The following is a 72,089-nucleotide window of genomic DNA, read 5'->3' as shown; positions in this document are numbered from 1 at the left end:
CATTTATTATTAGTCATATATTCTGTGTCTCTCATACAAGTTACTGTGAATTAGTTGTTGCTATAGAAACGATTGAAATTAATATGAACATTAATATGAACTTGTGGAAAACGGATCTACTTCAAAACTGTTGTTACGGAAAATTAAATCAACACCTTCTCACCCATCCGATTTGAGAATTCAACAGCACTACGGGATACAGGTCCTTAGACGACAGCTGTTATATGATGACTTAGGGATGGGAAGTGTTTATCCTGTGAGAACACAATTCTGAGTGAAAATGCTGCCTTTCGAAGTAGAAGCATCCTAAATGGAATGTAGAGTACTGATATTTCTGAAGTGTCTGTGAAAATGTTGTGGTGCATCCTATGAACAATTTATCTGCACATTCCTCCTTCCTACTCAAGCTTCCGGCACTGCCAAGCTGCCACTGCTGGGTCCTTGAACAAGACCTTCATCTGTTCCACTTAAGTGCACGTCACTTTGGATAAAAGCCTCTGCTGAACGAGTAAATGACAGAAAAAGAAAGAAGAAAAAAAAAAAAAGGCTTGAGGTCAGGTAACAGAGGGTTGGAGGGATCTCGGGTGCGCAGGCAAGACGGAGAATCGTAACAGAAACCTCTGCGGTGGGGTAGTGATGGAAGAAATGATCCAGAAAAACAACTCTCAAGGACAATCCTGAGAGGACAACTTTCACTCAGAACACAAACTCACCCAATCAGACACGTAGCGTTGATACTCATAAGTTCGTTTTTCGTTATTACCAGAATAATTTAACTCGGTGCTACCAAACATGCATAAGCCTGGAATTTATTCCAGTGCCGTTAATATATGTCAGGAGGAATTTATATACGCTCCCAAGCATGCACGTATATACCAGTGAAAACCTGACAGCTCTAATGGGACTCATGCAATCAATCAACAGCAGCTGCTTGAGCTCAGAGAGCGGCTGTGAGCGTGGAGAGAGAGAGAAGTGAAGCGAGACCGGCTGTATTTAGCTTACTGTTGGAATTTCAGACCACTTCCAACATGATGGCAACTCTCAGCAGCTCAGCAAATTGTCAGGAAAGGTTTGCATGAAAACCACGGACATGACCGAATACGAATGGTTTCATGGATGAGCTTTCCGGCGGTATTTAATAATGGGAGGGGTCAGGCTCTCTCTAGACCGAGCACTTGGTTTTCTACACACTTCCTGAACACCCCCACCTCTACCCCCTACACCACAAACAAGCACACACTAAAAATCAATCCAGTAGATCAATCTATTAATAGGCCGGGGTACTGAAATACCCTCCCTCACTCACTTGCCGCAAGCTAGGCTTCACTGGCTGATGTGACCTTGGTGCTATGGTTTCATCCAGAGAGAGGCAAACTCGTGCTTGTGCCTAAGTCGTAACTGAAACCAGACTGCTCTTTAGTGATCGATGCATCTTGTCCAAACATGGGCAAAGCATTCCAGTCACCCTCAGCCTTTTAATGAAAAGAAAAAAACCCCAAAACAGCATGTCGCCGACATCAGGATCTGCAAGCAGACTGGAAAGAAAACACTGCCAGATCCATCCTATAAATCAGCTAGAACCTTTCAAGGGCAAGTCAAAACCATAATCATCCCATTATCCTGACGCTATTATTTTGAGTACAGTTATGCATTAAACAAATGGTTTTAGGAAATGGTGGCCAATCAGAGAGCTTTTTTTTCCTCAGTTATGAATGGCTTCCAAATGCTATGTTTGCGTACAACTACAGGATGTCCCAAAAGTCTCCATACATAGGGGAAATTAAGACTTTTTGGCAAAATTTTTCATACTTAATATACATTGTGTTTTGATGTTTTATTTTCAGATTTGTCCTTTGACAAAAGAAGAACGCATAGAAATCATTCTCATGGCTGGATCTGGAAGCTGTCGCAAGGCTGCGATGGATATGCAACTACATGCAAGACACAGATGTGTTAACACAAGTTCATCATGAGTGGGAGAGACGACTCAGTGGAGGATGTTTTGTAAACAAATGTGTGACTGTATATTAAGTGTGCTGGAGGCACACAGGTCACAGGAGATTGTGCTGGATTAATATAGAGCACTGCCTGCATGACCTTGAGATAACTCTAAAGAGTGTCAGATTTGAACCTGAAACCCACCTTCAAGGTTTAAAACAGCGCATGGTATTTGTTCACAGCGAGATCCAGGATCATAGAGTATTTCTTCAGCGGTGAAAAATGAATACAATTTTGCACAAGATTTCTAAAACAAGGTTCAATAGTTGAGATCAGTGATCAATTTTGTTTTAGTGGAGCCATACTTTTGGACATTTCATGAGAATTAGGCAGTATGTAAGGAATAAAACAACACGCGCAACACAAGCTCATCAGCTTCTCTTCTCTACTCTCCAAGTTAAAAAAATAAAATGAGGAAAAAAAAAATGCAGTTTGTCAAACCACAAAGCTCTTTCTCCTAAAGACATTCCCATGATGGAAAACTTAGTTACAACATTATGTCTGACTTCTACAAAGCACTGATAAAGTACTAAATAAATGTCTCCTTACAGAAAACTTCACCATATCAACAATTACACACATTGTTTAACCTTATACAAGTCCCTGTGTAAAATGTTATTATAAAAACAAAGCCATATTCGAACGAGTGCATTCATTTAAACCTGTGATTCTTCTTGTAGCCTGCACTACTGTCAGAGCTGCTGTTATAGAAAATTAATCAATATCCTCTGACCAATCAGAATCAACAATTCAACAGCACTATGGCATAAGGCCAAAATACCATACTGCAATATTAAAGGCATTTTCACAATTCACTGAATATGTACTGAACATCATGATATTTAAATTTTCTAACAGACTGCTAACAAAACAGTAGTGTCTCTGTGGGAACAGTTCAATGATACTTTAATTAAAAATGAACACTCACAAGGGTACCAACAGGGAAAAGGGAGAAAGTGAGGCATTTGGTAAAAAAAAAAAAAAAAAAAAACATCCAATGAGCTACTTCTTATTGTAAATGTTAGGGATTTTTTTTTTTTTTTTAGATTAGAGGAAAATATCACTAAGTTTTCAACATGGATTATAGTATATCCAAGCAAGGACAATAAAGTTTTACCCTAAATAAGTTACTTTACAACATGAGGTAACAGCGTTTGAGCAAGTCTGCACTGGAGCCATCTGGCTGCCTCTCACTGTTTAAAACTCCAAAGCCATCGCTTACAGCTGTAGGCTGGGAAATTGTTGATGCTGTGTGAAACTGAAGCACAAAGAAATTCCCAGCCATGATAACAAAACAATTTAGTACAAATCAGCATTTGTTTGATGAGTGAATACAAATGAAGCACATACTTTTCAGAGGGTCATTTAGAAACACTGAAAACATCCAGCAAACAAAATTTTATCAAAATGCAGAAGGCTCATTCACAATTATCAACATCTAAAAGCCTTTTTCACCAACAAAAAAAACCTTAAAACAATAAAGTAAGAAAAATAAATACAATTTTGGGTTTTGCAATCCAGTACGAGATTAGCTTACTTATACGTGTTATTCCTTACGCTACAACACACACACAAAGTAAATACGTAAGTAAGTAAATCAGTATGTCTGTAGTAAGTATATAAGTCAGGAAGTCCAAAAGTCAGTCAGTTGGTAAGTCAGTTAGTCAGTATGTAGGTCGCCAATTCAGTCAGTTAGTAATTAAATCAGTATGCGAGTCAGTCAGTCAGTCAGTAATTAAATCAGTATCACAAAGGCCTAAGATAGAATTCCTGAATGCTAGTGCAAGAGGAGGAGATTTTTTAAATAACTGGCAACATGACTGACAGGGAAGTACAGAGGCCTCCTTGTCTTATTAACCTTGGGACGCCATGGAGACCAGAGCTTTAACTCTGAGCAGATATTTTATTGACAGCTTCTGGAATGTGAGATATTACATAGTGTCCTCCTTTTTGCACAAAAAAAAAAAAAAAACCCAACAAAAAAAACTCACCTTTAACGAATTTTAAATGGAAACTGTTCCAAACCTAAAGAGATGTATTATAGCATTAAAATATAAATGTCTGAAAGCGCAGCATGACAGCAGAGTTCTGTGGATTAAGCCAAAATGCCCTAGGAGAGCTTCCATAGCAATACTGTGGCACAGTAATGAGGGTAGAATCGATTGTACTTTCCCTGCTCTGAAAAAAGAAGCGATGTAATATGGCACAGTTTTGCTATTGCGTCGAAGTAGATGAGCAGCCACTTTCTGCTCTGCGTCTTTTCTCTATCCTGCGGACGTGGACGTGAGTCAGACAGCAAACAAAACATGCATGCAGTTCCCAGCAAGACTAGTAAACCTTTTTCTAGAGACTAGTAAAAAATTCTGACCTTTGCGATTATAAGGGTTCGAGATAAGATGATGATTTAAGATATAAAAGATGTACTGTACATGAATCCTCACCAGAATGCTGGAAGCTCTTCTGAACCTCTGAAGAAGTTTGATTTCCTGTGAACTGAGGCTCTTGCGGGCCTGCTCCCTCCTGAGCAGCTTCCCGATACACACCGAGGGTCTGCGCTTGGGCCGTAATCGCACGTGGTACTCTCCAGGTCGGCGCCACTGAAAACAGAACGGGCACAGAACTGTGTCTGGCAGCGCAGGGCCTGAAACAAACAACATTCAACAGTCATCATGTGTGTTTAGACCTGTTACATAAAATCATAAAATCTTGAAAATAGAACCTCTCATTACACACAGCCATAATCAGTCATACCGTTACACACAAACAGACTCATAATTAAGTTAATAATTATCTAATGTTTATTTTGCTTTTCTTCTCTCTCTCTCTCTCTCTCTGCTGCTTTGATTACTGAGAGATTGTTTACAGCATGTCTTCCGAGACTGAATTAAACAGATGATAGCATGCACTGCAGTACAACAGATATTTCTTTCACATACAGAATTAAGGTTTGGACAACCCCCCTCCTGAATAGCAGATGCTCCCATTTGGAGTGTAAATTTAATTTTACACTAATTTTTACTAAAAACACCTGCCTAATATTGTATAGGCCCCCTTTGTGCCACCAAAACAGCTCTGACCCGTCGAGGCATGGACTCCACAAGCTCTCTGAAGGTGTGCTGTGGTATCTGGCAGCAAGACGTTAGCAGTAGATCTTTTAATTACTGTAAGTTTGTCCAGCACATTCGAGAGACACTCGGTCGGATTGAGATCTGGGGAATCTGGAGGCCAAGTCAACACCGTGAACTCTTTATGTTCCTCAAACTATACCTGAACAATTTTTGCAGTGTAGCAGGGCGCATTATCCTGCTTATAGAGGCCACTGCTATTAGGGTGTACTTGGTCTGCAACGATGTTCAGGTAGGTGGTACATGTCAACGTAACATCCACAGCAGGACCCAAGGTTTCCCAGCAGAACATCGTACTGCCTCCGCCAGCTTGTCTTCTTCCCATAGTGCATCCTGGTATAATCTCTTCCCCAGGTAAGCAACACACACACACACACACTCGGCCGTCCACATGATGTAAAAGAAAACAAGATTCATCAGACCAGGTCATCATCTTCCATTGCTCCATGGTCCAGTTCTGATGCTCACGTGCCCACTGTAGGAGCTTTTGGTGGTGGACAGGGTCAGCATGGGCGCTCTGACCGGTCTGGTTTTAAGGTTATGTCTGATTGGTGTATACTTCCACAGACAGAAGGGAACTTCATTTGTAGTAGCGCTACACGATATGAAAGCATTAAAATAAATACCGTGAAAATAATCCCAACAACACTTTTAAGACTTTGCTTAGAAATTTAATTAGGAAATTGACACATAATAAAAATGTTTTATAATTAACAGATAAGACATAAAACTTGTTTTTATTGACTTACTTCAGGTAACTATAAACAAAACTTTCAAATACGCTTTTTTAAAAATTTTATTTCATTTGAATACATACTGTAGAGATGAACATTTCTCCTGGTGTGTATAGAGCTTGGTTAGATTGTATGGTGCGCTGTCAGATTTCACTTTAGCCAGGATTGCTATTTTTACTGACCCTTCGTGTCCTCAAAATCTTTTAGAGACACTGTATGGCCACTACTGAAACACGTCAAATCAGCTGTGAATGTGAATCCAGCCTGAAGCAATACACCGGAACTGCTTTCAGAACTTACCATTCATCTGCTGCTTCTGCCTGAAATAGAGAAAAGACAGGAAACGGTGCGGTTATTTCAAAGCACTCCAGCTGTTGCGTATTTTATTTAGGTGAATAAAAGAGAGCATTTTAACTTGCAGGCAATCCTCTTGTGTTACAATAAAGAAAATGAACACAATGGATATAAACAGTCTATACACCCCTGTTAAAACAGCAGGTTTTTGTGAAGTAAAAGAATAACACTAAGCTAAATCATGTCAGATCTTTTCTCACCTTTAATGTGTAATTGAAAAGTGCACAAATAAAGTAGAAAAAACAATCAGAAATATTTATAGGGGAAAAAAAAAACTTACAATAACCTGGTTTGCATAAGTGTACACACTCTTTAACTAATACTTTGTTGAAGCTGCTGTTGATTGTATTACACCACTCAGACTTTTCGGGTAAGAGTAGGATCAGCGTGGGACATATGTTCACTTGCAAAAACATTCTAAATCCGTCAAGTTGTAAGGGCATCTCCTGTGCACAGCCCGCTTCAGGTCACCCCACAGGTTTTTAGTTGGATTCAGGTCTGGACTCTGGCTATGCCATTCAAAATCATTTAACTTCTTTCGGTTAAGCCATGCCTGTGTTGATTTGGATGAACCCTTGGGGTCATTGTCCTGCTGAAAGTTGAAATTCCTTTTCACCGGAGTTCATTCTGAACACAGCCACATTCCCAATTACAAAAGCGTGAGCACACATGTGCAACAAGATTACTGTAACTTTTTCTTTTTTCCTGTATTTCCCTAAAACGTTTGATTGTTTTTCACTTAATTTTTATATGCTGTAATTTCACATTGAGGGTGAGAAAAGTTCCGACATGATTTATCTTACTTTCATTTTTTTTATCATCAGAAAACCCTGCCATTTTAACAGGGTGTGTAAACTTTTTAGATGCACTGTATCTTTTTTTTTATCTTTTATCTTTTTTTTTTTCCCATGGATGACCATCCCAAAATAATAGTCAGCTGGTTCCCCTGTCTCTGTCTGTCTGTCTGTCTCTCTCTCTCTCTCTGTCTGTCTGTCTGTCTGTCTGTCTCTCTCTCTCTCTCTCTCCCTGTATGTATTTTTGAAATGTGGTGATGTATGAACTACACACTTCATCTAAGCTTACAAAACTCTTTCTATAAATAATCACCACAGTGCTAAATGTGAAGGCTGGAACTAAGCAGAATGCAAAATTGAGACACGTGCACAATACACATGAAAAGAAAACATTAATTTGGTTTATGGTTCGTTAATTTATAAATGATTCATTCCTTAGTTTGTTTATATTCAAATTGAAATGTCCGTAGCAGCAGTGTGATATTTTCTTAGCTGAAAGTTTTTGCTGATGCGTTGCTTTCTAAACAAATATAATATAATCTATTAAATATATAGATTATATAATCTCTAGTAATCTATATATAGAGAGACAAATATAATGTATATAAATTGAATTGAGAACTTAAAAATAAAAATAAAAATATGTATCTGACATTTGGTTTTAAAGATATTGAACCATAAAGTGACTGTCAATAATGTCACACAGATACAACTTTTTTTTTTAAATACCTTTAAGCATTAGTTTACTGTAAAACTTCTCATCTATTCAACGGCAAGTAAATAACACAATGACACACAGCACAACTCGTTTTGGATTTTTTTTTTTTTTTTTTTTTACTGGTTTAGTAAATATAAAGTGCAAATATCTGAACTGACTCGAAGTCTTTTATAAACATGCATTGTCACTGTGGAAACAATATGTTCGTTAATCCAGTGAGATTTTCACTCCTAAACTTGCTGCCAGATCAAAATGTGAAGTTCGAATTCAGTAAAGCTTGTCCTGTGAGTTTAAAAATTGTTGGTTCTCTCTACAATGTCTACAAAATACTACACTTTTAGGCAGAAGACACATCCCCAAAGCTTATCAATCCAAGACCTCAAAATGATTATTCTACACGACAGTCCAAAATCCACACCACCATCCACCAATCCATCCATTTTCTGTACCGCTTATCCTACACTAGGGCCACAAAGAGCCTGGAGCCAATCACAGGGGACTCTGGGCACAAGGTGAGGGACACCCTGGATGGCGTGCCAACCCATCGCAGGGCACAATCACACACAATGGACAATTTAGACATATCAATCAGCCTACAATGCATGTCTTTGGGCTGGAAACTAGAGTACCTGGAGGAAACCCCTGAAGCACAGGGAGAATCCATTTAATATCCCATGCTTAAAACATCCTTTTACACGAGTCGTCCTTTATAGCTTATGAAGTCACATGTTCAACAGGAAGTTGCATCATCAAATTTCTTGAGGATCACGGGAAGAAGAAAAGTAACTTCTCTCCTTCTTTCTTCATTTTATTTTTAATTTTCAGTGATATTGTGGTCGCTTTGAAAGGACAATTCTGTTACCGAAATGGTAGATTTAAAGTGGATTATTTTAATTATTACTTTTTTTAATCAAGTCAATCATTAGAATGTCCTTACACCACTAGCATGCCTGGTAGACAAACATATTTTGAGCAGATTCTAATTCTATGCTAAAAACCCAACCTGTTATTCATTTAAAGACAAAATACAGCCACTGTATTTTTACCTGGATTTTAGACTGTCACCTGAAAGGGGTTAGCACATCTACACACTAATCACATACATGTTATATATATATATATATATATATATATATATATATAAAAAGATTATTATTTTATTTCCCCAGCTATGAAATATAAAGATTATTATTTTATTTCCCCAGCTATGAAATATATATTATATATATATATATATATATATATATATATATATATATATATATATATATATATATATATTTTTTTTTTTTAAAGAGTTTTGCTCAATTTGGTACCATCTCCTGCCCCAGCTGTTTACTACTTCTCTAGTTCAACAAGTATTTTAGGCACAGGACACGGTCATAAAAGGCTCCTCTAATTAAAATTCCTCTCCTACATCTCCTTATAAGCGCACACTCAAGCCTGTACAAGACACTATCAGTAAAGCACTTGGGATGACGATTGCGCTCTCTCAACAGACCCCAGATAAATCTAGAGAGGAAAAAAATATGTCCTGATCGCTCGAGCTTCACAGAAAAACGCCTGATAACTTTCGTGTTAACGAAAAGAAGGAAACAATGGTCTGAAAAATGTCATAAGCTCATTGACGGTCTTCTGCACACCTCATAGAGACACTACTGTTGCCTCATTTCGGACAAATCGGATACAAACTGTTAATAGTAAAACGTTTAAAATTAGAACGGAAAGATCTTAAATGTCCCCTGTAAAGTCCGCCATCCAAGCAGGTCATCTCACATGCCTCTGAAATGGTGCTTCCAGTGAGACACGTACAGACTGGTGTGAGTCAAGCCAATGCCATTCGGCTCATGCGTGGAAACATCAACAAACAAACACACAGCGCAGGCAATTTGCACAGCAAGGCAAACACTCAAAGCATGCATGGTATTGTCACAGAACACACAGTGGCATTTCACATGAGACAAGAAGCACATGAACAAAGCTAAACAAAATCAAGTCTATACTTGTTTCCCTGCTCTCTCTCTCTCTCTCTCTCTCTCTCTCTCTCTCTCAAATTAATTATATTCCAAGGATTATATTATATATCCAGTTAAGAGATTTTTTTATTATAGAAAATCCTTTTACTTTATAATGTATGCTTCAGTGGCGGCGCACCATTGATGACAATCTAAAGAAAGCGATGCTACACGGCTGTGTACCGATCGTGGATTATACAGCTATAAATAAAAAGTGCTTAGGATCCGGTTTCCCTAAAGGAAGTGTTTAAAGTAATGATTGCTCCATAAGTTTATTATGCCATAATGTTTATAGGAAAAACTATAATTTAATCCCTGTTTACTATGGAACTCATCAAAGCACACTGCAAATAAACTGTAATAAGAAAGGAGAACAATCTGTATTATAGACATATGACATGGACACATGCATAGTGCTTTTCCTCTGGACAATGTGGTGTACAATTTAAACTAGCACTTTATTTATTTATTTATTTATTTATTTATACATGGTGTTGTATTATATGACCTCCCCAACAGAGTTTTAAGACTGATGGTATTTTTAGTCCGTGACCTAGTGAACCAGAATCGGGATGTATTTATTGATAGAGAGTTCAAAGCACTTGTGTAAGTCGCTCTGGATAAGGGCATCTGCCAAATGCCATAAATGAAAATATGCACAGCAGAGTAATAAATCAGGAACCCTATATTTCTTATTATTTATACTGCCAAGCGACCTGTATTGTATAAAATATAAAGTGTAATCAATGTGTGTAACTACAAAGTTACCAATGTTTGGATATGTTAATAAAGGATAATCTAATATGTAAGAGCAACAGTTAGAATTATTAGTTAGAAGCATTATCTAAACCCATAGTACACTTGTTGATCAAGTTATATTCTAAGTGTGTATTGAGTTAGATGAATTCTGTGTCTTACTGAACAGTAGGCCTAATTGTTTTCTGTGTCAGTCCGTACCTTTCTGCACAACAGACATAATCTAAAACTATAAAAACACTTTCTAACAAGTGACATTCTAAGTGTGTACATTAAGAACCTTGTGTTTTGCCTAGAGCAGCTTTACTCTATGGCAATAAAAAAAAAAAAAAAAAAAACAATTAGACGCATACCAGAACTGGGTTTCTAAACAAAGCCCTCTAAGCTTGCAAATCAGTGTCAAAAGAAAAGATAAGACTTCCAGGAGGCAGGGTACCAGGCTGAGACTATAGGGTGAATTATGGGACAAAGTAAAAAACCCTGGTCTGGTAAAACTTTTAAAGAACATACAACTGATAACGCATGCGCCACATCTATAAGGTATCACGTGGATATGGATAATTAGATAAGGCAATGGAGATTGGTTTGTTTCTAGAAAGAAAAGGTGAATGTCCCACCTAGGGATATTTTTACTGTTTCAGAAAGATTTATAAAGACATGTTTGTGTATGTATAATTCAGACTTTCTGCAGACTGTCTCACTTTATTGTTTCAATAAAGTTTATTTACTTTTTGACATCTACTAACCCTGTGACTCTGAAGTTTTTTGTTAGGTTGCAGAGATTGTTTTTCACGACAATTGTAACGTTTATTGTACTGTATTGTGGCGTTATGATGTATCTCGTCGTCGTTATACTAGTTGGTGCGCTTTCATTTATTTTAGGAAATATTTGGTGGGAACCTTAACGCTGGTGTTTGTTCCCAGTCCGCCCCTAATAGTAGATGTACCAATGGCACTCAGTGTATAACCACGTGAACATGAGGGAAGGCTGGCTCTGCCATCTAACGCCAATCTAATCCTATTACAACAGTAACAAACATTAAACACTGCAACAACACTGAACCACTTCAGAATCTGTACAGACATCACAAATACGTAGTTACTCACATGAGGAAACGCGCCTGCTCTGGACACGAGTCTTTATAAAACAGAGAGGCGTTCGTTAAAAACTCCTGCGTTTTACTGTGGGACATGTTTACCATCGTGCTGTGTTCAAATAAATACGACCAGTTCCAATGTCTGGGTTTAAAAAACAATTAATTAAAAACAATTAATATCTATTTAAAGAAACACGACTATGAAACTAGGACCAACACTAAGCTACAAAGAAGGACGGCATTTTTTTTTTGTTTTTACTTCCGGGTCAACGTCTGTATGGTTTTGTCAAAATAAAAGTAAAATCTGAAAAAAAATATTAGGCAACGCGCATAAATATTACCGATTTTTAGATAGATAGATAGATAGATTTTGCTGCGGATAAAAAGATTACTACAAGGTCATGTGTGTAATAGTAAAAAAATATTTTTGTGGAAAAGGTTACATACGCGTTTATTGTTATAATACACATAAACACGACAGATTGTGTCTATTTAAAAAGGGGGGCATTATCACAAACCCTGTAACTGTGATTCAGGTACGACTGTATTATATGAGACTGTACAAGACACAGGTTTTAGGATAAGAGGATACAGAATATACACATGCACAGCGTTCTTTCACTCATCCTTAGTAACTGCATGGTCAGGGATTAAATGTGGATTAGAAAATATTAGAAAATATTGTGATGAATTGAGGTTTAAATTCCCATACAGACACAGGTACGATTATTTTGAGCACTGAGCAGATACATATAGAGGTATTGCATTACATTCCCCTCTCTCTCTCTCTCTCTCTCTCTCTCTCTCTCTCTCTCTCTCTCTCTCTCTCTCACACAAAGTAACATTCTATTTGAAATTATAATAACTGATATATATATATATATATATATATATATATATTTTTATATATATATATATATATATATATATATATATATATATATATATATATCAGTTATTATAATTTCAAATCGAATGTTACTTTGTCTTCTTATTCTATTATTATTATCCCATCCATCCATCCTTCTTCTATAACACTTTATCCTCTTCAGGGTCACGGGAAACCTGGAGCCTATCCCAAGGAGCATCGGGCACAAGCCGGGGTACACCCTGCACAGGGTGTAAATCAATCGCAGGACACGCACACAATCACATACACACTCACACACCCATTCATAAACTACAGACACTTTGGACATGCCAATCAGCCTATCATGCATGTCTTTGGACTGGGGGAGGAAACCAGAGTACCCGGAGGAAACCCCCGCAGCACGGGGAGAATATGCAAACTCCACACACACACAGAGCCACGGGAATCGAACCCCCAACCCTGGAGGTGAGAGGCGAACGTGCTAAGCCACCGTGTGCCCATTATTATTATTATTATTATTATTATTATTATTATTATTATTATTACATCGCCAGGGTTCCTGTTTCAGTTCTGAGCTGGGGTTAATTCTGCAGATCTGTCCATGTGGGTTTCCTCTGGGTTCTCTAGTTTCCTCCAACTTCCCCAAAACATGTTTGTAGGTGGATTGGCTATGTTCAACTGCCCTCAGGTGTGAATAATTGTGTGAATGTGTGTATGCATGATGCCCTGTGATGAAGCTCCACGCTCTTAATAATGTCTTCCTTTTAAAGATGCTCTGTAGCTACAGAGATAAATGACTACATTATCCTTCCATTTCATCAAACGCAGATCTGCACGAGTGCTTCTTAGACCTAGTTACTAGTTGGACCTTGTGATGCAATGCTGTAATGCTGCAGCAGGCTGTATCCCACTCCACTGGAGATGTCAGGGCATGCCAAGGTCAAGAGGACTAGAGCTATATTTTCTGGATGAGAAATTGCAGGTATCAGCCGCAGCATGAGGACTGGAAAGGTGAGCTGGGAATTTCAATCCGCGCAGTAAAGTGGAGTGAAGGTTAAAGTTTTATGCGCCCAGGGACAATGAAGATTGATTGCTTGGAGAATTGTGTTTTGTCCGCAATTACAGGGGTTGTGAGGCTGAAAATAACTTCCTTTTCGGTTAACATGGGCAGCCTATATCTCTCTGTTCACTGCGCAGCGCGTTGTGTCATGTCTCAGATGCGACCAAGACTGAACGCACGGACTTCTCCAGAGCGCCGAGGTGCTGCAGTGTGTGTGTGTGTGTGTGTGTGTGTGTGTGTGAAACTGGATATTTAAGAGCTCGGATCGGCGGTGACAGTGGACACACACACACACACACACACACACACACACACACACACACACTGCGAGGGACGTTGAGGACTTGAACGCGGCATGAAGCAGGCGGAGGGAATGAGCGCTCGCCCTCGTGCAGCGCGTGCAGTGATGCGCGTCTATAAACGTGACTGAGCAGCTCATGAAGCAGAGGCGGTATGTGGGAATCATCAGAGCTGTTTCAGATAGCGGTGAAGCTGAAAGAGCATCTCGGAGCAGTAGCCCATCTCAACCATCCAGCGGTTCACACAAACATGAAAACACACAGGCAGCGCGCGCTTCAAGAGGAGCAACTCCAAGTTCAGTTCAGGTAAATGCAGAGCACTAAAGCCAACATCTGGATTACACCGAATAATTCTGATAACTAAATTTCTAATTCTTATAGTAATAATGATGACTATTATGATGATGACTATGATGATGATGATGATTATTATTATTACTATCATTATTATTATTATTATTATTATTATTATTATTATTATTATTATCAGTAATAGTCCTAAAGTCTACCTTTACTCTCTGCTGTGATGACACCTTCAAACGTACATCTTCTGTATCTTCAGTATGTATCTTTCACTGTCAATATACGCTCCCTTTTTAAACGATTTAAGACAGTAGCTCTCAAACCTTTGGCTGCCAGGGAGCCCTTTAAGTATAAAATAAATTCCACTGACCTGATTAATGATGTATTTCATGAATATTATTTATATATGTATAGTAATATTTTTGACTATGCACTTCAGTTATAGAGTTTCCTGAACTTTCCACCTACAGAACACATAAAGTCCATGTTGACATTATTTATAAATGAGTTGTTTTTGAGTTATTGAGGTTTGGATTAAAACCCATCCAATATAAGGGGCCAGTTAAACAGGTTAATTATCTTAATGGTATCCTAAACGTCTCTGTATATACAGTAGGGGAATATGTTTCCCAGCTCCATGTCAGTTGTGCCTTCGTCAGTGGATGTTCGTGGATGTCCACGTCTCGGTCAGTCCGCAATACTTCCAGTCTTTTTGAATTTGTTAAGAAGTTTGGCAACAGTGTGGTGTGTGATAATTCCTGTTAAAGTCCATTGCAACTTTGCGACAGCTTCCTGATCCAGTCATGAGAATGATTTCAGTACGTTCGTCTTTTGTCAATGGCATTCTAAAAGGCTATCTAGAAAAAAAAAAAAAAAAAAACTAATATAAAAAAGTATGAAAAAATTTGGAAGACATTTTGCTAAAAAGTGTTAGTTTCCCCCATGTATGGAGACTTTTGTGACACCCTGTATAATAATAAATCAATAATATAATACCTTTGATCATAATAGGTTGTAATTTTCATAGGTGTAGCAAAATAATAATAATAATAATAATAATAATAATAATAATAATAATTACAGATCCATTGGCTATGCTTCACAGTCCACTGGGTGTCCTGAACCCCACTTTGAGGACCACTGATTTAATTTAATTAGCTTTGAGAGTACTTTATAGATTAACACACTGCATGCAAATGTCTAGGTAAAAGATACATACTAAACCCTTCAACGTGTCCCATTGAAGGTACCTCACCCCAGCTACAAGGTAAAGTATGCTTTAATACCTTGTTTTGAGAGTGTATGTGCAGATTACTGAGTAGATTTTCACTACCTACTGTTAGTCTTCATTCTTCAGCTTTTAACTTGGTGTGAATAGAAGCATGTTGCAAGTTAAAGGAATATTTTCTAGGCTAATTTTCTCTCCTTTTTCCCTTTAAAAGTGAAAACACATATCATAGCCTCTCCCATCCTCTCCTCCTTTATTTAGCTACCTACAGTCAAAAAGGATCAATCTAACACCCTAACATTTTTTCTAACTTGTCTCTCTGATAGAACCCTTAAAGGTTCTATGTAGAACTGAATAAGCAGGTTTTCCTTTAAGAGAGTATCGAGTAGAACCTCTCGAGACAGCTAGAACCATTAACAATCCAAAGAGGAACTTTTTCGTTTTTTTCTCTAATAGCGTGCTGTGAAAGTAGGCCTTTGCTGTCTAATGCTTTGCACATTGACATTCTCTTTAATTTCCTGCAGTGCGTTTTCCCCACAGGGTCGCAGTTCAAAACGCTTTCTGTTCAGTTCAGTTTTTAACAGAAGATTTTAAGTGTCAGTGTGTTGGCAGTCCTTTAGAGTCCGAGCCTTCCTTTAGCCCAAAACAGTATTTCTCCATCGGGACTTGATAAGAACCCTATAACAAACATTCTAAACCAATCTGTGAAAAATGTGCCACTCAGTCCTGACATGTTACAGAGACTGATGAAGAAGTCAAGGAGTGCGGCAGTTCCTGCGGCAGAATGTGGAAAGTGCAGATTTTATCTAGTCCACTCGATTTTCCTCAGCGTATGACGAAACGGGTCAGAGGTTCTTAACTGCAGTATTGCAGAGTTCCCTACCCTCAACACACCTAACCCACTTTTAGCACCTAATAATTAGCTGATTGGTTGGCAATATTGAAAAGTTTAAACTGTACAGGATAGGCGTCCCCAGGAATGGATTTGAGAACCACTTTGATAAGCAGAACCCTTAACTGTTCAATGTAGAAATCTTTGGAGTAGAATCACTTCTGAAGCTAAAAACTATGCAAAGAACCCTTGAAAAATCCTTGAAGTGTATAAATAGCTAATCTTTGAACTTGTTCTTGGTAAAGAGAGCTGATGAGAGAAATTGAAATACCTCATTCAACTGACATTTCTTTTTTAGTCAGTGCAGGATACTCTTATTCTCGTGTCTTTTTCCTCTCGGATCAACCACAAGAGACATGCGATGACATTCAAGTGTCTTTGGTAGGTTATTTGCTAAATTATTGTGATGATAATATGAGAGATTATGAACTGAAGGAACACTTGTGTTGTAAATAAGCCTAAATAGTTTTGGCATAGCCTAAATAGGCATATTTATTAGTTGCGTGTATCTCGTCACATTTTGCTGAGAGTAGGGCAAAGAGCTTTGAAGTATTCCTACAGTAATGAGCAAATTAGTTTATGTCAGTTCTTGAAATGTAACTGAAGTCAGTAAACATACACCTCTTAACTATTAGCTGAGGTGTCTATGGAGGGAAGAAGAAAGAAATCGTAGCAAATATGACTTCTTTTTCCACTTTTATTCTAATCCCTCATGAGTTAAATATACTGTTGGTATGAGCTTTAGGAAAACCATGCTGCTAAAATCCCCAACATGGCTCTGGCCCAGCCTGAGCTAGGCTTTTCATGTGGATTGAAAGTCAGAAAGAGTTTTGACGAAACGAAACAATCATTTATTAAAGCTGTAATGAGCTCACCAGTTAGCTAGCAGCATTTTCTTTTCCACAATCTTGACATATTCCATTATCAGCTTAGTGAGCATCTCTTATGAAATTGCATGCGATTAATGCTGATCAAACAGGAATAAGGAAAGTTACTCAAATATGGCAGATGCTGAGCACTCAGATTTTCCTTTTGAATAAAGCACATAAAGTGCTGCACAGGGCTCCTACGCTTACTGTTTGATTCCACTCCTGGCACTAAATATGCGGATTGGCCGCTGCTGGTACAGAGGAAGGATGTTGTCGGGCCTGAGGATTGTGGATAGTGGGGTACCAGTAGGCTAATGGAACAGTGTGCAGCATTGTTCTGGTGGCAGGCAGAGCTATGGCTCTATTTGTGGTGGGTCCGGAGTACAAAGAGGACACAGTACAAAGCAGCCTCATACCGACCTCGACATCACAGCCCACACATTCTGCCTCAGCTTTAAGGTGGGAAAGGCTCTCGGAAGTGTTCATTGTGGCTGCTCCCGTTGGCCTTGGTGCCTCTTATGTCTTTGCAGTGTGTATAATAGCCCATTGTTACAATCAAACAGCCAAGGAGAGACGTTTTACCAAAGCAGAGTTCCAGTCACGTATCTGCCGTTGTCCTGATTGTCTAACAGCTACTTATTCTTTTGCATCAATACTGTAATTACAAGTCCCATTAATCGCCTGCAGCCACCGCAGCAAGGCACCATGCGAGCTCATTTATCTATTTTGCTGTCAAACTGATAATAAAAGGCTTTTCAGATAAGGAATGGGATAAATGCATTAATGGCTGGCATAATTCTCTTTTAAGGTGAGCTGAAATACAACTTCCATTATATGATTTCCTCTTTCTCTGCATTTTAATACATTCTCCTAGGTCTCATATTGGATGAAACCAAAACATTTTAGATTGTCCAATTCCGGATAGTGTCCTTCACTTTTCCAATATATTGTCACTTAGATATAAAATCACGTCACCCCTCCTTTCTGGCCGACAATGTCAAAGCTGTACAGAACACCACATCCATATTCACGCTCTCTAATTTCCTTGCTATCTGATTGAGCCCAGGCCAGATTTCGCCCGTTTTGTCAGCGTGCAAGTTTCCCCCATCGACTCTTCTTTCTGTTCACCTCGATGTCCTTGGGCTGCCTGGTATCGCATGGTGCTTGGTCATGCAGCTTCGGAAGTCGTTTGACCCTCAAGGAGCTATGAGGTATCACTGATTATGTCTTTCAACTTAATGTGAGAGAGGCATATTATGCATTATACAGTATGGAAGACTTCACATTGTTGCAGTGAGAGATAAAGTGCTCAGATGTCGAGTATCGAGTAAAATATCTTAAACAAGGACATCTCTGAAGTCATTAGAATTTTCGAAAAGATAGCCGTTCATGTGCCACAATCTTTTGGGATTTAAATACCTGAGATAAAAATGGAAAAATATTCTGCACCAACAGTGACCGATTTCTCAGGCATAAAACTCTCAAGAGATTTTTTGTCTTTTTGCTAGAAGGTGACTTAAAATGTCATTAACCTCACTTTGAGGCAATTTGGGCCATGGTGGTGTTTTTTTTCTTTTCTTCTGGAGTGGCTGTGGGAGAGGGGCTACCCGTCTCACATGTAAAGTGAAACACGAGGGCTATTTTGAGTGCATGTGATGAATGTGGCAGTCCATAGAATCTCTGTTTTTCTTTCTTTCTTTCTCTCTCTCTCTATCTATCTCTCAGGGAGCGTGGAAGCTGAAGGTGACCTGTGGCTGGGCCAGGGGCTGCAACACAGGACATGGGAGCTGCCTCTCACTCCCGCTCGTGTCTTGTGTTGCAGCCAGTGGAACTGCTGCACTGTGCACATCACAAGGACGTCCTACATCAGAAGCTGACTTTTTTTGTGTGTTTAGCATGTACATAAATGTGCGCATTCCTAAATAAAAATTCATAAACATTTTGCTGGGTGACAGTAAGTCCATTCTAGCTGAAATAGGACTTTTTTGCTTGTATAAGCAAAGGCAAATATTGCTGCAGAACAACAGACAAGGTCAACATTATTGCACCTGTATTTGTGTGTGTGTGTGTGTGTGTGTGTGTGTGTGTGTGTGTGTGTGTGCGTGCGTGCACGCACTGCTTGTCTGCTCTTGTATTAATGGTGTATAATCTACTTCAAGGTTAGGGTTGAATAACACAGATGGAGAAACCCAAGATTGCATTCTCCGCATGTTGCTGCTCTTCCTATTCATAGTTGCCAGGCTGAGGAAGTGGAATCACGGTCAAAGTAATCATTTAAACTCACAAAACAAAGTAATTTTCTGTCAGGGTTTCACCCGATTGGAATTTAGACCCAAGAGTAAATCCAAAAAGTTTTCCAATCATGTCTAAGCTCTCTCGCTGGGTTCCGAATACAGCACAATAGAAATGGCTGCAATTTGTAGACTAACGGAGGTTAAAATCGGATCTTTTTTTCAGCGCAGCGTAACGACACAGAGGCTGATTACATAATGGCATTCAAACATACTAACAAGACGATCACAATACGTTGTTTTCATGTGTCAAAATTCATACGTTGCCATCCATTTCTTTTATTTTAATGGGTAAATTGCCAGCAATTTTTTGACACAGATGATGACCAATTTTGCAAGCAGATCAAGCACACCAGATTAAATTCGCAACACGTGTAACAGGCTCGGCACCAATCAAGCGCCTCAGTGCTGCTGATTTCTTTTTTATTCCTTGACAGACTTCTTATCTCCTACTTCTTCCTGCTACATTAAAGATTTCTCTATCCTAGCATTTCAGTCACAGTCCTTTCTGTCTAGACGGAAACTAGAGTTAGCTATATTTGCTGCCAAGATAAACTTCCCAGTTGTCCCATAACATACATATGGGACGTGTATAACAAGCACTGCTACTTGTTATACAGGGTGTCCCAAAAGTCTCCATATATACTGTAGAGGACAGTACCTATATACAGCATATATGTTTGCCAGCACCATGTCGGTTGTACCTTCGTCAGTGGATGTTCGTGGACGTCCACTCGTCCACTACTCAGTTTGTCCCCAACACTTCCATTCTTTTTGATTTTGTTAATAAGTTTGGCAACAGTTTGGTGTGTGTGATGCGATTAGCGTGTTTCCTGTTAAAGTCCATCGTAACCTTGCGAAAGCTTCCTGATCCAGCCACAAGAATGATTTCAATACATTCTTCTTTCGTCAAAGGCATTCTTAAAGGATATCTGAATATATATATATACACTAAGTATGGAGACTTTTGGGACACCCTGTAGTGCATAGCTATTGTATTGTATTGTATTGGGCAGTCATTTTTCAGTATAAACGAAGCACAGATTCATTTATTCATGCAGTCAGTCTCCTATACTGTCCGTAAATGGCAGCAGTGATACAGTGTGACATTGCATGAAATGCAGGGATTTACTTTGGATCATTGCTGCACCATGCGTTTGTACCCTTTAGTTCTGCACAAGTAATAAGTCCTATGGTTGGTCTTGTCATCCTTTGTCCTTTAGAAAGAAATATAACTAGGTTTCATCAGCGCATCAAATGCTAACACTGAGCCTGAGATTTATGGACTTAATGTATAGAGCAAATGTGGGAGTTTCCTTTTAACACATCCACTCATTGAGCTCTTTATCAGCCATTACAAGCCGTTACATTCTTTTACTCTCAATGTCAACATGCTTCACTAAAATTGTTTTTATGAACTTTTATAGTGAAAAGACCTCTCCACACCTGAGAAGGTCATTCAAGGACTCAAAAGCGTGCTCATTCAACATGCCTCCCCTGAGAGTGAAAATTGAGAAAGAGTGCTAAGAGTGATTTATTAAAATGTGAAGAGTGGAAGGTTGTAAGTTCAAATCCCAGCACCACTAAGCGCACCACATTTGGGCCTTTAAGCAAGACCATTAACCTTTATCTGCTCAAGTGTACCTTATGAATCGCTTTGGATAAAAAAGCATCTGCCAAATGACCAAATATAAATGTAAATGATCCATGATGTTAAGGCATTGAAGAAGCTGCACTTCTACCTATCTGGTGCAGTAATTAAATAAAGTCACGTAACTGTGAGGGAGAGAGATTTGGGGGTCAGAGTGACTTTGAGGATGGTTTGACGACATTGTGGCTGAGGTCCAGTAAAGGCGCCGAGGCATAGCAGGGAAGGACGCAGACAGATGTAGTTTCATCCGTACCCCTGCAGGCCAAGCTGGAGTTGCAGCCAGAGTTTGATAAGGTGCACATCACCATCTGCTCTTCTCTGTGGGCTACGAGAAGGGGAAAAAATGCAAAAATGATTGAAGGAGACAAAGTGCAATTCCCCTTCTACGAATATTACACATTATGCTCACCGAATACTAACTGGACAGGGTGTACAATGCAATAAAGAGAGCACTGAAAATACAACATCTGGAAATGTGTGGACCTCTACTGTAATATTTTGACACAGCCGTGTAATTTAGCTGCAGCATCTGCTATAATGGAAATCGACATTTTCCTTAGGCAGAAAAGTCAAAGCTTTTTTGTTCACCTCACTGTAAATGAAACAAAGTGTGAACATGGTGTGTGAAATGCAAGTGACACCTGTGCATACTAGGGGTGTAACACAATGCTACAACTTGTCTATGTATTTGTTTAGTTCTTCAAACCTTTGTATCTGTATCTGCAGTCAGATTTAAACCTAAAGTGGGCATGGCCTAATCCTGAATTCATTCATTCATTTATTTATTTTAAATTAATAGTCATTACGGTTATTATTTTTGTTCATGCCTGCCCGTAACAAATTATAACAAATTTAGCTGGTTCTATTTCCTAAAATATGAGCAAACTATTTGCCCATTTTAAATAACCATTTTAATGCCATAAAATGGCATTATTCATTCATTCATTCATTCATTCATTCATTCTTTCTTTCATTATTAGTTAATGAATGTGGTCTTTACTTGTCCTGCTAGCTTCATAACTCACTGCTCCCTGCAAATTAAAATCTGGCTCTTGCAAGTTTTCTTAGTTTGTATACAGCAGAATCCCAGTCCCATGTGAATGTTCCTGGCAAGCTTTCTTAAAACAAAGAAACAGACAAACAAATAAACAAAAAAGAGTAATGCACATCTGTATTTCTATCTGTTTAGAACATTTTTAAACCTCATTTCTGTTTATTAATGGCCATTTCTTTTACTTGTCACCTAACATATAACAAGAATCCCTTTCACTGTCAAGTCACGATTTTGTCTTATGGGGCACAAAAAGCTCATTATTCTCTGTTTCTAAGATTTTTTTTTATAACATTATATTTGCTGAGGAAGTCTTACTTACTGAAAATGATGAGTAATATGTGTTAGCTCAATAAGTAATTGTACTGCCGTTATTTAATGGGAATCCATTAACAAGTCATTGAGTACATCACAATTATTAACTGAGTAGGTGTTTTTCACTTAATCCAAAGATGATACAGAGAAGGAACTGAAATATTACAGAAAATCTCCTTGCCCATGCTCTCAAGATTGATGCATGAGATCTGTGAGGATGTGCTTTTATGGCCAGCAGCCATGAAAACGCCTCAGTAAGCACCCACGCTGAAGGATATGGTTGAGGCAACTATTGATAAATGGCGAGGAGATGAAGAACAATTCCTCCAGTGTTATCAGGAGCAACCAGACAGAGACTCAGGAGGCCCAAATGCAATGGAGTGATCGCTCTCTTTCTTACTTCCTGTCCCATAAATAAATAAATACAAACACATGAGCATAGAGTACTGCAGGAGCGTTGGGATGTTTGAATGTTTCTCTCGTGCTTAAATCCACACTTTCTTTGCACAATACAGTATTTCAGTTAATATATCAGTTACTGTTACAGTTGCTATTATTTATAGCAAGCACTACTGCCACAATACATACAGTACATAAGAATTTCAAGGTTTTTTTTCTAAGCCAGACAAAATGGAGTAGCACAATATAGAAAGAACTATGACTACTTTAAATGATTCAATAGAAGTTAAAACATTTAAGGAGGTCACATTTACCGGGTTGCAAGTTTGATATTGCATAATTCACATCCTTACTGTTGCTCACCTCTACACAGAGTCATTATATATAGAGAGAGAGTATATATGTTAATAAAGAGAGAGTTTATAAATGGAAACAGGCTAAAATTGTGAGGATTGTTTTATTTTTCATAGTGAATCCATTTTAGGCCTACTGTTAAATTGTAACTCATTCACAATATTTCCAGCTGTGCTCAGAATAGCATTATAAGGTCCATATATAAGGAAAAAAGCGGATCCCACATATCTCTTGCTTTATGTCTGGATATTATACTCTGGCTATTAAGAGTAAGACTAAAAGATACACAAATGACAAAAAGATGTTGGTTACGATGAATGCTGACATGCACCAAAACATATACAGTTATATATAAAATAGTGCCATAAAAAGTTTCTTTAGAACAATGCCATAGAAGAACATTTTTTGGCAACCTGAAGAACTTTTTGGTCTATGATTCTTTAGCCACATTTTGTTTTGCCATAATAAATGGAACAATCATTTTCTACCACAAAGGACCTTCCATGTAATGGTAAGTTTCATTGCCTTTTTCTATGATTATTATACCATCATACAACTATAAGAATAACAATAGTTTTATATCACAACAAAACATTACTATACACTATGAAACACAACTGGAGGCATTGTTATATTATTTTAGCTGTTATTAAACATACAAGCATATCATTAAATTGCACTTGAAATACCTTAAAAGCAATTTAACAAGGGGGAAAAACTTACTCTGGTGGTGTAAGCATGCCTAAGAAGGAAAAAAGCTTTATATACCAGTTAGATAGCTAGCTAGCCAGAATAGTAATTTAGCTTAACTTAACATGAAGAACTCATTATTCATTCCAATCTCAAATGGAATTAAAACATCAATTAAGACATATAAAGTGTCATGTTAGATATAGATACGGAGTAATATTTTTTCTTTCAGTTTTAATTAATCAAAACCAAACTAAATTGCACAGGGAATTGGAAATTGCACACTATAGAAATAAATAATTCAGTACAAATGAGTATATAAGAAGTCATGACGCATGAAGGACACTATGACCTTAATATGGTTAATATGACCGATAGAAAGGAATGAAGAAACTGAAGGCCACCTGAATGTATTGAAGCAAAAATCTGTTCTGGGCACTTGACATGACCTGGTGACTTCTTATATACTCATTTGTACTGAATTATTTATTTCTATAGTGTGCAATTTCCAATTGCCTGTGCAATTTAGTTTAGTTTTGATTAATTAAAACTGAAAGAAAAAATATTATAGAGTATCTATATCTAATATGAAACTTCATATGTCTTAATTGATGTTTTAATACGAATGGGTGTGTGAATGAATATGTGTTTCTGCCCTGCAATGGATTGGCAATGGATTGTCCAGGGTGTACCCCATGCTCCCTAGGATAGGCACCAGGTTCCCCGTGACCCTGTAGGATAAGCGGTATAGAAAATGGATGAATGGATGATTTCAGATATGGATGAACCTAATCAGTGGTGTCATGGTTGGATGGGGAAGGGTGTATGTGGGGGTGGGGGTTAGTGCATAAAAACTCGATATTTCCCATAACTCAGCACCCAATGCTTGATTTATATGCAATATAAAATACATTTGTAAACAATTTAAGTGTGAAGAAGCGTAACGTGGAGTAAGGAGATTGGCCTGCGACTAAAAAAATGGTTGTGTTTGCAAGGTCATCACTCTTTATATTACTCCGTGGATCGCAGGATCGATTTCAATTAAGGCAATGTGACCTCCTGAGAATTCAAATGAAATATGAAATAATTTAAATGAACAAATCGATGAATAAAATGCACCTACACGGTTTCATGCATAGAAGAAAAAGCTAATTGTGATTCTATGTCTATGAAAATGATTTAACACAGCGTTTAATTAAAATGCACCATTTGTTTACTGGATTATTACCACTAGGTGACAGCACAGTCTTAATCATTTGACTAAATCTGATCTGCTCTGGTCTGTGAGGTTATTTTAGTTTAAGCAGAGAAATTTCTATTTTGAGTCCAATGACAAAAACTCCAGAAATTACCCTTAAATAGTACATAATGATGATGGATGATGGTCCTGTCAAGAAGAGCAGATTAGAATGTTTTATATCCATTAAAAATATAAATTCAGTTGTACATATATCCATTATTCTGCAAAGACTCATAAATCCCTTAATAATTGGCTGTAATTTATGACTAATTGTTTTTTAACTCGTAAAAATCCATTCAAGAACACACATGGACTAACACAAAGGCTTCAGAGGCTGACTAGGTTTGTGCACTGAAGAAAGGCAGTAATGTAAGACATGCAACATAAACACCTGCCTTTTAAAGGTTGCTTGAGATCTTATCAGGGAAATTGAACTCTAGCACTTGCAACAAGAATCCTGGAGGAGAAAAAGAGACGTCAGTTGGCTTGAGCAAGGAGAAGAAAGAGAGGCAAAGATCACCAAACTTGGGGAAATGCCAAGTGTCACAGGTGTCTGGCAAACTCTGTGTTTGAATATTGTAATGCCCCATAGATAACAGAGGGTATCCGGCATTAGCAGGACATGTACGGAAAGGGTGGTTCCTCCATTCGTAAACAACATGGGTGAAGAATGTGGAAACCAGTTAATCCATGTACAAAAAAATGTTGGCTTATTTGAACGACTTTATTACATACTTTCCATATTCCAAATGGGTGTGAAGTAAAATTAAATTTCTGTTAATCCATTTTCTATATATAAAAAAACACTGTTATGCAAAAAAAAAGCTTTTAGTTAGAATTGTATTCAAATAAAACAACCACACACTGACTAGTGACAAATTAAAGGATGAAAGAGCACGTGTTTTGTTTTGTGCTGCTTGATTTGTTAAAATTTGTCCCCTTAGAGTGAATGCTCACTGTAATTCTAGTACAAAATGATCAGCCTTTCCCCACTGTAGACTCTCCTGTTCTTGGCTAGCAGGTCGTTCCAGCTTGACTCCCAAGCAAACAAAGAGGAAACAAAGAGCGATTAGTTGCTCTGGCAGCATTTCTTTTCAACTTGTCAACTAAATGCTGTCACATAACAAATTGTTTTGTGGTTTAGTGGCTTCTTGATTGTAGTCAAGTATTCCTAAAATTCCAGTGTTCATGTACACACTTCCGCCTCACATCTCCGGGGTCCGAGTCCCTCTGGGGCCATGTGTGTGCGGAGTTTGCATGTTCTCCCCGTGCTGCGGGGGTTTCCTCCGAGTACTCCGGTTTCCTCTCCCAGTCTAAAGACATGCATGGTAGGCTGAATGGCGTGTCCAAAGTGTCCGTAGTGTATGAATGGGTGTGTGAGTGTGTATGTGATTGTGCCCTGCGATGGACTGGCACCCTGTCCAGGGTGTACCCCGCCCTGGGATAGGCTCCAGGTTCCCCGTGACCCTGAAAAGGAGTAAGCGGTAGAAGATGGATGGATGGGATGGATGTACACACTTCTTGAGGCCTTCCAGTAGAGCGAACCAGTAAGGTTTTTAAATTTACAACAGCGCATTTTCAGTGTAGAAGAGGTATTCATTTTAAAGCAGACTAATTAATAGAAGTTATGGGAAAATTATGTAACATCAACCCAAGACTATTAATATATTGTAACACCAAAAATGTGTAACATTGCTGTTCAGTCCTAGAGTTTTCTGCAGGTTCTTCCCACCTCCTAGAAAATACCAGTGGTGGACAGAAGTATCTTCTGGTAGACTGGTCCCCCAAATGATCTTTAGGCATGTCTTTGTGTGTGGTGCCCAGTGATGGACTGGTGTCTCATTTAGGACATATTCCTGCTTTGCCCCAGTGTTCCCAGAAAAAGCTTTGTATCCACTGCCACCCTGATTAGAATAAAATGATTACTGAACATGAATCATCCAAGCTGGCAATGGGAATACTATCTCTCTATCTACTACCTACAGTGCTGTGAAAAAGTATTTGTCCCATCCTGATTTATTCTGTTTTTGTGTCTCATAGTAAATTGTTTCAGAAATTAAAACAAAATCTAAGATAAAACAAAGGCAACCTTAGTGCTAAGTTTCAGGCATGATCTCTGGGTCTCAATTCTGAAGGTGTCTGGTTTGTGTCACGATGTACCGGAACCAAATTGTTTTATGTTTGTGGAATGTGTTGTTTTGAGCATTTCTAATCACCCCGCCTTTCGTCCTAAAGCTCTCTCTCGGTTCTTCTTCTTCTCTTATTATCTGGTATACTAGATGTCTTTAGTTCTTATATCACGTGAACCTACATAATAGATGTTTTAATTTTATCTGTGACCTGTTCCAACTGACATTTATCATTCTTTATCAATATTTCTGTGTGTATATATACCATGCTTTCTGTATCATTAAACTAAGAAGCTTCCACTGAACAATGGTGTCTGTGTGACTTCTTCCTGGGCCCAGACGAGAGGAAATCAAGGAGAGCAGGGTTCAAATTCTGGTTCTGACTGGTATCGGACAAAGAATTAACACTGAGAAAACACAAAATTCAGTTTTTAAATGATAATGTTATTTATTGAGGCCTTACTCGGGCTTTCCCAGTAACACACTATGCCAAAATTGAAAGAAATTCCAGAAAGGAAGTAGGTGACTGAAAGACATCAGTCTGGGAAGGGTTACAAAGCTATTTCAAAGGCTCTAAGGAACCACAGTGAGAGTCATTATCTCCAACTGGAGACTGATCTCCAGTTATCTGAAGTGGTTGGTTGCAGTTATTGCTGCTAAAGTTGGCACAAACAGCTTTTATGTTCAAGGGGACAATTAGTTTTTCACATGGGCCATAGGTGTTGGATAACTTTTTTTTCTTCAATAAAATAAAAATACATGAATAAAAACTGTATTGTGTGTTTACTCAGGTTGTGTTTGTTTTATATTGTATTTCGTTTGAAGATCTAATACTGTTTATTATAAGATATACACAAAAACAGAAGAAATCAGTGCAAATATTTTTTTCACAGCACTTTATCTATCCATCTATCTATCTCTATCTATCTATCTGTCTGTCTATCTGTCTAGCTCTCTATCTATCTATATATATATCTGTCTGTCTATCTATCTATCTGTCTGTCTATCTATCTATCTATCTATCTATCTATCTGTCTGGCTATCTATCTAGCTATGTATCTATCTGTCTGTCTATCTATCTGTCTGTCTGTCTTTATCTTGCTATCTCTATCTATCTATCTATCTATCTATCTATCTGTATATATAGCTGTCTGTCTAGCTCTCTATCTATCTATCTGACTGTCTGTATGTCTGTCTGTCTTTATCTATCTATCTATCTATCTGTCTGTACAGCTGTCTGTCTGTCTTTATCTATCTATCTATCTATCTATCTATCTATCCATCTATCTATCTATTTATCTATCTGTCTGTCTATCTGTATATTCATCTGTCTGTCTTTATCTACCTATCTGTCTATTTATCTGTATCTATCTATCTGTCTGTCTATCTGTCTAGCTCTCTATCTATCTGTCTGTCTGTCTATCTATCGATCTGTCTGTATATCTATCTATCTGTCTGTCTATCTATCTATCTATCTATCTATCTAGCTGTCTGTCTAACTCTCTATCTATCTGTCTGTCTGTCTGTCCGGCTGTTCTTTGCTGTCTAACAGTGCAGTCCCACGTGGTTCCCCATCACTGCACATCAGAGTGGTTGCAAATCTTGTATTACCTCATCTTTATGCAGCCGCTGTACTTGACTCGATTTGTATTCAGTTCATATTGCACTCCTCTAACCTAAATCATCATTACAGCCATTATAGTCTCTCTTATCTCTTTTTCCCTTCGGCTCATTTGTTCTTTTCGGTTTTAAGGCTAAAGGAAAAGGAGCCTGTACAGAATGTTAATCAAAGCTGTGACCGGAATGGAGTGGTCACGTGACCGCGGCAGCGCGTCACAGCGTGTCAAACCTGTCTGCTAAGGCTTAGTGTTAGTGTTAGTGTTAGAGAGGGTCTGTGAACACATGCGTTACTTGTACATTTGTACAGTTTGATCTTGTTCCGGTTTCCTGCACGTGAATGAGAGCTCGAGTGTGTTGTACGTGGCAGCAGTCTTGTAGCATGACTTCAGCAGTACTCGGGTAAATGAGTGCAGAACAGACGGAGCGCACTTCACAGGACTGATTAGAGACTAACACTGACTAACTGTGTCCTGTAGAGAATGGAGCTGTGGCTGAAGATGTGCTGACGTCGGGCTAACGTTATAACATTATTACACTGCACTAAAAATAGTCAGCTTGCTAAAACTCCCAGCATTTCTGTGAAGTTGTTTGGCGAGCTTTCTGCTGCAGTGCTGGTACCGGAACTACACGGAATGCCGAGAACTGGTAGGATAACCTTTTTATCATTTACACAACAAACCAGTAATCTGTTTGCGCTATGCTAAACACACTTCTGTTGGTCACTTCCGTTGAAACGGAATGTATAAGCAGTACATGACCGTGACCTGGACAAGGGAACTGTTCAAAAACTTTGTGCAGGAACAGGAAAAGGAAAAGTTAGTTAGCATAGCTCACATCTTCCATTTCTCTGACTCTGGTAGAGCTGGAGCAGGACCTCCTGAAAAACTTGTTTCCTCCTCCTTCCCTCCCGTCCACTCGTTTTATTCTTCCTACATTTCACCTAGCGTTATTTGAACACCGGCCATTCTTTTGAAAAGTGTTCAGCTTCTGCCTGGAGTTCATACTAATCAGACTAATGCAGGGGGTCTCAGGGGGTCTTTCTGCAGCCTTCTGTGTTGATCCTCCTGTGAGGGATCTAATAAATCCCTCGATCTGTGAATATAATCCAACTGTCAAATATTAGAGTCAATATTTCAAGGTTTAGAGTAATGTTTAGCTTATTTATTTAGTACAGTTTGATATACAGTGCTGTTTTTGTGTTTATCTCATACTAAATTGGTCCAGAAATTAAAAATCAAATCGAAGATAAAGCAAAGACAATCTGAGTAAACACAAAATGCAGTTTTTAAATGATAATGTTATAAATTGAAGCAAAAAAAAAAAAAAAAAACTAAACAAAAAAAAACCCTAACCCCCACCCCAATAATCTACGAGACTGCATTCATAATGGGGTTCAGCTGGACTAGACGTAACCAGGCCTGATTACTGCAAACCCTGTTCAATCAAATCAACACTTAAATAGAACTTTTTCAACAGCATGAAGTTGGTTAAAAGGTCTTACCTTGTAACACACTATGCCAAAACTGAAAGAAACTCTAGAAATGATGAGTGTCGCTCCCTCCAGAAAAGCCTGTGCACAGCAAGATCCCCAGGGTTGATTTAACACCCAGAGTGTTGAATTTACACCCTACAGTGTTTATATAAGTCCATTGGACACAAATGAACACTCGGGGTGTTAATTCCACACTAGGGATTTTACTGTGTGCACACTGCGATTGTGAATAGTGTTTTGCGACTGTTGCTTGTCAGACTGTAAGAACACGGTCCCTGATGTAAGCTATGTCACACTGTAGGATCTCGGTTGTCATTAATGTCAGACTGTACGACAGTCAAGATGCGAAAAACGGACATACGCAAGAAGACTCGTACGGAATAGGAGAAGCCACACAACAGGACTGTGCCTCAAATCTTCTGACACTGCCAGGAGGAAATATTTGATCTCAACGGCCATTAATCGGCTGTCGGGGAACGTGTCAAACTAACGATCAAAGACTACAGATTTTGGTCTAGGATTATTAGGATTAACAAAATTTGTCTCAGGTGACCAATTCGTGGCCAAAAATCGTACAGTGTGAACCCGGTTTAACTCACGAATAAGAGGCCTTGATTTCACTGACTGATGGTTTATTCAGAACATCAATTCCACATTCACCATTAACATGGATGACAGATATGAAGATGTCACACTCACAAACACCAGACGTAAGAACTGACAACAGACAAATAAAGAAATTACAAACAATCATCTTGTTCTTTGTATGAGTCACTCATATGAGTCACTGCTGTACTAACAATCACAAGTGTTAAATACCATCATCCCAACTGCGAGTACTCAAATCCATTAACACAACATGAAACAAACACACATGCAGTAAAATACAATCACATTTAGAGTAATGTAATAATAACAAACATTAAACACATTTCTATAACGTAATTGATTTATATCGCAACCCAATTCACACACAACAAACATACCAAATTACCTGCTTACTGAAGGGAGGATTCAAAGGAAACTTCAACAACTCTTCCATTTGTATGTCTTTTAGCTATGCTTGTGTGCCAATTGCACTAGCATGTGAAACCGCATTGTGCAGACTGTGCATCTGTTTATAACTCTCGGTAAAAGAGTTCCGTCGTAATTTGTTCCACTTAGTCAACAGTATCTTATGACCATATTTAGACATCCGTTACAACGAGCAAGAAGCTGATTGAAATACATCAGTCTGGGAAGGGTTATAAAGCTATTTCAAAGGCTCTGGGACTCCAAAGAACCACAGTGAGAGCCATTATATCCAACTGGAAAAACTCGACTCAGTAGTGAACCTTCCCTGAAGTGGCCGACCTTCCAAAGTTTCTCCAAGAGCACAGCAACTACTCATCCAGCAAGTCACAAAAGAGCTAAGGACAACATCAAAGGACAATTAGTTTTTCACATGGGTGATTGTTGGATAACCTTTTCGTTTTTGCTTCAATAAAAAAAAATGAATGAATAAAAACTGTACTGTGTGTTTACTCAGGTTGCGTTTGTTTTATGTTGTATTTCATTTGAAAATCTAAAACTATTTAGTATGAGATATACACAAAATCAGAAAAAAAAAATCAGCAAATACTTTTTCACAGCACTGTATAATATAAGTATTCTATGTAACTTTTTAGCCTAGCCTCTTAATGTCTACAATAAAGCTACAGGTCATGGCCGCTACTCCCCTAATTTAGGCTCCTTAAGACTTTATCTCTAATAGCACCTTTGGCATATCTAATTTAAGCATGGAAGGTTTTCTGTAGTTTGAAAGGCAAAAGACAGCATGGGATCTGAACTTTTCTGTTATTCAGTAAGTAAAGAATGGGGGGGGCAAATTATTTTTCTAGAACAGCACATACTGAAGTGTATTATTCCTCTCCACAGCAATTTGCGCTTTTTAATCATTTAACCATATTGAATGTTGTGAAACGTCCACAAGACAAGTTAGTTCCTGTTACCACTTATGTCTTATAGCAGTCATGACTTTACCAGCCTCTCTTGAAGTTAATAAGCCACAGTTAATAAAACACAGTTTGTCTTGTTTCATGAGAAACCGGAACACGCCGCGTCCTATGTCCTGAAGTCTCTCCCGTGGTATAAAACTTACTGAATGTTACAAACTTCTGACACTGAAAACTCCTTCCAAAAATGTTGAATAAACATCTTCTCAGAGAACTCTTCACTGTATCAACAACGATATGTCTTTCTTTGTTAAATAACAACACAGTTTTATTACTGAAATAATATAATGTATTGGAATAAGCACATTAATATAAACGTGTTTTGAAGCACTACTGTCAGAGTTGCTGAAATAGAAAATAAATCAAAACCTCCTGACCAATCAGATTCGAGAATTCAATAGTACTGTGGTATAATTCATCTTAGGAAGACATACACTTACATGCCAACTTGTTTGTCCCAGACTGGAAATTAATGGTAGCTAGGATTTTACATGTACCCGGAGGCACAGTGTTATCCCTGTGTCCTGAGAGCATGATATAAATGTGAAAGTACAGTGTTATTAACACACAAACGCTGGGTTTATTCATAATCATGCAAACATGGTTTACTTACTTCTCTTAGTAATCTGGCAGTGAAGTAAATGCAGGAAGCAAATGATTGTGGTCATGTGACCTAATTCTCACACTAAACATCAAAAACGAACTATTGATTACACTTGGATTTATTTATCTGGGGACTAAGACTTTTGTGGCTCCACTGGTATAGAATAACATTAACGGAAAAATTAATACCCATTTCCTTGTCACCAGATACGTTCACACCTCTGGTTCGTGGGGTGCAGACAAGAGTAGTAAATTGTCTGATGAGAATAAAGCATATTATAATCATCTACTAGAGCTCAGTAAATTAAATGTATTTTCAATTCACACTACAGTGTAGTATCATGAGCCAGTCATTGTATTCAGCATAAAGAAGTTATCTTATTTATAGCGCACTTCTCAATAGACAGCAACTAGAGATGTACGGATACTAAATTTCTCAGCCGATACCGATAACCGATTATTCAGAGTGATATCGGCCGATACCGATACCGATAGTTCTGCCCTTTATGCCTTCTTTTAAATGAATAATAATTAATTCCAGAATTCTGAAGGTAATTCTCTCCATTTCAACAAGTTGTTTCACAGTAACTTGTCTCATGAACAGAAAACACATTACTCAAATTAACATTAACTGAATTCTGAAGATTAAAGTAAGATTTCTTAACTTACTGAATGTTATTAATTCATATGAACATTGACTGAATTCTAAAAATCCTCCTGTTAAGCTTCACATTCACTCTCCACAAACAAAAACATTTCTACTCCATCACTGAACATCAAACTGGCAATATATAGGCCTAATATGAACTTTTTTATATATTAACATTAACTGGATATGAAATACACTACTCTACAAATATATTTTTCTGTGCAATATATACTTTTTTGTCAACTCATCTTCATTTAAATCTTTCAACGGTGTCCTGGTGCTTTATTTCAGCGCGAGCAGCTCGGCAATAAAATTAAATAAATAAAATTAGACTCGACGACGAAACTCCCGCTTCATTCCTGCTCACTTCCGGTGTAAAATTGTAGCGGTGCAGAGCTTACAGAGATTACAAACTGCAGTTTTGTCCACACAAGATCATCATCTTTACACACAGCACGAAACGATGTGTTTTCCCGCCCTCTTTTGATTGATAGGATATAATCAGCCCTGATCATCCGATGTTTTTAAACTATCGGCTGATCGACGTCTCTAACGGCAATATAATGCTAAGCAGTTAGACAAATATTTACTTTGGTATGTGGCTCGTTTGTGATTTTTTAAATTTCTTCAGCAGAAGCAACTTTGACCTTTTTAGACACAGATACAGAAATGCTACAAACGTCCAGTAGAACCTAATCTTCCTCCAGATTGCCATCACAAGTAGCCTTATCTCGTCTGCTTTTCTCTTGTTTATTTGGTTTCTTTCTTTTTCAGTCTATTAAAGTCACTGTATTAAAACAGCTTTTGACTTAGCAGATGTGGTTTAAGAGCAGAGCAGCAGATATTGAAGGATGGCATTGCATCGACCATCTGCCAGTTCTGCTTTTCGTTCAACTCCAAATCCCTGCCTGTTCAAAAAGTAATGCCTGACAATTAAGTGATTATACTGGCCACCTCTGATGTTGATGATAAATTCTGTTCAGACGCAGCCACTACCATTTCTGCCAGGTGTCACAGTCAGTTTCGCTGATTGCAACGACTATTTAGCAGTCATCAGAATAGTTAAAAAACGTGGGAGTGTTGCAGAGCACAGTTTGGTGTGGAGGACTGATTTCCCTCTGTACCTCATTATGGTGAAGTTTATTTGGATTTTTTTCAACTCTAAACCATGTGTGTCCTAATCATCAAAGCATCATTAAAGCTTTGCTCAGACAGGCTGCTCAAATCGGAGTTTTTGGCATGTCAGCAGGAAAGATTTCCAGCACTCTGAATGTCATCAAAGAAAACACCAATTCAGACACTCGTACAGTATGTGGTTTAAAATTAAATTTGGGTTTATGGATCCAATAAACCCAACTCAGTGACTCGGTTTAATCTTCGTGATGTCAAAAATGTGTGGCCAGAATGAAATATGGGTAAAAACTAGCATGAACGCAGCTCAGGAGATAATCTCAGAGTAATCAATGCTGCAACAATCATGGCATTCATCACCTTGTTCAGTATATGTTGTTGTAATGTTTGAAGAATATATTTAGAAAGAGGGGCGCACGGTGGCTTAGTGGTTTGCACGTTTGCCTTGCGGCTCCAGAGTTGGGGGTTCGACTCCCGCCTCCGCTCTGCGTGTGCAGAGTTTGCATGTTCTCGCCATGGAGAACCTGGAGTCATCAGAATAGTGAAAAAACATGGTTGCAGAGCAGAGTTTGGTGTGGAGGACTGATTTCCCACTGTACCTCATATGGTGAACATGGAGAACCCCCAAAGTTCTCCCCATGGAGAACTGTACTCCAGTTTCCTAACCCAGTCCAAAGACATGAGTTATTTGCAATTTTCCGTGGTGTGTGTTTGTGTGAATGTGCCCTGCGATGGGTTGGCACCCCGTCCTGGGTGTCCCCTGCCTTGTGCCCCGTGTTCCCTGGGATAGGCTCCAGGCTCATACGCGACCCTGTGTAGGATAAGTGGTATGGAAAATGTATGGATGGATATGTAGAAAAAAAACTGAGCATTGCCCTTATGTAAAACAATAATAGTGAAATCTCCAGGTTGGGAGCTAGCTATCCAGCTAAATTTCACTTGAACTACTCAGTAACATATCTGCATTGTTACTATAACAACCACTGTGGATATGCGAGCAATTGCAACTAATTGGATTTGGTCAGTCTAATATTTACAGTGTGAACCTTTGTCCTAACCTGACTGATGTTTTGCTGTTTTGTATAATATGAATAATAATGTTCGTTACTCATGTCTCTACTGACACTGTGTCTTAGTGAGCAGGGTTCTTTGATTGGCAGCTGTGAGTGCCGCCTGTGGCCAGGAGGATGAAGGTGCGCTGGTCCCGGAAGGTAGCTCTTCTGACGAAGGCTGGCTTCTTCCTCTCCATTCTGTGGCTCTTCTACCTCCTCCTGTTCCGCTCTTCCAACACAGCTCCGGCCGAAGATGGCGGCAAACACAATGTACAGGCTCGGGACATCTTTACTCAAGGAGAAGAGGACGCAGAGACCCTGAAGCGGCCCATTTATGTGAAGCCTCCACCTGACCTGAGGGCGCCTGGAGAGTTTGGCAGAGCTGCCCGAATGAACCTTAACGACGAGGAGAAGAAGCAAGAGCAGGACAGCATCGAGCGCTACGCCATCAACATCTACGTCAGCGACAAGATATCACTCCATCGCCATATTGAGGATAACAGGATGCACGAGTGAGTTCACCTTCTCCCTCTTTGGATTACAGTCAAAGTAAAAGCAGTAGGTTAAGTAATGAATAAACCATGACAGGATTATGCTGTTATAGGAAAACAATCAACGACAGGATGGTGTGATGCGGCCCAATGCAAAATCACCATAAAGTTCATTATTTTCCTATAACACCATGACGTGAAATATTTTAATATCAACCTATGTTTTCAAGGTTTACTCAGCATGCACATATTGTAAAAGCCAAACATTTGCAACAAACAGCCAATAGTTTTCAACATGGAAAAAAAAAGCAGATGTGCATACTTCCTGTTGAAGAGCAAATTATTATGCGGAAATATGAGGAATAAACTACACTAACCGCAAAAAGCAACACTGTTGCGGCTGCCAAAGCTCGGGAACATTGCTGATCATGTAAATGCGCAAGTTTACTTTATAGACTCACAATGAGAATAAACGGATTGAAAAGTTTTAAGCCCAAAATATTGCATGTAATTTCATTTAGTATAAATGTAATCATTTGAAATGAAATATTCATAAAGCAAATATCAATTTGTCAAAATATATTAGGACAGGAATAATGCCACCGCATGAAATGTACTGCTCGGAAAGAACTGCAAAGCAATACAAGCAACACATACAGTTTGTGGTACAGTAAGAGCGTGGCCTCGGCGTGTCACATTTTTAATGTGCGGCTCAATAAGCCGGCGTAGATAAACGATACCACCTAACGAAAATCCATATCTTTCCCATAGATGGTCATGGGAAAATCCCACACAAACACTAAAGGGTTAACTTTGATGCGTCAGATTTATCTTGTTATGCTCTTTGCTCACAGCTGATTGGTCCAAGTTAGATTTGTGTTTTCTTACGCAGAATAAGGTTAACTGTGTGGTGTAAGTTACCATGGCGATGAAACCCACTAAAAACCAATCCACCTTGTTCAGACAGAGAAAGCGGAGTTTGCCCTTTGTGAAACAGGCCTCTAATTTATTTGATCTGTTCATGTGAAATATCCATCCCTGTGTAAATTGGCCTTGTATACATTGAGCATTGGAATGCAGAGCTCGATTTCTCCTACATATTGAACTGAAAGCTCACCCAGACAACTGCGGTTCTACGGACAACTATAGTGAACTTTAACAGATGACAGTGCAATTTTTATGTATCAGCATGCTCAAAGCATCATTTTAATTAAAAACAATGACAGTGAAGTGTTTTCGACAGATACCGAAACGTCCCTGTGAATACGGCTTGTTTTGAGCTACTGCGCTTTCTGCGCAATAACTTTTCTCTTTTTTTTGTCAAAACTTGGCTAAATCCTTGTCTGTGGTGATCACAAATACACCGCAGTAGAGATTAGGTTGCACAATACTGGAGTGTTCATTTAAGTACGAAATCAGGTCTTGATATTACTGATGACCGTTGCGGTATTTAGTCCTGCTTTCTGCCTGAATTGTGATGTTTTATTGATTTGGATCACTGCTAAGGTAGCGTCATGGTTGAGGTCATTTACAGAGAGCTACAACACGTTGCCTAAACGTGAATCTAACCTGAAATGTTGTGTAATGTTTTTGAAAATGCAGTCACTGTGAGCTGGTTGCTGTGTTTTCCTTGTTATATCTGATTGTGATCCAGGAACTTTCCATGTGTGCACTTCCCTTTGCCAGATTCCCTGGTGAGACTAGTTTAGTCACTTTGTAGTTTTATATTATGTCGTGTTCCATCCGTCTAATGAAACACAGACCTCATTAGAGAGATGGAAGTTAAAATTCCCATCCAGCCCACACACCCACCTTTTCCTTGCCCATTAGCACACATCAGCCGTGTTGGTTTACTCAGTGTTTATGCATGTCTTTTTGTCTGACTTTGTCATACATTAAAACACACTTTGTACAGATGTAGGGATATAAAATTAATTCCTTACTATCTTTAAGACTGCTTTAGACTCGTCCCCTGTCAGTGCTTGTTTCCATGCCAGTTATTGTCCCAATTGCCCCAGTTCTTGCCCTCATTGCCCCCACTGGTGGCTTTAATTTATTTATTTATTTATTAAATATCACTTCTAGTAATACTTGACGAACAAGCACTACTTGAGATTTGGGGCTTCTTATTGAAGCTTTTGTAGTAGTGTTTTGGACTGAATCCAATGGCAGTCTAAAAAACACACACGCTGTCACTTTCTATTTAGTCAAGGATACTGTTGTCTCGTTCTCTTAGCCATTTCTCTAACTCCAGTTCTCACACACTCGTTTCTGTTCCCCAGACTCTTGTGAAAACAGCTCTGGCATGTCTACCCAATGTGCTAAGAGCCTATTCATTTTATGCACCACTATACTTTCTTTGCACAGAATTGGTTGCACTGAGGTTCTTTTTTTAACCCTAAGTGTCACTAGACAAAAAAAGAAGCCACATCCTAATTTTAATTACAGTTCATTACAACTTTATGACATTTTTATGTGCCATGCAGGTTTTCCATTCTTTTTTCTGTCCATGTTAATGGCACATAAAACCAACTATTACAACATGTACTAATCATTGATGCTTGTATAACGATAGATGTAGAAGCAAGACGTTTGACATCCGTCACCTTCCAACCACATCTGTGATCATCGCCTTCTATAATGAGGCCTGGTCCACCCTGCTAAGAACCATTCATAGTGTACTGGAGACTGCACCTGCTGTCCTGCTGAAAGAAGTCATTCTCGTTGATGACCTAAGTGACAGAGGTAAGATGGAAAGTTTGCGTGGGTGAACAAGTCAAATGTAGTGTGAATGTACGCACACCCTAGTCGTTACGTAAATGCTCATTCATCTTGGGTTGCGTTCAGTCCTGCCATTTCAGACGTTACACAGCTTCCTGTGCCTTGAATTTTAGCTGATCTAATAAGAAACCATTTCCTTTTCTGTGATCTGCCAACTGCTAGAATGTTGCCCTTGCTCTACTAAGCTCTCCTATTTATTACATTGTCATAGATTATGATTTTAAATATAGATCACAATATAAAGAAGGTCAGTGTGTCATTTGGATGGATTTATACAGTTTTACGTGCACAAATGAAAAAGTAGGCATGGCGTGTGAACAAAAATGAGCAGAACAGATCTTGTGGCCTTTTTTGAGCCACTCACATTCCTGCTAGGAAAATGAACCAGGAGAATTTGCACCATTTCCCTGTCCACATTTCCTTAATGCCTTTAGTTTACGAATAGCCAAAAGGCCTACTTTGAGTGTAGAATTTACAACGACAACAAAAAGCAGATTTAACCCTTTTAACCAGTTTAACCCTTAAAATGCATTGATATTTCTTCAACCACTCATACCTCAGGTTGTTAGTGACCTGGAAATTACATCTACACTGTAAAACTTGCTGCACAGCTTTGTGGAGGTTACTTAACTCAAGGTGAAAAATTGAGTTAAGTAAACTCAGAAAAGCTGTGCAGCAAGTTGCCTTGAAATTTTAAGTCAAATTTATTTATTTATTTATTTATTTATTTAAATTTTTTTTTACAGTGTATGACTTAGTATACCAACTGTCATGATAATATAAAACTATTAAATCAATGGAGAAAGGGAAATTCTTCACACATTCCTCACACGTTCTTCAGCATTTTCTGATGAAAATGACATATTTGGGTAGAGAGGACTTTGTTCATCCATCAGAATTTGACTGGCTTATGAAAAGTGGCTATTCCAAAACAAAGGTTAGCCTGTAATTAGTCATGCAGGAGTGAGGCCATATGTTCTTGAGCCTGTACATGTAGCTTGGAACTGAGGTAGTGATTCAATTTCCAAAGTGACATAAAGTTAATGGCGCTGTGGAAGTGGGGAGAAAAACGCTGGACTTTAGTAGAAGATTATGGACAAAGAAGAATTTAGTCCTTTAAGTGAATCATGTTCAGTCTGAGTAAGTACAGGAGCTAACAAGTTAAAAAGTTAAAAACTCAAAAAAGTTAAAAAGTTTTGATTTCCAGTTTTCTGTAAAGCTGTGGAATGTAAGATGTCACAATTTCCCCCTCTTTGGTAGAAAATGCTATTGCATACTACTCGCAGAAGAGTATTTCCTAATCAAATGACATATTTTGTCGATTTTTGAAGTGAACAGAAGTAGACACAATAACAGCAGCAAACTTTTTTTTTTTTAATTAACATTTTTTTCTACAAATTTCTGTTAATTCACAATTACTTTTATATTTGATATAGAATAAAAGAAAATAGTAATTGGCATGTGCAGAAGTTTGAACAGCGTTCCAGTTGTAAAGTCTCAGAACTTAATTGACTCATTAGCACTTGTTAGGCAGGCCAATAACGGTCATTATGAGTAACAGTTCCAGAATGTAATCAATTCTGTGGAACTTGAAATCTGTGCTAACACTCAACAACCATGGACTCCTCTAAGATTGAGGATCTGAAAATGAAGCTAATTGAAGACTACAAAGCAGGGGAAGGTTATCAGAAGTGGTACAATGATATCAAAGTGTTTCTAGCTCATAGTTTCCACTGTATGAAACGTCATTAAGAAATGGCAGTTAAGGGGAAATGTGAAAGCCAAGGCAAGATCTGGAAGGTGAAAAAAACTTTCGTTTCGTTCGTCGACTGTAAGGCATTTAAATTATTCAGCCTAGAGGTGACGAAAGCATGAACTAATTTTTCTGCATCATGTAGTGACGTTATATTTCTCATCTTAGAAATATTTCTGAGATGAAAGAAGGCTATCCTAGTAATATTATCTACATGAGCGTCAAATGAAAGACTGGGGTGAATAATCACACCAAGGTCTTTTACTGCTGCACATGATGAAACAGAAAGTCCATCCAGAGTTACTGTGTAATTATGAAATCCTTGCCCACAAACAACAAAGGTGTGTTTGGAGAAAAAAGCAAGAAGCAACATTTTATGAAAAGAACATCTTGCCAGATGTTAAGCATGAGGATTTGTGTATTATGTTGTGGGGTTGTGTGGCAGCCAGTAGCACCTGAAACATGGCACGGGTAGATGGAAAAAACGGATTCCAGTGAAATCAGTAAATTATGGAAGCATACGTGACAGTCACGTAACTGAAGCTATAAAGAGGCTGACTTCTGCAACAGGATAGTGACCCAGACAAATGACCCATTCTCTCATGTCTGTTTTAATCCTAAGACATTTATTGTTAGAGTATCATTTGAAAAGTTTATTGACAGGTCCCCTCAGCCTTTGATTACAAGTGGGTCTCAAGTCAGCATTTTTCTGTTATTTTCTTGGTACAGGGAAATATGTTGAAATGTTTATCTGTGGTAATCGCAAATACTTTACAGCAGCAGTGGATAGAGGTCAGCTTGAAAAACACTGGAGCATTTCTTTACGGATTAAGTATTCTACTGGCTAAGATATGCCATGTTGACAAAGGGTGTACTGTGCTGCTGATGGATTAACCCGGGTGTAGTTGAACACTGTTAACTGATAAAACACAGCGATAGACATGCACCACAGATGCTCATTCTCTCATGGTGGTGCAGGCTATCTGAAATCCCAGCTGGAGGAGTACATTAGCAACCTGGAGCGTGTGCGCCTCATCCGCACGAGTAAGAGAGAGGGACTGGTCCGAGCTCGGCTTATCGGTGCCACTTATGCCACGGGAGATGTACTCACCTTTCTGGACTGCCACTGTGAGTGTGTGCCCGGCTGGATCGAGCCTCTGCTAGAAAGGTATACACCATGTGATGAGCTCATGGAGAATTGCTAATGTGCGTGATTGAGAAAACGTAGTGGAAAACAAACATGGTGATTTTACTAGGATACTTTTAATGTTTTTTTTAGTGACTTATTCGGGAATTCTGAGGAGGATATTGTGTGAATATTTTGGAATTGTCTGGATTGTTGTGTGGATGCTTCCTGATACGTGATCCAAAAAAAAGATCTTTTTCTTCACACAATCCTACTACACTAAGAGTAGGATTTTACAATAAAGGAAATTTTTTCAATGTTATGAAATAAACACCAAGTTTTAGTCTTCACATTATAGCATGCATTTATGGTTTGTTTGTTTTTTTCAGAATTGCTGAGAAGCAGGACACTGTTGTATGTCCAGTGATTGACACCATTGACTGGAACACATTTGAGTTTTATATGCAGACTGAGGAGCCCATGGTGGGTGGCTTCGACTGGCGGCTTACATTCCAGTGGCACTCCGTGCCTGAGGTGGACCGCAAAAGACGGAAATCCCGAACAGACCCCATTAGGTCAGTGTTCAGTCAGCCTCTGTGAAAAGAGTTCAAGCTTCCATTGTTTTGTAACTGGAAAAAAGCAGATCTGAAGAGTTTACATGATGCTCACAGTCAGTGAATGTAAACTAACACAGACATACCAAGAGTGGGCAAATCATAAATTCATTGGATTTGCCACCAGGCAAGTAAACGCTCCAGTGTGCTGCTCAATCCCTTGTTTAGGTTGAGCAGAAATCTAACACTAGGCCATAAGTTCTCGACCCTGGTCCTGGTATATCCTCTGTCCTGCACATTTCAACAAGGAAGGGCTGTTAATTAGCTGATTAGTTGAATCAGGTGTGACGGGAGCAGAGAAAACATTAAATGTGCAGGATACGGGGTACTCCAGGACCAGGGTTTGGAACCCATGGACTAAGCTTACTTAAGGAGTAGAGTTTGTACTCTACTACTATGAATAAAAAAATTAATAGCCCAAACCTGGCATCTGCTCGTCCCGGAAACCTAGGCTAGTGAATTGTCCACCCCTGCTTACTCGACAATTTTATGGATGTGCTGATGGATATCTCTGATGTGCTGCCAATGTCTTTTCACTCTTCACAGATCTCCCACCATGGCTGGGGGCCTGTTTGCCGTAAGCAAGGCCTACTTTGAATATCTGGGCACTTATGACACAGGCATGGAGGTATGGGGAGGAGAGAATCTAGAGCTTTCCTTCAGGGTAAGATCTTATTAAGTGTTCTCTTGTTTCCAATTGAATGCTTTTAAATCATGGATGTTGGTGTAAGTATGATAGTCTTGCATTCTGAACCATTCACAATGAATTGCACTCTACATATTGGATTCCTTCTGGCATGTAGGTAAAAATCAAGATTGATGTGCTCACATGTGATTAATGTTTCATGCATGTGGAAACACAATATACTTAATGGCCAGTGTCTTCTAGGGACAGGAAGGAGCCAGTGTTTAGTTGATGGGCTGTAAATAGATTCACAAACACTATCTGAAAAGGTGAAATAGTATTAATACTGAAGCACTGACTGATCAGTTAATTCTATTCATTTTTAAAATAATATACACAGTTTCTAGTAATATGGGTATTTATGTATGTGATGTGATGTTCAGGTTAGAACACTTATTTCATGAAGCATTATACATTTGTGCCCTAACATCTATCGCAAAACAAGTGAAGCATTTGCCATCTAATACCACGCAGTGTAACAGTAACACGCATTGACGACTGGTTGTGATATTAAATTGGAGGGCTAAAATCTATAGCCTACAATCACTTGCTCAACAGTGAGACTATTACATCTGAGTAATGCATTATATCACAAGGTGTTATCGGTGAGGTAACAACAGTGATGTGGGGCAAACTATTGCACACTGAAAAAGTATTCGTGATTTCAAAATGTGTTTCCTCTGAATATCAAACATGGCTAACTAAAAAGCTTTGCCAAAACACTACAGAACGTTCCAGAACTGTGCTTTTGTACTCTCGTTAGGCAATGTCTGCTTACTGTACCTACTTTTAGTTTCTCCTCCAAAGGCATTTGTGTGAAAGGCTTATAGAGTAAATAATAAACCCGTTCGTGTTCATTACACCTGCGACTGTATTTCACATGCTTTTTCAGATGCTCAGTCACCGCTGATGACTAGAGATGTTTCACTCCTGTGTAATCCTCTAGCACATTTGTACCTGTCGTCTGTGGTAAGATTTTGATTGTTTCTGTTACACGTAACGTTATTTCCAGGTTTGGCAGTGTGGAGGCTCACTGGAGATTCACCCCTGTTCCCATGTGGGTCATGTCTTTCCTAAGAAGGCACCATATGCCAGGCCAAAGTTTCTCCAGAACACGGTGCGAGCTGCTGAGGTCTGGATGGACTCTTACAAGGAGCTTTTCTATAACCGCAACCCTCCTGCTCGTAAGGTACAGACTAGAGTCTTATATTTGTCATTTGTTGCTGTACGTAGAACGCACCCTTTGAATACCGATCTAAGGAAGTACATTACTGCTCATTGTTTGCAGGTGAGGCTGACAGGCTTGCACATCCTGTAATGGTATCTGTCCAGGATTTACTACGTAGTATGTAAATGATGTGAAATGCAAACATTCTAGCTTTACTTTATGTAACCATTTAGGGTGTGAACTCAAGTTCCCTTATCTAACAATACCCTGAATGACCTGTAATGTGAGGGCCACATCATCACTCAGGAATTATTCAGCAAGCAAATGAAAGTCTAAAGAAAAATGGAAATAATTTCATTTTGTTTCTTACATTTTTGATGCATAACATTAAAGCAACCTTTTTGTTTGTCTGTGCTACATGTAATGACTCGTGTAAACACTCTCATTCTCATAGGAAACGTACGGGGACATTTCAGACAGGATTCTTTTACGAGAGCGGCTGAAGTGCAGGAACTTTGACTGGTATCTAAAGAACATCTACCCGGATCTGCATGTGCCTGAGGACAGACCTGACTGGCACGGAGCTGTAAGTGGAATTGAGGTGGAAGTGGAATTTAATGAGTGCACTTTAATTATAGGGAAATAGAGAAAAAAAAAAGTTAAACATTGTGACATGAACAGTATGATTGGGGCAAATCTATGAGACTAAAACAGAGTTTCTGTTTATCTTAATTAGTCAAACTACATTCGACAGATTTAAGGTCTTAAATGAATATTATCCTACATATGATCAGGGTAAATACTTAGCTTAGATTAATAAATGAATGGATGGCTTTAAAAAAAAAAAAATAAAAAACCCAGTTGAAACAGTTTAAAAAATCTGATCAAAGCTGAATAATACAAGGTCAGTTGTTTGAGAAAGGGGTGGGGTTATGTACTTGCTGTTGAGCTGGCGTACACAGAGACAAGTCGATATGAGAAGAAACGTCAAGCTTGTTGCTGGAGTACAGGAAATACTCTGGTGGGCTAAAACCTGTGATTTTCCCCTGATTTTGTCTATTTTGGTTTCAATTCTAGTCCTGTCTCCAACCCTGTCCTGTCATTGGTTTGTTGGCTCACCTGTTTTGTGTTAGTTCTTAAATAGTTTCTTTTTATATCTTATATATTGTTCATTGCAAAGTCTTTATTATTATTATTATTGTTGTTGTTGTTGTTGTTGTTGTCATTAACCCCATGCTTTATTTTCTGTGTATGCTAGTTTTGGGTTCTGTTTTATTTTGCTTCCTAGTTTTGACCCTAGATCCCATTCCCTGCTGCTGATTATGAATAATACCTGTTTAACAACCTGCCTATGTTTTGACCCCTGCTGTTGACTTGGACTTTGACTCATGGATTTGCTCCAGTAAAGCACATACAGAATGCCCTCCAAGAAACATGCAAAATACTACTCTGGAAAATTTTAAACTCAATTTTTGTTTCTGTAAAAATCTTTGTGTAGTATGTACATTTTTATGATGTGTTATTTAGTACTTCATTATTTTTAATTAGGTCTAGGTTTTATGGTTAGTGTAGAGACATTTCTTTGATTATGTCTGTCTGTGTTTCTCTAATCACGTTGCTTTCATGATCCTTTCCATTTCTGCCACTCCACTTTTCCTCTTTGCCTGTCTTTCGGTACAGGTGCGTAGTGGTGGGATTCCCTCTGAGTGTCTGGACTACAACGCTCCAGACCACAATCCCACAGGGGCTCACCTGTCTCTGTTCGGCTGCCATGGACAAGGTGGGAATCAGGTAATCAGCATCTCTATTCTTGTACTACCAAACACCTCTCACAATTAACATAAAAGATTTGCTATGAATGTCAGTGTGATTACACAACCTGAGAACCGGCCCCTGTTTCCTGCACAGTTACAGTATATGTCATAAAACCAAAAGCAGGTGTCGTGTCAGATCACATAAAACAGGATTCCCTGGTTAAGCATGTTGTCCTGTTTAATTCACCCAGTAGAATAAGGGATTTTTTTTTGTATTGATGTAAATCTTTCTGGATAGTTTAAAATGCTTCACCTTCACCAGAATTAAGATGTTTGGAGAATCAGGAGACCAAGAGCCAGGGTATAATCAAAGAGATGGCTTATTATGCGCGCAGAGACACCCTGGGCACCACAGCGTTTCGTAATCTCAGTCTTAGTCCAAACATAAGTTGGATACAGTTGGCTTTTGTACTCGGATGTACGTGCAAGCAGGCATACCCAAGGCAAGTTAAGGAAAACATGAGAGAAAAAGACGAGAAAAAAAGACAAAACACTTTAAAAACACAAAAACATACTCAAGAACAGAACCCCCAAAATTTCTTGAGACCATGAGTAAGCAAAAATCACATCGAACTGAACTTAAATGATTTAATCATAATCATGGAAAATAAGGACAAACATTTCACTGTATAAATGTGCATTTAATGAAGAGTGTCTCTGGGCTATTCTCACTAATTATTCATAAATGCTGTGCATCAGGTGTCTCTGAAAAAAGCACCATGTGTGAGTGAATATCAATTTCCATAACCTTCATTGCAAGCTGAACTTTAGCCTCATCATCCACACAGTCTGGCCTTTGCATAAAAGATGAATGAGGTTCTGTGTGCAGAATGCCTCATATTGTTTGTGTAAATAAGTTTGTGTTTGACAGAGGCTCTATCTTCGAATGATATCTGAGAGCTGAGTGAGTGAAATGAGTCCTGAGCTCTTGGGTGATTGATTATCTTTCCTACCATGATACATGCTGTCATCTGATTGGACAATTGGACCATTAAAAAAAAAAAAAAAAAAAAAAAATTATATATATATATATATATATATATATATATATATATATATATATATATATATATATATATATATATATATATATATATAGTGTCTATATCTGAGGATGTATTTTAGAGCAGAGATCGTCGTGTTCTCTGTGTTCTAATTATTAAGCCTGGTAATTAAGTGGGGAATTGAACTGGATGTCTTGCAGACTGTACTGGGATGTGGCGCTCAAGGACAACAGTTCTGCTGCTTTATACCAAAGCAAATAGGAAAGTGTATGTATAACTCAAGAGCCACACCTTGCCCTTGAACCTTATCGTTATCTTTAGGAACAAGTGCCAGCTTGCTTGCTAATTATTACCTCACCTTCATTTTCCCTCCCTCCAAACAAGCAAAGAAAGGATACATGAAAAAGAAATGATTTTAAGGCGACTTACACGTTTCGACTGTTTTTAAAGCAAGGCATAATGAGAATAGAATTTGTCATTCTTATTGTTATGATTTATCATGCGTTTGTTTTTTGGGAGCGGTGGAGCATTCATATTGTAGGCTTACATCAAAATAAAAAATACTTTGGTGTAGGAAGCACCTGTGTATTCTCTCTCTTTGGTCCTTGATTTCTCTGAGCACATTTTAAGAATTGCTACATCTGTACACTTGGTGGATTTCCAGGTCATAGGCTGAAGGATGTAGGATTGAGGACTCAAGGAAGCATCAAGTAGAGTTTTGGATTGCACCCGATATGTTGTGATAATGAAATATATATATATATATATATATATATATATATATATATATATATATATATATATCTATCTATCTATCTATCTATCTATCTATATATATATATATATATATATATATATATATATATATATATATATATATATATATGTGTGTGTGTATATGTAATTATTATATAATTATTATATTATCATCTCTTGAACTCCTTACCTCTTTAAGAATTTTTAGGAAGTATTGAGCTATTAAACAATAATATTCCTCCTGTTTCTCTTTCTTTGCAAGTATTTTGAGTACACTTCGTATAAAGAGATCCGCTTTAACTCTGTAACTGAGCTATGTGCGGAGTACATAGCCGGCCAGAAACAAATCGGAATGAAACACTGTCCTCATGACGGAGAGCCAGTTCCTTCCACCCTCGTCTGGGAGTTCAGAGACGTGAGTGTCGTCTCCCACACCACATTCACATACAACAGTTCAACTTTTTTGCTATCTACACCATAACTAAATTATTATTCTGTCTTTCCAGGACGGAACGATCTATCACCCTCTGTCAGACAAGTGCATAACTGCGTACCGTACAGCAGAGGGCCGGACCGACGTGCACATGCAAAAATGCTCTGCTGAAGCCACGAACCAACAATGGAAGTTTGAATGATTGTGATTTCCACATTACATCGAATTCAAGAAGTGCATCTCACATGAAGTCCGAGCAGCAATTCAGCAGCTTGTTCAAGGAGTCAGTAATTCTCGTCCTGTTTTGCACTGTAACTCTGACTGGATTGGAGTGGGATTAAGAGGTACTAAAACTAACTATGGAAATATAAAGCGACTACTTCAGTTGCTCAGAAAGAATTTGAATTTGAATTGTTGTTCACCGACAAAAATGTGGAAGGCCTGTGGTTTGTTGACGACAGGCTGTGTCCTGTGCCTTTGAAAACCAAAGGTGATCAAGTCTATTTTTATTGTATTATTTTTCCTCTGTTTTATCCGGTTTCTTGAAAAGGATGTACAGTAGCAATATGAGGAAGGAAATAGAGTAGTGTTGGAACACTATTTGTGTTTACATGATTGCACTATGTACTGATACTTCAGCAGAACAGTGAGACGTGACTAGTTGGTCAAAGCTCAGCTTTTGTATTTATAAAAGTTTATTTTTAGGTGATACTTATTTCACAGAGTGGTGAGAACCTGTTTAGCTTTCTGCATTCTTTCTTCCCTCTCTATTCATGACATTCTAGACAAGACTTTTAAAACAAACAAAAAAAACAAAACATGACGTTGATGTTTGTACCTATTGTACCTGTTGACATCTTTCCATTATGTTGTTGGTTTGTTTTCTTGTAACCTCCACAAACATATTCTGCACCAACACACTGTGCCTTGTTGCTGTGATCTCAACTGCGAAATCACTCAAGCTGACTTAATAGATGACATTTTTTCCCCCAGTTGAGTTTCAGTTGAGAAGCTGATCATGGGGGTCAAACTTTAAGATGTCAACAGACTTATGAAGAAAAATATTCCTAAATCAAACCACTGTGCCTTAGATAGGAAGCTAGGAAGAAAATGATTGTATGATGATGGTATGATGATGGTAATATAAAGATCTCATAATGTGTTAAAATGCAGTGAGACCTTTGTTCAATAGAATTGATGCACAATTGTGTGAACATGTCCACAGAAAACTGCCTGTGTCATGCCTTCCTGGCCACTTTCTTTATTCAAGTGTCTGTTTTCATGCTTTGGGTGTAACGTAACTAAATAGTCAGGCGTTTTCTTAAACGTTAGCCAAAGGAAAACATTTAAACTGCTGTTAGTCATTTTCTTTCTGAAGTCTTACAGATGTCAAAATAACACTGTATAATTTTATGTTTGAAGTAAAATATTTTCACTTAGGAATAGCAGGAGCGCAGTTACAGGACCAGTCTGAAATTCCATGTATATTACAATACACCGTGGCCTTAAAAACTGTACATCATGGACTTGTTTCGGCTATTCTCATTTGCGAATATTAAGTCATTAGTCATTTCTGACGATGAATCTGGTTTATGTTTCTAGATGTTTATGTATAAACATGGTATAAAGGGACCTTTATGTTATGGTGTAAATGAATATTTGAAAACTACTGATTATTCACAAATTGTGGTGATTGCCTTCTGTACCATACAGTACAATAATTACATTATATTTATTGTACTGAATCAGCCGTTTTGACCCGACGACCAATACGATGTAAATGGATCAAATTTATTATTTTTGAACCAATGAAAATTGGTTGGAATTTTTGAACCGATTTTAGGCATCATAAAAACAAGAACCATGTCCAGTGTGTTGTCTCTTTCTGTACTCTTTTGCAGTGCCATCTTGTGGTAAACATTAAATTATTGCCATGTGATTCAATATGACATGATTTGAGCATGATTCTGGATAAATGACATCTTCTGCATGTTTTTAAAAGATACCACATTTGGTGTGTGGTGTAGCATAGTTTACTAGCCTTTGTCACTTTTACAATAAGAGTAGTAAACCATCTGGCACTCAGATTACTCTTTCATCTGTTATAGTCATCAATTATCGATTTTAATTTGGATAAACATTTTGTTCCACACATCATGTTTGTTGCGTTTTTTTCCCCACACATCATGTCAGCTTTAATGGATATCTAAATATCCATATATTGATGATAAAAATGACAACCTCAAGTTGAGTAAATTTTCAGCCAGCAAGACAGTTTGCACACACGTAAAGTTTGTCTACTGAAGTGAAAATGCATATTCAGGTCACATTTTAAAAGCTGTTCATTCATTTCTTAGGCCAATACAAGAAAAAGGCAACACTGTGCAATCCGTAATACCGCAAATGACATTAAGCTGAAAGTGAGCGTGCCATGTGCCAACATGTTTCACATGATTGATACAGTATGTCTAATACTCCTATCAGTTCCAGTCATCTTCTCCTGACATTCAGCCTAGACCAAATGGATGACAACAACATGAGAGGTTGTACCTTTCTGTCTGCAAAAGAAACCAGCACCCTGATCAGGAATAATAGAAAAATCTCACAATGGCGCATTCACAGACTCACGGTGACTGTAAAAAATAACTCCTGTTACCAATGACGGCTGGCTGTCTAATATCAATCAGCAGCTTGACAACAGACTATTAGGGTTGAGCAATGCATTATATTACAGGGTCTAATTGATGATTTAGTAAGAACATTCTGGGGCAAAATATTAAAGCGGATAGGTAGCTGCATTCATGACTTTTACCTTTTTTTAAATTATTTTTTTAAAAGACCTGTTTAAATTCTGTAATGGTCTACTAGAGCTACTAGAGGTTTCCTCTGAATACCAAACTAGAAAATTAGAAAAGTTGTAACGTTAACTAATCAGTTCTGTCATCTGTCATCTTTTGTGTCATTTGTATTTGGACAGTGTGTACTTTAGTCAATCTACTTCTCATTTCTCCCACAAATACAGGATTTTTTTTTTTTTTTGGGGGGGGGGGGGGGGTGATAGAGTAAAAATCCACCTTGTTTGCATTCATTACATCCTTGACTGTATTTCACATATGGTTTCTTCATCACTGTTGATGGTGTGTTAAGGACAGCATGTAGCAATAAAATTCAAAGGAGCATTATGCTTCTCATTCCATCAATAAAGGTAAATATAATTCAGCACATTTCCAAGATTTAATCTTGGCCTGCTTATTCAGTCAGATAAACAAAAACAAAACAAAAAAAGGATTCCATGGCCAAAGTACAAGTCTTTGTGATTGTTATGTAAACTTCTAATCTGAAATAATCCCTTCAACAGTTTTGCCCTTTTTTTTGTTAAACATAACTGCGAAATATCTCAGCAAGTAAAAATTACATACATGGCTAAATTTATGTTATATTTCTCATTATTAGATTATTGTAACACAAAAGTTGTAAGATTATTAACCCCAATTCTAAGCAAATTTGCGATTTGCTAATATCAAGCATGAAGTTCTCTTATACTACTGGCCAGTAATTTAACCTATTTCAAGCATTTGTTATTAGAAAGAAGCTAAATGATCTGCTGTATATAGAAAATGCAGAATATATCAAATATAGATATTTTCATACCAAAGATATTTTTTTGCAGTGTTCAGTCTACCTCAGAAATGAATTTTTAGACTGTTTTGGCATATTTGTTTTCATTATTACACAATTTCATTATTACAGGCTGCTGTTTGTTATCTAAACTGATTTATTTCTAATAAGAAAGAAAGCATACATGTCTTTTGAGACTTTTTGAATTCGATCCTTATACAGATACTGATACTGAAACGAGTAACCTAAAGGAAAGGAAGCTCACCTGTCTCAGTGCTCACAGAACTGTCCACTCACACAGGACAATATCTTTGCATGCCCGCGTCACTGCTTTGCCAGTTGTGTACACAATTCACTGTACATAGGACTCATTTTCAGTGACCAGGTTAACCGATTATCTTGTGCAGTCAAGTCAGCCTCGTTCTCTATAAGATACTGTTTAAATGCATGAGATGTTTAATGAAGTTATTTGTATTATAGGAAGATGCTGTAGTTCCTCTTCTTGACATTTTCCCCAAGCAGTTTGCAGTCTGGTGATTGCCATCATCAATTGTGAAACACACCCAGATCTCTGTCCTTTCATGTCATCTATTCATTAGTGCGACAATGTAGACTAGGTTTATGTCATGTATCGATGAATCCCTAATAAGAAGTATGGTGTGTCACTATTCAATAAATAAAATATGTATTAGGCAAATTGGTAGGGTATATGAAGAACAAAACACTTTGGGACATGCTATTACATATAGGAAAATAATCTGCCAAGTCAAGTCAAATTTATTTATAAAGCACATTTAAAGACAACAGCAGTTGATCCAAAGTGCTGTACAAAACATTCAAATTCAATTATTCAATTTATTAACTGTTGTCCCCACTGGAAAAAAAATATAGAACCTCTAGCAGAAATTCGAATGGTTTCCACTACAAATACCATTACAAACCATCAGCTTACCATTAAAAACATTACCATTGCCATTATTGGTCCTTAATGGTATCCACTAGACATAACATGCCATCTATAGAAAGCAACAGATTACCAGTAGAGGCCCACAGGGACCATTACAGTTTCCTTTAAAACAAATACAATTTAAATTATAATCAGTAAAACCATTACAAATTCTGTGACGATGGTTACCAACCCTGTTCTTAGAGATCTCCCTTCCTGAACACTTCAGCTCCAACCATAATCCTCATGCCCAGCTGACTATTTAATCATTGCTTTAATGATTAACGCTTGATCAGCTAAAACAGGTGTGTTAGATTTTGGTTGGAAAATCTAAAAATGAAATGAAACCTGCAGGAAGGTAGATCTCAAGGAAGCGGGTCTATTTTATTTTTTCTTTCAGCAGGGGTGTAATCTGTTTATCATTTACACATACGGCATTTGAAGTTCATCAAAACAAAACGTTTTCTCCCAACTCCTAAATGGAAATGTAAGCACTGGATGTGGCCTTGTACCGGGTATTATTATGCTGCAGCAATGGGCACTTTTGGGACTTGGCCTCACTTGTAGGAAGACAGTTAGTCGTGATCACGTGATGCTGCGTGACATCATTGCCAGCTCGCCCGGAAGTTGAAGCAAAACTTTGTTTAGAGAGTCCACACTCATTTTCATAGTTTTATTCATGGAAAAGGGGGGGAACTCTTTAACGTCACGTTATCGGTAGACGGGAAATGGCTTCTGCTTGAGGTTAATTAAAAGGAGAAACACGGGGAAAGATTTGCATCGAATTTAACTAGCTAAATTTGTGCGTGGAAATGATTTGACGGCGTCTCGCGAGCTCCCTCCTCCTCCTCCTCCTCCTCCACCTCCTCTCTCCGGTTCACACAACCTCCTGGAGAGCAAAGTGAACACTTTTACAGCAATGTGAGGAGGAGTTCAGTAGTGCCTGCGTTAATTAGGCGAGAGAAAAGAGGTGGAGGAAGTTTACGGAAGAGAGTTAAGAAAGGAAGTTGTGCTACCGGAAAGCGTTAAATGGAGAAGGACTGTTAGTGTACTTTACACCGGAACTCTCATGGAGACTATGTGATGTGACCTACATTATTATTATATTTTTTTCCGTCAGTAGAAGTGTAATCTTGATCGCAGTGAGCTAATCTGATCGTGTAAATCCGTCCTGTTTATAGCTGCTTCATTATCACGTGATCCGCAGGCGCACTTTCCATTAGACGCGTCTGCTTGTGGGAATGTCACTTCATATCGCCTTGAATCAAACCCACAAACTTTCACGGAGATGCTGAACTACCCAAAGACTTTTTCCCCCTCCATGGAATTTAAGTGAGACAAACAAACAAACAAAGAAAAACCAGCCAATCAGCGCCACGATGGCAATATGCGGACGCAAGAGTCGCCCCAAGTTGCTGCTGTTCTTCATCTGCGCGTCACTGTTTGGATATTTCATCTTTCACAGAAATTCCGAAGTAAGCCGGGCGAATCGGCGAGGAGTTTCATCTGACCAAATCCCCGAGGAAGATAACGAGCTCCTGCGGAGACCTGTCTATGAGAAACCAGCTTTAGACCCGAATGCACTGGGGGAGTTGGGGAAAGCCGTGAAACTGGAGCTGTCTGGAGAGGAGAAGAGAAAAGAGGAGGAAAGTCTTCAGAAACACCAGATCAACACTTACGTTAGTGACAAGATCTCCCTCCACCGCAGATTACCCGAGAGATGGAATCCACTGTAAGTCAGAGTTGGCTGCAAAAAGTTTAACATTTTAAATGATACCACATTTAACGGACCAGGCCCTTCATTAGCACAATTATAATAATAAAAAACTGTCAAATAAGGTGTTTTGAAACATCTTTTCAATTCACTTGAGGTCAAAAGTTGACATATACCCAGGCTAAATACCTTCAAACTCTGTTTTTTTTTTCACTACGCCACACACTTCATACCATACATTTCTTGTGTAAAGGATCTACTTCATTTCCACAAGAACTAAAACATTTATTTCAGCTTTTATGTACTAGATCAGATTTTCAGCGGGTCAGACGTTTTATACACTTTGCTGCTATTTTGTTGCATTGCTTTTTATTTGCATGAATTGAAACCAAACTCCTGGCGCAGCCTTCTACACGCTTCTCACAATACCGTGAGAAGTTTTGCCCAGTCCTCCTGACGGATCTGGTGTCACTAGGTCGGGTTTGTTGGCCTCCATGCACGGACACGGTCTTTTCAGCTCATGGGATTCAGGTCAGGGATTTGTGATGGCCATTTTATATTCACTTTGCTGTTCTTAAGCAGTTTTGTTACCACTTTGGAAGTATTGCGTATAGGAGCACTGTACACTGTAAGTTTTTGGACTTTTTGGCTGATGTCTTGAGGATTTTCTTCAGTATTTCTAATAGTCTTCTTTCCTCTATTTTCTAAAGTGCACTGGTTCCTTTTTCAGCAAAACCTTCCTCACACATAATGCTGCCGCATCCATGCTTCGCAGTTGGTGATGGTGTTCTTCAGATTAAAATTCTTAACCTATTTCCTTATTTATATCACTGATCATTATGACCAAGCAGTTACGTATTTGTTTCATCTGATCAGAGAACATTATTCCAGCGTGTAGGTTTCATCCTGGCCTTTCAGGTTATTGTGATGTAAGACGTGGATGATGTATGGGTGGTTGTACATACTTTGGTATCTGATGCCTTCAGCTCCTTCACCAGTTTCTTTGTTGTTGTCTTGGGATTCATTTGAATGTTTCAAAGTTCGTCCGGTTAATTTGTGCCTCCTTCCTGAGCGATGCAATGTCTGTGGGGTCCTGAGATTTTTATTTTTTGCATACAATTGTTTGTACAGATGGTCCAGGTACATTCACTTGTTTGTAAATTGCCCCTAAGGAGAAACTGGACTGACTTTTTTCTGAGGTATTGGCTGAGTTTTCCATGGTATCAAGGGCAAATCATGGTATCAAAGGCCTCGGCTCTACTTACTGCCAGAGGTGAACTTTTACTTAAACTCCTAATTAAGACAAAGCAGCTTTTACCTTCAACTGTAGTCAAAAAGTCATATGAACTTATGAAATTTAACATAAACACTCACTATCCACTTTATTAGAAACACATGTACACTTGCACATTCATGCGGTTATCTAATCAGCCAGTCATGTGTCAGCAGTGCAATGCATAAAATCATGCCGATACAGATCAAGAGCTTCAGGTAATGTTCACATCAAACATCAGAATGAAGAAAAAGTGTGATCGTTGTGGCATGGATATTGATACCAGAGGGACTGGTTTGAATATTTCAGAAACTGCTTATATCTAACGTTTCCACGGAATTTTGCAAAAAACAAAATACATTGGGTGAGCGACTGTTCTGTGGGTGGAAACGCCCTGTTGATAAGAAAAGTCTATGGACAATGGCCAGATTAGCTCGAGCTGCCAGGAAGGACATAGTAACTCGTATTAGCTCTCTTTACAAGCATAGTGAGCAGAAAAGCATCTCAGCATGCACAAAACATCGAATCTTGTGGTGGAAGGGTTACGATAGCAGAAGACTACATTGGGTCCCATGCCTGTCAGCCAAGAAAATGAGTCTGATCATGGGCACAGGCTCACCCAGACGGGACAGTTGACGATTAGAAAAATAAATCACCTGGTCTTTTTCCAGTCTTCAAGTTTTGTGAAGTCTATTGTCTGATGTTGTAGCCCATCCACCTACCCAGTGTCATTGCCGTGTCATGGCTATTAGCTAATTTGCATTTCTATTAGTGTTTGTTTTCTGAAATAATCTAAATATTGTCTCATACAGGTTGTCAGTTTTTTTTAATAAGTGATGTCATTTAACGCAATATTTATTATTACAATCATGCTCCATCATACATCATTGTAAGACAGGGTGGGGCAAACCCTAGAATTTGTAAGAATGTTTAGATAAATGTAAATTTGTTATAGTGTTGATAAACTTCCTGTAAAATAAAATATAAATTGCATTTATATAGCATTATTGATATTTATTGTTCAGATTTGCAAAGTAATACCAAAAAGTCATGTATTTGCAAGAATCAACTATAATATCTCTCTCTCTCTCTCTCTCTCTCTCTCTCTCTCTCTCTCTCTCTCTCTCTCTCTCTCTCTCCATGTTTGTATCTTCCTAACTTCTATCCTCAGGTGCAAAAACCTGAAGTATGACTACCGGAGCTTGCCATCCACCTCAGTAGTGATTGCCTTCTACAATGAGGCATGGTCTACTTTACTGCGCACAGTGCACAGTGTGCTGGAAACCTCACCTGATATTCTACTGAATGAGATCATCCTTGTGGATGACTACAGTGACAGAGGTATGGAGGACCAACTACACTAAGGCTTCAGCTAAAGTGTTATGTAAATGTCATTACTGGTGTTTATATCTGAAAATTGGCATTGTTTCTAGACCAATTTTGTTTTGATTAGTTTTTATCAACATGTTTATTAGATCCTACCAAATGTAGGATCACACTTGGGACTTTTTGAAACTGGGGTACTTGCTATACTTGTGTTAATTCTCCTGTGTGCTCCTTTAGAGCATTTGAAGGAGCCTCTGGAGAACTACATAGCTGATTTGAGGAAAGTACGTCTGATCCGAGCGAGGAAGAGAGAGGGGCTGGTCAGAGCTCGACTCCTGGGTGCCACTGTAGCCACAGGTGATGTGCTGACTTTCCTGGACTGTCACTGTGAGTGTCATGAGGGCTGGCTGGAGCCCCTGCTCCACAGGTAAGTGCTCCATCCATCCACCCATCTAAGAAACCATTCTTTTATCTGTCCATCTATCCATCCATCCATTCATACATAAATACATGCAAAGATGCATCCATCCCCCATCCTAATATACCTATATACATTAGACCAAACAACTGAATATTCATTCATCTGTCCATTCTTTTATCCACTGATCATTCTGTCGATCCATCAAAGCAACTGATTAACCATCCATCCATTCATGCATCAATTTATCAGTCTGTCGTTCATCCATCCATCTTTCAGTCCATCTATACCTTCATCCAATCACCATTCTGTCCAACCAACCAACTCTTCAATCATTCTATCCTTCCATCCATCCATTAGTCCATTCAACCAACCAATCAATGTGCTAACCTCCATGTCCCTATCTCCCTGTTGTGCAGAATAAAGGAGGAACCCAGTGCTGTCGTCTGTCCTGTAATAGATGTGATTGACTGGAACACGTTCCAGTATTTGGGCAACTCCGGAGAGCCTCAGATCGGTGGCTTTGACTGGCGTCTGGTTTTCACATGGCATTCAGTTCCTGAAATTGAGCAGAAACGCAGACTCTCCCCTACTGATGTCATCAGGTTAATAACTCTTTTCTCTTTAAGGGTTGTGTAAATGGCACTAAAACTTTCTTTTTATTTGTGCATATCTACAAAATGCCTTTTTGTAGACTCTGAGCACTATATTCACAACTAAAATTGGCCTAACTGGCAATAAATAATGGCATACATGTAAAATGTATTGTTTATTTTGAATAGTATATCTAATAATGGTTGTTTTTCAGTTTTCTTCCTCTCTAAACAGTACTACAATATTGGCATTAATTGGCACAGGAATCCACGAATATGGACAGCCCGATAAGTAGTTTAACGTTTTCCTACCCGTTTTAGATCTCCGACCATGGCTGGGGGCCTGTTTGCAGTCAGCAAGAAGTACTTTCATTACCTGGGTACTTATGACACAGGGATGGAGGTGTGGGGAGGAGAGAACCTGGAGTTCTCATTCAGAGTGAGTCTGTGCTTTATTTATTTATTTATTTAATTTTTTATTTTTAAATCCATACATTACTGTTTGTCTATCCAATGGTTCTGTTTCCTTCAGCTCTGTTCAAGGAAATCTGCACAAATGTTTATTTGATGGTGGATCCAAAATAGCTCACAGAGTTTGGAAATCATAAGTCAAAGATGGGGTTATATTACCTATATACCTTACATAATTTGTAATAATGCTATATGGTGGTATCAGTATCATGGTAAATGGTCATGAGTATTTAAGCATTACAAATACCATTATGCTATTATAACGATGACCACTCCAGTATTACATTTACAAGTAGCTGATTGGCTGATGTTTAGAAGTATCGCAACACGATACATTTGCTTGTATTTTCTAATTTGTAAGTCGCTTTGGATAAAAGCGTCTGCTAAATGAATAAATGTGAATGTAAATACACTATAGCCAAAAGTATGTGGACACCTGTCCATCACAACATGCTATTCCAAAACCATGGGTGTTTTCATATAGGACTTGGTCCCTTTTACTGGTATAACAGCCTCCACCCTTCTGGGAAATCTTTATACTGGATTTTGGAACGTGGCTGTGGGGATTATCCCACTCGGCCACAAAAGCATAAGTGAGGTCAGGCACTGATGTCTGGTGAGAAGGCCGGGAGAACAGTCAGGATTCTAATTTATCCAAAAAGTTAATTGTGTGATTCAGACTTTGTGGCAGGCCCACATATGGGTGAAGGTCAGGTGTCCACATGCATTTGGCCCTAAAGTAATTTTATTTTTCCTCCATATCATTATGATTCAATATTTTTGTTAATAATAAAAAAAATTAAATCACCTGGTTACAATTAGTTAGTGGTATAAATGTTATTTACATAACACTGAATTTAGTGTATGTGAGAGGTTTTCCACCAGAAAAATGTCATAAATGTTTAAAAAATAAATGTTATGTTGTATCTGCTTCAATTACTTGATGGTCAAACCATTATGATTCAATATCCAAAAAGTTGCAGAATTCTTGGATAATATCTTGGATGGAAATAGTTTACCTCAAACAGATTCATTCATTCATTCATTCATTCATTACCTGGTATGTTTGTACAGAACCCTTCTCAGTACTTCTGTTTTACATAAAAGCATGTGCATGGAACATTGCTGTGCAAAATGGTTAGGCACAAATTTTATCCAAAGCCTTTATTACTGTTTACGCTTTAGTAGTATATATTTTTTTCATCTAGAAACCGATCATTATTTTTGAAGGCATTTCTGCTTTACACTATTTCTTTGCATGTGCCTAAAACTTTTGCACAGTATTATGACTTGCACAAGTTAAATTGGACTATTTGGATTATGTAATAAGTTTAATTAGTAATTTAATTGGTAAGAATTATTTATTAAGATCAGTTAGGTCATCCTATCTTTTACATGATCAGTCTTTGGCAGGCATCTCTGTGCTTCACCAGACACCGATGTTCTCATTGTATGATGAGAACATTTTATTAATCCCTGGTGGGAAATTCCAGAGTGATCCTCATTTGCATTGTTTGAGACTAATTTCTTCCTTGTGGTGTTGCTTTTTCCAGATCTGGCAATGTGGAGGGAGTTTAGAGATCCATCCCTGTTCCCATGTGGGCCATGTCTTCCCTAAAAAGGCCCCCTATTCGCGGAACAAGGCTCTGGCCAACAGTGTGCGGGCAGCAGAGGTCTGGATGGACAACTACAAGGAGCTGTACTACCACCGCAACCCCCATGCTCGTCTGGTACGCTCACTGTCCTTGTTATTAATATGTACTTGTTGTGGCTTGGCATCACTTTGTTTCCTCCCAGCTTCCTCAGTCCCATTTGTCACATTCGAGTCCTCTAAATGACAGCTCAACAACAGTGTAAACAGACCCTGATTGATTGCAAGGTCTCTGAGAAATAAGATACAGATGCTTGGCTTAGCCACACACGTATTCACACAAGCTGTGAACATATTGAGTGACAGTCAGCACGGAGTTCACTGCAGTTCTGAGGTGACATTCTCTGAGCTCAGTGTACGATTACAAAGGTGAGAAGTGGCATCTTTCTGGCAGAGTGTATGTCTTTCGTTTGACCTTGAGTAGTGTTGGAGTCTGTCAGTGCTTAAAGAAAGATGAGCGCTCTCCTCCCCCTCACATGGTATGTTGTGACAGGAAAATTTGAATATGGAAAAAAACTCACAACAGACCATGCTGTTATACAAAAGTAATGCAAACCTGTGTGTTTAAGCTGATGCAGTATGAAACGAACACAATGTTCAGTTAGTTCATGTTTTCACCTAGGTTATAGCTGCGAGGTGTGATTTATGATAAGCTGTGTTCTATATGCCACAGTTCCAGCGTCTTTGGTTCGATCCCGAACTCTAGTTACAGTCTGTGTGGAGTTTTGCATGTTTTCCCCATGTTTGCATGTTAACCCTAAAACTACCCCATCAGGGTCTATTCCAGAAATCCGGTTATGCGACTTACCTGGGTAAGTTTACTCTGAGTTAACAGATAACCTCCCTTTCGGTTCCAAAAACGGAGGTAGCTTTCAGGGTATGTAAGTAGCCATAGCAACTTACTTTCTCAGGGTTAGTTTGTTTCAGAGAGCTGACGTGCTTTTTTGAAGAATATCCTGTGAACGAGGAAGCACGGATTATACGAAATCTTTTTCGCTGTGAGAGGGTGATAAGACCACGTATAGATGTGGTGGTGGTGGTGGTGTTGTTTTTTTTTTTTTTGTTTTTGTTTTTTTTTTAAATATCCAGATGAATATTTCGGGAGCGTTACCATCATTCACGTGAAACGTTCATTTAATTAACAAACGTTTTAAAATCTCACATCGCCACCATGACACATCGTGGATCAGCGCAGAACACAGAGCACATTTTACGCATTGCCCTTTTTGTTTTTGTTTTTTTGCCTGAGGGAGTTTTATCTATAACGTGGGTGATTGACATATGGGAACAGCAACTGGGTGTAGGACCATGCGTACTGTACAGTAGGCCTTGCACTCAAAAGGTGTTGCCTGCCAAAATCACTTCTAATTAAATGACTAATGTGTGTTCACTAAGTGAACAGCTGAGTGTGGTTCATTGTTTCTTTGTTTCCTGTAATTGGTAAAGCAGTAAAGTCAAATGTATGTCATTCAACAATAATTGACAATAATAATAATAATAATAATAATAATCAGTTGGCGAATACTATACTGTTAATTGTTATGGCACGGGTTTAATAGGATCAATGTTCAATATTGCATCATAATGAAAGGAAACTTTTCAGATATTTCTGAACTTATAAATTCACCCATTTACTCATTACTCATTTTACTTTTTTCCAAGCTGACTCTCTGTCCTATGCAGCAGTTACTTTTTTTTTGTTTGTTTGTTATAAATGACTTATATTCCTCATAAGCATGCATTAAAACCTCTAACTCTGCTTCGCTGAAGTATGTGGCTTGCTTTTTTTCGCCCTGGGTTTCCATGGTGACTCCTGAAATCGGCTATCCATTGACAATGTCTTTATGTACTCACCGTGCACGCGCATTCACTCTGAGTTACCAATCGGAGGTTGATTGAACTAACTCCTAACCAGTGTTCTGGAACCGGAGAGCCCAGAGTAAGGTTTTGGTTAATCAACTGAGAGTTTAGGGTTTGTGACGGTAAATTAACCTTGCTTTCTGGAATACTCCTCAGGTAGCTGGATTGGTTAGGCAAAATTGTTCCTAGGTTTGAATATGTGTGCACATGGTGTCGTATGATGGTCCAGAGTCCCATCCTGGGGCTGGAATTGTCCCACTTTGCACCGAATGTTTCCGGGATAGGTTCTGGATCCATGCACAACCGGGATAAAGCAGTAACTGAAGATGATTGAAATGAACAGATGTGTCTTATGTTGACATGCAAGATATGTGTTGTGTCTGTCAGCATAACGTGTGTGTACATAAGACAGTCAGTGGGTCCGGTTGGAAAATGTCAACTCCGATCCAAAATCAATCCAGAGCTTCAGGCAAGGATCAGCTCTAGTACTGGCGCTTAGTATTGGATTGGTATGTCCTTATTGAAAAGCTGTACTTGTTGTAAATTTGACATTTTTATCTGGTTTATAACCCACCACTATGTTGAGCCTGATACTCCATTACGTGTTGAACCTCAACCACTTTATTCAGTGTAAAAACCTGTGTGTTCCTAGTGAACTGCTTCAAATTAAATAAATAAAACCAAGGCCCAGTCACAATTATAAATTATTATGCATCTGCTTTTATGGTACCCGGGCACCCAGCTGGTCGTTTGGCCATTGCACTCTGATGAATCATCTTCTCATCAGTAGGGGAAGTCATCCATCACTACTCAGTGCTGCTAAATAGCTCCAACTGGGTTCTGCTTCCAACAGCTGTCGCCTGCAAACAACGTGTGCAGTGCTCCTCTGTGGGCCATAGCTCAGCACTCCACAGCGTCTGAGGTGGCAGGAACGTGTGCTGAGCATACATATTCACACGAACCAGCTTCCTTGCTTCTAACTGCATTTCCTGTGCAAAGAAGACTTGCATGATGATGGCAATGCCACACCTTAATTATTCCTCATATTTGAGAGGTGGCACTTTGTGGGTGTTTTTATGTCTGTGTCAGAATGGTTAGAATATTTGGTCCTGCCTGAGGATTTTGTTTGTTGATGCCACTGCTGGGTTCAGCTATTTTGAAGGGTAGTGCTCAAACTAATGGCTCTTCTCAGCGCTTTTTTTTTCTTTTTCTTTTTTTTTTTCTCCCCCTCTCTTCCTCTTTCCCCCACCTTTCAGCGCACTTGCTATGGGTCAGCATTCAGTATTATGGATTCTGCTTTCTCTTTCTCAGGCAACATTATTTATAAGACTTATAGAACAGTAAAGCTGCATTTCAGGATCTTTATAATCCTGAGTCTTGCACCCTTTTTTGTTCTTTTAAGCAGTCACATATTGAGAGACTATACTCCAATTTGTAAGAGGGATATTGTACTCATCTCTTAAATCTCTTTTAAAGGTTAAACCTCACTTCATGTGCTTTTGTACAATCCCTGTGTGCTCTGCTAGCCTGATCACAGTTCAGTTGGATTTATTTTAACAAGTGTATAAATGGTGACTATAGAGAAAAGCGCTTCTGATATCTCAGTTTTGTAAGCAACTGTATCTGTTGTAGGCAGCTATTTGCCTAAAATATTTGCAGAGCAATTTATTACAGGATGCCTTTGGTAGGTTTAAGCTGATCTGCATAACGTATGCAAGATCTCTTCAGTCCTTTTCATGATTGCTTTCCTTCTTAAAAAGAAAAACAATTATCTGGATTTCTTTATAAATAATTCTGAAATTGTGGCCTGATCCTAATCTGAACTTTACCCTGCGACGATGATATTTTGCATTATGAAACAGCAGCTTGAGTGTAGCATGTGGTCTGGTATTAAGATGTGTATTGCCATTGTGCTCAATAACTGACGGGGCTTTTGTTATAGCCGGTATTTCAGTACACTTAAACACAGGGGAAGCTCTATTTCTTTATTTATCTGTCTGTGTGACTGGCTTTGAACCACAGTACTATTGTACTGTAGTGATTTATGCTTGACTTGTGACCTTTCAGACGCAACAGGGAAGTAAGGGTCATTGTAAATCACCTGCATGCCTTATGTACTGCATAGTAACTAGATGACACGTTGATGAATCCCTGTCTGTCAGGTTTTCATGTTGACCTGCAAGATTTCCTGCCAGATTTATCTCCGTGCAGCAGCATATAGATGTTAAGCACACAGACAAGCGTCTCTTTAAACTTTTTGCCATTGTTGTGTTTGTTGTAATGAACAGTGTTTCAAAGGTGAGTCTCAAAACTATAGAATTCAAGAAGTTGGTATGCAATACAGGCATTTTTGAGGCATTTCATCTTCTCAAATGTTTATTGTAATAGGGAAATTGGTGATTGTTAATACTCAAACTGTTCTGTCTGTTGTGGACGTGTCATGTCACTATATACTTCCTCTACTGTTTGCTTTAGTGTTGCATCACATGCATGCATTGTGTTGTGTTTTGTTTTGTTACATGCACCATTGATGCACAATGAACGCACAATACGTGACGTACAATTACACATTTGTTTGCTAAAGTTACACCTACAGTGAACACAGGTACATCTAAAACAGTGAGGGGGAAAAAAAACCCGAAAATGTACAGTTACACAGGCGAGAGCGAGGATTCTAGATAGTGACAGCAGTGAAAGTTCAGGCGATGTTGAAACCGATACTGATAGAGACGCAAACTCTCCTGATTCAGACCCTGATCCGTCTTCGTCTTCAGCATCAACCAGTGCGACTGACACTGCAGGGGTCTGGAGTCATAATGGGACCATCTCTGTGCATTCGTGAAAACGCTACCTGCCGGTCTGATTATCACCAGAAACTTGACTTTTGGTGCTAAAATGCATTTTTATTTATTTATTTATTTATTCATTTCTTTCTTTCTTTATTTATTATTTATTTACTTGAATTTATTCAAAGGCATTGACCACGCTGATGTTCGTATGGTACTTCTAAATGAGTAGAAGGATTTTAGCGAGCATTTTTCGTCATTTCTCTAGTTAAGAATTGTGCTCTAAGTGGAGTAAAAACACTGAACTGCTTCATTTTCAAAGTAATATTACACAAATACATTATTATAAGTTGTTTCAAGGCCTAAAAATGTTCAAATTAAAATGTTGATTTTGAGCCAATTTTGGCCTGGGAACTCAGGGTTGGTGTGCTGTTTCTATGGGGAATATAGGGTTGTGGGACATAATACTGTGGGAACTAAGGTGTAAGTTAAGCTTAACTCGGGTTAAGTTACCTGTCTAGCAGGGTTTTCTATCCTTTTCTTTTCCCCTTTGCCAGAGCTGGTCTTTCCACATTCTTCACATGCCCTTTTAAAAGTTATTGCTTCATATTTTCTCTTGAGCCTGCTTGAATGTTTACCAGTGAGCCTACATGATGTTTTTCTTGTTCGCCTCCTAAACTGCATGCACTACAAACAGCTCTGTTTAACCTATAAGGCCCTACATAACCATGCTTCCTTTTGTCATTTTTCTTTGTCTTAGGCTATATATATATATATATATATATATATATATATATATATATATATATATATATATATATATATATATATATATATATATATATATATATATATATATATGAGAGAGAGAGAGATTTTTTTTTTTTTTTTTACTCAAAAACACATGACTGTCTGAGACTGAAATTCACGCATCTAATAACGGTGTTCATCACACACCCCAGGTTCTGCAGTTTTTCTCTGCAGTGTTCCTTGGCAAATTATACACTGTAAAAAAATGTGCCAATTTGTGTTCAGCATTCTATAATTCTGTTACCTGGTTTCTGTTACCTGTTATGCTGATAATGCTCAATCAACAGAGACATCTGTGAATTTTTCTTCTTGTCAAGTCCATATTTTGAGTTTGTCAAAAATGACTTTTACAGTCAGATACAGTGTGCTATTCTTATTCTCAGCATTTTTAAATGCTTAAAATTGTATGTAGAAATCATACACACAAAAAAAGATGTTTTCTACCAACATGTGTGTTTCTATGCATCTGGAAATGCATGGAACACCATATTCCCATGCATGAATATTGAGTTGAGTATGTATTCTGCAGGAGTATTCGTGCACAGCATCATGGTGGTAAAACTGCCCTTTCTTTGTAGGAGAAACAATATTGGCTGTTTTGAAAATGCATTTTTTTTCTTGATCAATTCGGTTTCTGAAAATAGCTGATCTGCACAAGCTGCGTGGAGAAAACACACAGCTGGCTTCTACAGCATGTTTGCTTGTTGTGATTTTATGGAATGTATCCCTCTGTGTCTGAATTGCTTTTAGTTTTGTTCGTGAGTTTGTGTTTTGCAGTGATGGCGAATACCATGAATTCAGTGTACTGACAGGAAAAAAAACCAACTCTATTTGCCTTTGCACTCAATTCACAAAAGAAATAATTGTCCACACACTGTTCAGTCTTGTGACGATGAACTCTTTGACTCTAACTTTTGGAGAACAGTTTAGAGTTCTTTGTGAATGCTAAGACAGCAGAATTGCTCCCAAAAAAAACCCTCTCTTTGCAGCTGCTTCCTAACAGAATTTTTTTTTTATTATTATTTGGGTCCAGTTTGGACCAATTGGTTCATCCTGTAGGAGCTCAGTTGGTGACTGACTCAGTGACTGTGGGGGGGGGGGTCTGACAGGGATTTTTGTAGAATTTATTTATTTTAAAACTGTTTCTCATCTTGAGTAGTTTGTCAGTTAACATTATGAATTGCATAGTTTGTCAGTTTGATTATAATTTTTTTTAAATGTTGTGTTTTTTTTTATTTTTTTATTTTTATTTATATAAATAAAGTTGGCCTGTAAATTTTTGTTCTCATGGCTGTGAGTTCACACACTTGGTGAGAATTCAGGTCAACATAATATGCATTAGTCTGAATAGTAATGACACCTCTTCTGTACGGACAAGCTCTTTAGTGTGGCATTCATGACTCTGAGGAGATAATTATCTGCCGCGTTTCCTCTGCATTACGGATTAACTAGTTAAACCTCTCAGTTTCTCTGCTGTAATCTCACAGCGTGCTCCTCTGCTGGCTCACCTTGGCAAGCTGTGGGTGAATTTAAACCGGGGTTCGATGCCAATAGACATAATACACACTGCATTGCATTTATCATCTTATCTGTGTATTTTGTTCTTTAGCTTTTCAAACACTAGGCATGAAGTGGACTGAAGCATGTGAGCCAAAACAAACAAAGCAATGAACGTTCCACACCAAGGGCAAGCAGACACCCTAAGTGACTCACTCGTACCTGATATAAGCGAGTTTATAAATACAGAGAAGCACAGAGGGACCTTCTATTAGTCAGTAGCTGGCCAGTTCTCTAGTGACTGGGTAACAATAAAACTCCACAATGAAGATCTCATACTCTTAACACTCTCTCTCCTTCTTCATTGGTTGAATCTCCTGTCTGTCATCATATAGTCAGATGTATATCATGCCTTAAAATGTCTGAGCTGTGGCTTATGACGAATGCTTGCAAATTTCCCTCTAATTCTGACCTGACACCCCGGAGACGGTGCTGACTGTAAATGACTATTAAATGATTGTCAGATTGACTCATAGCAATTCAGGAACATTATTACTATGCAGGTTTTTTTTTCCTCGCTTGACACAATCATCATGTCAGAAGAAAGCCTATCATTTTAACTAGGAGTTCATTATAACATGCATGACGTTCATATCACATTTTAGGAGCTATATATGCTCTGCACTTTGATGTAAGTCTCTGATACGTTCGAGTATTATCGTGAAATTCATAGTTCTTGTTTCTAGGAGGCCTATGGCGATGTGACGGACAGGAGGAAGCTAAGGATGCGTCTTCGCTGTAAGGACTTTAAGTGGTTCCTGGAGAATGTCTATCCAGACATCCATGTCCCAGAGGATCGACCCGGCATGTTTGGAATGGTAACGTGACCAAGGATGTATCTCTTTTGTTTTATAAGTATGGCTGCTCTTACTTCTCTCTTACCTTTTTTTTCCCCCTTCATTCTCATCTTACTTCCAGCTGAAGAATCGAGGAATGTTTAACTATTGCTTTGACTACAGTCCACCTAGTGACCACAATGTGGCGGGCCACAGGGTCATTCTGTATCCATGCCATGGCATGGGTCAAAACCAGGTAGGAGGTTTTTGGAAAATTTCCCCAATATGTGCAGAATTGGCTTCCACTGTAAATCTCCATCTCTTTATAATTATCTTCTCTCTCTTCTATGTCTTTACAAATTGTGCTCGTCATATCGGAGAACACCACAATTGATCAAATTCGGTCATTAAAAAAACCTTGTAGTTCTGCTGGTTAATAGATGCCTTGGTGTCAGTGAAACTCTGAATCCTAATGTTTACTTCACATGTATCTGTTCTTTCTGTGTGCTAGTTTTTCGAGTACTCTACAAACAACGAAATCCGCTACAACACAAGGGAGCCCGCAGGCTGTGCCATGGCCGATCCCATCTCCACCTTCCTCAGCGTTAATCTGTGCCGAAAACCCCAACAACCCGTCCCCGAGGACCAAAAGTTTGTGCTCAGAGAGGTGAGATGTGAGTCACTCGTCACCACTGCTGTGGCATGGGGGAGGGGGGGGGACAGCAGGGGCCGTGTGGAACTTGATTTAGCTTCAGCAGGCGTTTGTTTGTTTTTATATGGCCACAGTGATGAGCAGCTTGGCATTTCTGAAACTGCAGTGAATATTTAGAAAGAGAATGGTCAGATAAGTTTTGCTGACCATATGCTGATTAATAGCTTTACAACTGGTTGGATATGACAGGATGCTGTTTCTCAACATTTTGAAGTCAGATCCTGTGAGTGAGCTCAAGAGTGACCCAATAAGGCAACCATTGCAGTGCTGAAGGAGACCAGTGTCGGTTTTATAAGTGGAACTCTGAAACTCTGGATTGTGCTTGTGCTTGTGCCTGTGTCTGAGCAGGCCTGAGGCTTTGGAGGGGTCTCAGAGAGAAAGAACAAAAACACTGACATTCAGCCCTGTTATTCCGTAACTGATGGAACGAGGTGCCGTCGGCGAACCCTGCAGGGCTTCTCATTTAAAACACAACAAACAGCCTCTGTTTATGCTTGTGTGCAGCTTTTTGAATAAATTGTTTTACTTTAAGAATATAAACATACACATTTCCCCAAAACACGGCAGAAATGTCACAAAATGCAGAAATCACATTAGGTAGTTGAGCCGGTTTAACAAACGAGACTGAAAAAACACTTGCAGGCTATTAATAAATGTGGGTATAAATATCAACATAGTTCTCATGGTCATGTTTATTATTATTTTTTAAATATTTTGTTTGCAACTCCAATTCCAAAAAAGTTGGGACACTGTGTAAAATGCCAATAAAAACAGAATGCTATGATTTGGAAATCTCATAAACGCACATGTTATTCACAGTAGAACATAGAAAACATATCAAATGTTTAAACTGAGGAAATGTAGCATTTTAAGGAAAAAATTTGATGGCCACAACACGTACCAAAAAAGTTGGGACGGGGCAACAAAAGGCTGGAAAAGTAAGTGTTACTGAAAAGAAACAGCTGGAAGAACATTTTGCAACCAAGTAAGTTAATTGGCCGCAGGTCAGTAACATGATTGGGTATAAATAGAGTATCTTAGAGAGGCAGAGTCTTCCAGAAGTAAAGATGGGATGGAATCTGGATGGAAGCACATGGTTTTTCTATGTTCTGTTGTTCTAAATTTTGTAAATTCTGCACTAAATGTGTTGAAATCAAATTTGTCTGTGATAATCAAATATTGTTGTTTGCATCTGTGTTCACCAACTTTGCTGATTTTCTTGAAACAGCGGTATTACAGCCAGTATTCTTTATGTCCTTTTGCTTTAATAGGATGGGACTTTGTACCATGTCCAGACTCAGAAGTGTGTCGAGGCCCTGCAGAAGGTAGACAACGGCAGTCCTGGTCCTGCTCTCCGTCCATGCACCGGTTCAGCCCACCAGCAGTGGTTCTTTCAGGAGAGGTCATCGGTTTAATAGCAAAGCACTTTCTCTACCACTCCAGCGCTTGAAAGGGTATCCGACTGAGGCAGATTTGTGGTGATCTACGAGATTCTATGCTGTTTTTCTCTTCATTTTGATGTTAGGAAGTGACTGTTCACTCGTTATTTATTTATAATTTAACAAAAAAAATGACTGCTGCAGCTTTTGATGGATTTGGAGCAGTGACTCACTGCTCACTATTGCTGGCCGATATACATTCAACCTGTTTATACATTCAGCGTGTTTGAACTGAGTTCTCCAGTTTCCTTACGCCTCCCAAAATCCTTGGCTATGATTGGCTATGCTAAATTGCCACTAAATGTTAATGAGCGTGTGAATGTGTATGTATGATATCTTCCAATGGACTGGTTCAGGGTGTGTTCCCGCCTCATGCCTAGTGTTTCTGGGATAATCTTGCAATAAGGCCTGTAACTGAATAGGAATACATGTATGAATAGCAGGAGAACCATTTTATTTTTTATTTTTAAGAAAGCTTGGTTCACAGGACATCTACTTGAGACTAAAGTTGTGTAATAGGACTGGGATCATGTAGAACACAAAAAAAAAAAAAAAAAGGCATCGGACAAAACGGCACTAGACAAACAAAGACCACAGCACATAATGCATTTGCTGTGTTTATTTATGACATAGTGGCAGTGCAGGTATGTTTATTTTTTATTTTTGTAGTGTTCCAGGGAACTGTTTGTGGTTGGTTCATATTTGTTTTTTGTTTTTTTTTAAAAAAACTATTGGTTTAGACCATGCCCACTTCAGGTTTAAATCCAAATACAGATATGAATATTTGGAGTAGTAAACTGATATAGATACAGATACTGGCATCGCCAATCAGCCACTTGTTTTTGGCAGCTAGGTCACTTCAAAACATTTTTTGGCTGGTTAGAGTATTGAGCGTCTGCAGTAGTACAGGCTGTAGAACTACTGCAATACTCATTACAAACCGCTTGATGGTGCCAACTCCTCCATTTTCCTTCTGTGTTGTTCTTCTGTGTCCTCCATGTTCTCTCAAACACTGTTCACTTGAAGCTGGTTTAAACATCCCAGATTGCCGTAGTTCAGATCGATGGCTTTAACAGTATAGAAGCATTTATTATAAATATGCTGATCTGATGATGAAAATAGAGCATGGATGAGCTGATACTGTTTTAGAGGAACTGATTTTAATGGCTAAATACAGAGTTTAACACTCATATCTAGTCTGTGATGTGCTCTGTGATGGATGGTGTGGCATGTATGTATATAAACCTGATTAGGTTGAGTTAATGTTCAGATACTTGTTAATGAAGAAGCCATAAGTGACAATGATTGGTCAGTACATGCTGTAGGCTCTGTTTTAACATTTGTTCGTCCATGTTGAATGTTTATTACTGCAGTTTACTATCATAAATAACTGATCTCGTGCATCAAGGAACAGCTGAAGTGCTTTATCTGGTTCTAAAGGGTTTCTGTGGTCTGAGACAGAAAGTTGCTTAATAATATTTTGATGAAGTTTAAACATGTGCCTAACTTGGATTAAATTAATGAGATACACACATTAGTAGTTTACAGACTTAAACATATCAGGAACTATTTATTCAGACCGACGACTGACCTTTTGTGATGCTACACAGATGTTCATAAAACTTCCAGGGATAAACAGGTGGTTGTCAGATTGTTTATCCGTGGATTTACACTGGAGCACCGAAAGACCTTGTGCCGTCGATCAAGTCTCAAAACGCTGCAGGATCGATCAGCTGGTGA

At 38.5% G+C, this 72,089-nt stretch overlaps 3 protein-coding genes and 1 long non-coding RNA gene across 8 annotated transcripts in view; 2 read left to right on the top strand and 2 right to left on the bottom strand.

Annotated features, from left to right (window-relative positions):
* LOC128629086 (uncharacterized) overlaps positions 1–2,944 on the bottom strand; it is a 3,305-nt gene extending 361 nt beyond the window's left edge. The window contains exons 1-2 of one of the 3 annotated variants that reach the window (XR_008393396.1): positions 1,003–2,944; positions 164–500 (exon numbers count right to left, since the gene is read on the bottom strand). This is a non-coding gene — a long non-coding RNA (uncharacterized LOC128629086). Of the gene's footprint in view, positions 1–163; positions 501–713; positions 799–1,002 lie in introns of those variants that run through there. The other 2 variants (XR_008393398.1, XR_008393397.1) reach the window with 2 other exon arrangements.
* c24h18orf21 (chromosome 24 C18orf21 homolog) overlaps positions 1–11,848 on the bottom strand; it is a 17,967-nt gene extending 6,119 nt beyond the window's left edge. Inside the window, exons 1-3 of one of the 2 annotated variants that reach the window (XM_017455139.3) lie at positions 11,602–11,848; positions 6,158–6,177; positions 4,440–4,639 (exon numbers count right to left, since the gene is read on the bottom strand). In XM_017455139.3, the coding sequence (XP_017310628.1) occupies positions 4,440–4,639; positions 6,158–6,177; positions 11,602–11,696 (315 nt within the window). In that variant the 5' untranslated portion in view covers positions 11,697–11,848. Of the gene's footprint in view, positions 1–4,439; positions 5,719–5,940; positions 6,178–11,601 lie in introns of both variants that reach the window. The other variant, XM_053675400.1, reaches the window with a different exon arrangement.
* A 17,227-nt stretch (positions 11,849–29,075) lies between these two features.
* Positions 29,076–50,345, top strand: poc1bl (POC1 centriolar protein homolog B (Chlamydomonas), like). Of its 2 annotated transcripts, XM_017454511.3 has the most exons (12): positions 29,076–29,252; positions 29,330–29,498; positions 35,859–36,286; positions 38,841–39,010; positions 41,778–41,967; positions 42,315–42,500; positions 43,086–43,203; positions 44,237–44,413; positions 44,847–44,978; positions 46,073–46,183; positions 48,229–48,381; positions 48,473–50,345. In XM_017454511.3, exons 3-12 carry the CDS (start codon positions 35,910–35,912, stop codon positions 48,599–48,601), a joined length of 1,743 nt encoding a protein of 580 aa, XP_017310000.1. In that variant the 5' UTR covers positions 29,076–29,252; positions 29,330–29,498; positions 35,859–35,909; the 3' UTR covers positions 48,602–50,345. The 2 variants fall into 2 exon arrangements, with proteins under 2 accessions (XP_017310000.1, XP_017309999.1); XM_017454510.3 differs by having other exon boundaries at positions 29,076–29,498.
* Positions 50,346–53,580: 3,235 nt separating this feature from the next.
* Positions 53,581–71,067, top strand: galnt12 (UDP-N-acetyl-alpha-D-galactosamine:polypeptide N-acetylgalactosaminyltransferase 12). The gene is made up of 10 exons (XM_017454509.3): positions 53,581–54,695; positions 57,122–57,291; positions 57,514–57,703; positions 58,114–58,299; positions 58,609–58,726; positions 60,312–60,488; positions 68,109–68,240; positions 68,341–68,454; positions 68,710–68,865; positions 70,182–71,067. Exons 1-10 carry the CDS (start codon positions 54,343–54,345, stop codon positions 70,323–70,325), a joined length of 1,740 nt encoding a protein of 579 aa, XP_017309998.2. The 5' UTR covers positions 53,581–54,342; the 3' UTR covers positions 70,326–71,067.
* Positions 71,068–72,089: the final 1,022 nt, after the last annotated feature.

This window comes from Ictalurus punctatus, chromosome 24 (assembly GCF_001660625.3).
Source record: "Ictalurus punctatus breed USDA103 chromosome 24, Coco_2.0, whole genome shotgun sequence".
NCBI lineage: Eukaryota > Metazoa > Chordata > Actinopteri > Siluriformes > Ictaluridae > Ictalurus > Ictalurus punctatus.
This window is presented reverse-complemented; position numbering and strand designations above follow the sequence as displayed.

Bases quoted from the DNA above. Each gene is read 5' to 3' on its own strand.
- poc1bl (XM_017454511.3), top strand. From the start codon at position 35,910: ATGAAGGTGCGCTGGTCCCGGAAGGTAGCTCTTCTGACGAAGGCTGGC. The intron at 46,184-48,228 runs GTAATCAGCATC...TTTCTTTGCAAG, and splicing joins ATGGACAAGGTGGGAATCAG to TATTTTGAGTACACTTCGTA. The intron at 48,382-48,472 runs GTGAGTGTCGTC...CTGTCTTTCCAG, and splicing joins TCGTCTGGGAGTTCAGAGAC to GACGGAACGATCTATCACCC.
- galnt12 (XM_017454509.3), top strand. From the start codon at position 54,343: ATGGCAATATGCGGACGCAAGAGTCGCCCCAAGTTGCTGCTGTTCTTC. The intron at 58,727-60,311 runs GTGAGTCTGTGC...TGCTTTTTCCAG, and splicing joins ACCTGGAGTTCTCATTCAGA to ATCTGGCAATGTGGAGGGAG. The intron at 68,455-68,709 runs GTAGGAGGTTTT...TCTGTGTGCTAG, and splicing joins ATGGCATGGGTCAAAACCAG to TTTTTCGAGTACTCTACAAA.